A 72089-nucleotide genomic window follows, 5' to 3' on the forward strand; every position below is an offset into this window, starting at 1 on the left:
ATATCATCAGTTGGACCAGATGGTCATTGTAGGTCCCTTCCAACTGAAATATCTATTCTATTCTATTCTATTCTATTCTATTCTATTCTATTCTAATATGAGGACTTCCCAATGAAGGATGGCACCACCACAGTGCAGTGGAAACATTGCTCTGGCCCAGTGGAAGCTGGGAGGAAAGAATGCCTACAACGGTGTTTTTCTTCTTTTGGCTTTAATTTCTTTTTAGACAATAAAGTAACATAGCACCTTTCCCTGAGAAGCTTTGAAAAGTATAAATACCCCCAAGTTTCTGCCAGAAGGTAGCGTGTATTGTAAGAGCATATTCCTGTGGGGCCTCCTGCCTGGTTTGAGAAAGTACAATCGAGGGCATTCACTTTGGACCCAGGAAAGTTTGGTCCTCCCTCTGGTCTCTGCCAGAATCTTTGTTCTGCAAGTGTGCTGAATCATTTCACCCTGTCTTGTTTTTCTCTACCATTTTCTGTCCTGTCTAATTTGATTACAAACTCTGTGTTTGTCTCATATGTTTTGTAAAATGTCTGGCATAAAGGGCCACTTACTCAATTGACCCACTAAGTGCTGCCATAATGGAAATAATATTGATGCATCCTGACGTGACAGTATTTCGCCTTAATATGACACAAGAGGCTGGTACTATACGGTGCATTGTAATTTAGCACTGAGAGGAGAAACAAAACTCGGGGTACGAAAATGGGAATCTAAGGGGGACTAGGACTGAGCAGTGGATGAAAAGTACAGGAAAATAAATTAAACTTCTGTTAAAACCAACTGGAGACTCCAGATCTGGAAAGCGCTAGTTGCTTTGTTTGGCAACCATTTACATGCCCTTCTGTGGCATTTGCCCACACACACGAGAATATTATATATCTGAGGGCGAGCAAAAGAACTTTTCAGCCCAAGGGATGCATGAGCTGTAATCTCACCTTTTGTCTGCTGACAAATACGCGTGTGTTTTTCACAGCTTCCGTTAATGATCCATCTTTGCAGACTTTCTCTAGAGTGGGATTTAAGGGAGATGGTAGTTAGTTACTATATACAAAGATTCACTTGGCTCGCTGCTTTTCCTATGTTCTAAGTTACTCTGTTTAAATCGTAAGATTCCCATTACAGACTCTTCAGTTAGAACTAGGAATGCACCCGATTTCCAGTAGCAGAGACTGAATTCCGTCTTGTGAAAGAGTGGACATTTTCCACTTCCCATTTGCAACAGCGTCTCCAAGCACTGAACTATTCAGCTCACAATACCAAGAATCCCGACAGTCTGTGTTCTACTTGTGTCTCATACAACCGACAAAGGTACACTGCGTTTTCTTCTAATCGGCCATATAAAATGTAACAGCCTGGTCCTCCTCCAAGCATCCTGTTCAGCTAAATGGAGTAAGTCCTGGCTGTGGCTGCAAAGTTATTTCCTGCAAGGACTGGTATGAAAAAGACTCCAAACAAGCAAAAAACGCTGAGCCATCTGAAAATACAGTGCAATGTTGGACAGGTTCCTGAAATAGTTCTGAGTGAACTAGTAATACCAACAGCAGTATGGCCCTGCCAGCGCAGTTTTTCTCTGCAGGATGAATTATCCAGGGCACTGTGCCTCACTAATGCAGTTGTATTGATTTTGAGACCTTGCTAGCTTAGGTATCCTTACACAGCACAATGCTGTGTATATGTATTCTGAGCACTCATTCTCAAGGGAGGCAATTAAGGTGTCACTGAGTCTTAATTGTCTCCATAGATGATCTTTTCCTTAAAGCCCTGGCCCTTATAAAAAAAAACCCAAAACATATGGCTTGAATTTTATTTCCAACCCTCCACAAAGAAGTTTGCAGCACTGTATATGCATTTACAATTATAACGTCATTTATTTTTAGAAGCAATTAGGAAGATATGTCAATGATTTAGAGACATTCGTTCCACCTGGGCTAAAGAAAACACATCTGACCGACAGATCTCAAAACCGTTGGGTAGTGAACACTTGCGGGAGGGAAAAGAAGCGCCCCAGTCAGGGAGCTGTTCAGTGCAGGACTCGAAGCCCACGCCTGTGCCAGCGAGGAGCGTGGAGCAGATCTGTGCATCACGTAAGATGCCGAGAACCCAACATCAGCACTGTACGCGGGGGAGCCGTTACGGAGGGCTGGTTCTTGTCAGGTCCTAATACCTGGTAGCAGATGGAGCTCACGAGTGTCATTTTCACGTTAACTTCATCTGGAGGGGGGGGGGGGGGGGGGGGGGGGGGGGGGGAAGAGTCCTCAGGAGCCCCAAGTCCGCCCCGCAGCGTGAGCCAGTGGGTAAGCCGGGGTGATGACCGCGTATTTACTTCAGGGGAGCACTCCCGACCCCACCGAAAGCTCACACGACAAACCCCAGGACTCCCCCGCCCCGGCACCGCCTGGCCCCTTCCTCACCCGGAGCCTTCCCAGCGACGCCCCGCCACCTCCTCCCGACACCAGGCGGCTGCCCGCAGCCGCTTCCCCCCCCCCCCCGCCCCGGTCCCCAAAAAAGCGACATGGGGGGGGGGGGGGGCAGCGGGCACCCCGCCGCTCCCGCCATCGCCTCAGCCCCTCAGCCGCCCGGGCCCTCCGCCCCGCCCCGCCCAACGGCCGGCCTCGCGCCCCGCCCCGGGCGCCGCGGGGGAGGGGGCGGGGCCGCGCGCGAGGGCCCGGATGGAAGCGGCGGGGCGCGAGGCGGCGTGACCCCTCCCTGCCCGGAAGTGCGGCGGCGGCGGCGGCGGCAGGAGCGGCGGCAGCGGGGCCGTACGGGAGCCGCGAGGTGCCGAGCGCGGGGGAGGGGCGGCAGCGGGTCTCGGCGCGGGCAGCGATGCGGCTCCGCCACCGCCCGGCCTCGCCGCTTCCGCCTCCCGCCGGGCACCGGTGACCGTCGCACCTTCCCCCGCCCCGGCAGTATGAGACCCGCCGCGCCGCCCAGCCAGCGCTGCGCTCCGGTACGTACCGCCCCGGGTCGGGGGGGGCGGGCAGCGAGGGGGGCGGCGGGGGGCGCCGGCGGCAGGCGGGGTGTGTGTGTGTGGGGGGAGGCCTTTGTTGTGCTCTCCCCTGCCCGTCGCCCGTGCCGGCGGAGCGGGGCGGGCCCGGGTCCCCCCTGCCCAGGGCAGCGGCCTGCGGGGCCCTTCCCTCGGGCCGCGGGAGCGGCGGGGAGGCCGGCTGCGAGCGGCGGGCCGCGCTGCTGCCGGGAGGGCCGCTCCCGCTCCCCCTCAGCGCGTCGCCTTTGCTCTGGTGAAGCCTCCTCGCCCTCGGAGCCGGTGCTGGCCCGGCACGCACGCACCGAAGAGGCTTGTGACTGATGTTGTTTCCACGTATGTAATCCATACCTTGGGCAGGACGCGCTTCGTAATGGGCTCATGCAGGCCCTGGCATGAGTGCTTTCAGCTGCACGGCTGCGGAAGGCATTCGTACGAAACAGTCCTTAACATTTTATGTTCCTTGTGTGCTCTTCTTATCCTAAACTGCGATGTGACAGTTTGCTCTGGGAAGTTCACATCTTATAAGGAAAAAAATGGGGGTTTTGGCTCCCTTCTTTGGGCTGTGGCAAACTTTCGGGGACGCTGTAGCAGCAAGTGAATAATGTTTAAAAGCTCACGCTTGATTCATCTGTGCTGCGTGCACCATTTTATACGTGGTCAGGAAGTGGAGTTGACTAACACTGGTTTTCACCTGATGATGTCATCTACTGAAATTCACTGGGGTCCGGTGAAATTTGCATCACATTAAGGCTGTCTGAGAGCAGAAGTAGTTGAGAAAGAGCATGAAGAATGGAAAAAAGCAAAACAAAGAAAACAACATGAGTGCTACTGATGAGTTCACAGTATTTTTTTAACTGCAGCATACTAAAATCGACAGTTTATTTTAAAATGCAGCTTTGCTTTGTGAAGATATTCTTAACTTGTTTTCTAAAATGGTGTTAAGAGTTATAAAAATAGTATTTGAACAAAAAGGATTGTTTCCAACCTCCTGCCAGGAAGAACAATCTGTGAGAGTCAAGCTGGGTCATTCTTTATTCTTATCAGTTCTGCAGAATGCATTATTTTGATAGATATCCCATATGGCTGGAGGAATTTGTACCACAGTGGTGCTGAAGCTGAGCCATTTGTATGACTGCCAAGGCATTTTGTTTAACTGTTAAAAAAGGTTCTGTTCCTTCTTCTGTTTTTACTAAAAACTTTATTATTTCTGGAAATAAAAATCCCTTTTTAGAGGCACACTTAGCAGTCACTGTCACTTCTGAAAGTATTTTACCTGGCTGGTAAAATACCTCTATCTGGGCCTTCTGGGATGTGTGACTAGGACAAACGTAAATGTTTGTGAAGGATTTCCAGTGTGTGTCTACTGCGTGGTATTTTCCCCCCACTCTGTAAGTGGATATTTGCTCAGGAAAGGGAAAATAATTTTTAAACAATATGCCTTTTGTATATAAAGCTGCAAACATGGCAGGGTTTGGTACATTACCAGAAACTACTTTTAACTCTCTTCTGGAAACCTGAGATTTTAAATATCCAGAAATATCCTTGGTGTTATATTGCCTTGAAACAGCTTTCTGCCAAACTTTTAACTTCAGTACTTTGCAGTCTGCTTTTAAACTGTCAGTGAAAACAAAGAATTACATTCTGAACTTGCATAGGCGTTGTGAGCTACTTGTTGCTATTAAAAACTTATATATGCTGTAGACAAATATAAAATGAATTTGAAAAGCCACCAACTTTTTTCTGGCCTTATCACCGATTTCAATTGTCAGTGCATACTGCTTACAGTTCTTGGATGTTCAGTTGAAATCACATGTTGTAAAACTACTTTTTTCTCTCTTTTTTTCCTGTGTGTTGTGTTTATCTGTTAATTTTTGTGCCTTTGAAAGCACCTAAACATAAATATACAGGAGAGATAATGAAACCAGTTGTTGTTAACAGCATAAGTTAAAATGGAAAAGAAATAGCTGAGGGCAGTAATAGGTAGTGTAGTTAAGACTTGCATGTGGGTCTCAATGACTTCTCTTTTTATTCATTCTTCCTTGGTTTTGTGTCTGCATTTGTTGTTTTCCCGTTCTTTCATATAGAGTCTCTTCACATCTCTACCTTCTCTGTTTGTTTTTTTTCTCTCTACATCTTATGCCCCTGTAGAAATGATTGTAGTTAGAAATTTGTCCTGTTGAATTTTTTTCCAGGTTCTGGGGTACACTCAGAAGTAGGCTTATGTGTGTCTTGCGTTACAAAACTACTCCATCCCATTTTGGTTTGAGTTTGGTTCCCCCCCCCCCCCATTGATGACAAGTGGATGTTTGTGGTATTTTTTTCTGACCATTTTTTGTGACAGGCTCGTGTGCTCCGTATAGGCATTTCTGTCTCTGTAAAAAGCAGTCTACAACATGCTGCCCTTTCTGCTGCCTGTATATTTGGCAAAACGTGGTTAAGAGTAAGGAAATCTAAATGAGATTATTACACTCATTAAAAGCAGTGACCTGATACTTGTAATCATAAAATCCTCTGATCTTCAAAATACTGTGCCCTGGATCAAAACGTGAAGACTTTGAAAAGCGTCAGTGTTGTTCCTTTCCCACTTTTGTTTTAGAGCTTCCCTCACTACCTATGTTAAAGCACTTCACCTTCTTAAGAGTCACAGTTAGTGCTTCCTTAACCGTCTCCGTCAAATCAGCTAGTATGCCACACAGTCAACTAATGATAGGGCAGCAAAACGATGTACTGATGATATATTAACTTGTGTGAATTACGTAGTTTCAGAAGTCTACTAGCACAGTGATGTTGGAGGGACACGCAGCCCTGTCCTGTCTCTGCAGAGGTCAGACTGAGGAGGAAGAGCAGTTGGGTAGCCAGACAAGTTCTGTGTTCTGTCACCTATGTCCTGGGCCCTGCATTTTTAGGGTAAAATAGAAGGCCCTTGCCTCAGTCGTTGTCTAATGTGTGCTCCATCATGTCAGAGATGTGCTCTCCAAGAGGCTTTCATACCTTGGCTCTTGATTCCCTTTCCTCTCTCTGCAAAATGTGTGCATATTCACAAGAGACTTCTTCCTTGCTTTGGTTTCTTGAGAAACTTCCAGTTTATGTCCTTATGACACTTTGTTTCTGTTTGTTCTTGTCCCACCCATATCACAAGGACTCCTATTGGAACTGTCCCTTTGAAATGGAAGTAGGAAATCTCTCCTTCAGTTTGTGCTCGGTACTTAGGGGAGAATTGTCGCAACTGCGTGAGGGGTGGAGGTATTTTCATAGTGGCGATTTAGATGTTGTAGTAGTTGTTACTGAGAGAAGATGGTCACTTGCCCTAGTTCAGTGGGTTTCTTAAGTAGTGTGTATACTATGTTTTAGAGTGTGTATTGTTTTGCATAAACGTTTCTTTTTTTTGGTAATGTTTTAGCTATTCAGCTTGTGTGGTGGGGCTGAATTTTGGCAGGAGTATATGTTCAGTATTGGAGTGAGCTTAAACAGAAAAAACCCTCGACCCTCTTGATTCCATTTTATCTGAGCTTAATAGCTTACCGATGTGGTTTTTGGTAACCTGGTTAAAATTATTCTTTCTCAGCTATAAAGGTTTTTTAATATTCTTTACAAGGAATCACTTTGCAAGCATGCATGTATCTGTCAACGTTGTTGTGATCAGCGTTTGCATATAGCAGTTAGGAAATGTAGTGGAAAGTGAGATACTCTTTCAGCTGAATCAGAAACTCATTGGCATGGAGTAATCTAGGGAGCTCACATGTACGGATTCCCTGAATTAGATTACTTATCCTTGATATTGCCTTGTATCTCCCATCAGCCATTTATCATTTGATTTTTGTGAAGAATACTACACTTGCCACTTTTCATTGGTTACTTGTCTTTTTCTTTCTGTGGAAATCATAAAAAATAGGTGACATAAACCAAATGTAATATGTTATTTCCAGAATTTGACAGTTGCTTTAGTGAAAAAAGCTAGTTTCTTTTCCATACTGCTTCTTCAGAGATTAAAGATGGACTAAGCGATTTCAAAGTGGACTTCACGTGAAGTTCAATGCTAGGTGAATGGGGAGAGGAATTTCTGTGTTGAGTTCTCACCTCTATAAAAGAGGCTGCTGCATGTACTTGTAACCTTTTTTATAAGCATTAGAAATGTCTAGTGTGTTCTCCCTTGATTTCATTGCTAAATATATGGAATGAAGCTGGTGGGTTTTGTGAGCACTTCCAAGATGATAATTTACTTGTGTGTCTGAAGGCTTTTTGAGACTTTTTTTTTTAAATTAAACAAACTTCAGATCTTAGCTCACTTGGCTGATAAGCATTATTTGAAGCTCTAGTTTGATTGTACTCTTGCTGTAGGATTGCTTTAGAATAGACAGCTGCTTAGCCTTTAATTGGTACTTTATCAATTGAGTAGTGAACAATCTGTGCCTGTTCCATCCACCTTTGTTCGTGTGACATTTGCTCTTTGCGCTATATTGTGACTTGACTTCTTAAGTAGTTCAAAGGTGAATTATCATTTGATGTGTAATTTAACTGGCTAGTTTACAGAGAGAAAAAGCAATTGTGTGCCAGGGAGAATGCAACAGAGTAGCTCTTGGTGTAGGCAGTGCTGCTGCTCATGGAATAAATGTCTCCAGCAGTTGGGAAACTTCCAAAGTTCATGGGGTGGGAACTTCTTATTCTTGTACCTGCCTCTGTTGTGCACTGGCGAGGATCACTGGGTGAAACTTGGGAGCCAGGCTTTCTCTCAGCTTCCTTCCTGGTTGTTCCTTTAATGTTCATCCCCTCCCAAGAGCTCACTTACCAGTTGGTCAAGTCACTTGCAAAATCAATTCCTAAGTAGGGTTACAAATGGAGATGAAGGGAATGGGGGCAAGCAATGATTTGCACTTGGCAAAAGAAAACAAATGGCTTGTTTTCTTGTGTATTAAATATTTGGAAAATTAATTAGACTTGGGTGTCTCTAAAAGGGTTTGGGGTTAGTTGCATCAGCTGTTGCTTCCTGAACAACTGAAATTACGTGTAGGTGCAGAGCTCATTCTGGCCTGAGGAATTGCTGGTATAACTTTCTCCTCTGGTATCATACTTTCTAGTTCTCTGTTCCATGGTGACTTTTTCTTTGGAAAACTACTTTTCCCAAAAGTTTTAATTTTCCTGGATTTCTTATTCAGTTTCTAATTGATGGATCTGTTTTCTCCATCAGCATGGCCTGTAGCCTGTGAAGGACAGACGTTTTCAATATATGGACTTTAAGTAAAAAATCACTGGTTTAAGTTGAAATAAAATCTAAATACAAGTCATCTGTTGCTTCGAGTGCTTAATGTATTAATCTAATGATTCAGATTAGTTAGCTAATAATTTCTGAAAGTTGTTTAGAGGAGGCACTTGTTTACTGTCTGCAGCATTTAACACAATAGGGCTCTGAATTACTTAATCTGTAGACATTACCTCAGCAACAAAACAGCACTCTTTGGTGGCAATTTTTCTTAAATTTTAAAACAGATGGATTCCTTGTTAACTGAGTTTAATTTGAGTCACTTGTGTGTTTGTAATAGAAACTCTTGAAGATAAAATCAGAACTGTTTTGTAATGAATTTACATAAGAAGTGCTTAATATAGGTTGCTTCAGCTTCTGGGATGGAGCAGTATATAATGAAAATATTAAACTTTAACTCCTTTTTATGAGCATCACATGTACCGGTGGTCACACTGATATGTACATATCAAATTGAATAACTGCTCTTGTAACAGAGGACAAAATACAGTCATTTCAACTAATACGTTGTGTCTGCGGTGTGTGTGAAGTTAATTGTAGCAAGTATTTGCATACATCTGGATTTGTACCTGTTTTTAGGTGTTTTTTCACGCATTTGGAAAGTTCTGCTTACAGTCTGTATGAACTCATTTAAAGACTTGAGTCATACTACTTCAGTTCTGGAGATGTTATACTAGAAACCAAATTGTCGGAAATCTCTAGCTGCTTTGGGTAATTGTAGGTTAATATAATACATTGCTGTACTGACTGTCAAAGTTGGTGCGATCTTACTCTTAGGTCTGGTACTGCATTTGGCATATCGTGGTTTCAGAGGAGTAGAATGTATGAAATCTAGTTTCAGTGTTTGTTTGATCTCCCTGCAGAATATGTCAAGGTAGATTTTGCTTGTTACTTATATGCACATAACAAACAAACAAACTTTTTAAATTAAAAATGGCAGCAGAAGAGTATTTGTGCTGCAATGGCTGATATAGTTTGTAAGAAACTGAAACTTCATATACTGAAGAAGTTTGCATAAATACATTTTTGCAAGTTTTGCAAAATATGCTGGGCAGGTGGTTGATCTGCGGAAAAAAACCCAGTAAATACATCTGGAAGACTTGAATTAATACTATTACGTCCCATGAGAGGCTTCTGGTTAGGAGAGTTCCTGTCTTGCTTATGGCAAAAGAAGATGCCTTATCAATAATGTTCTCCTAAAGTGTGGTTGTTCTTTCTTTAGGAAAAAAAAAAAGGTGTGGGGGGGAAGCATAATATAAATAAAAGTAGAAGAAAAGCTTACATAGGCAGTAGCCCGCTCAAAATTTGTGTGGTAAACTTTGTATCCAGAGTTAGTTGCTATAATTAGTTATATTAATAAGATTATCAAGAAAAATCAACCTTTATTCTGTAGTTAGTAGTTTGGAATATTGTTTTACAGGCCAGGCATGATTTTTAATAATTTAAATGCCTTTTGTGTTTGGAAATGTGCCATCCCCTCCAACAATTGTGAGACTCCGCTCACTGAGTAGTGAGAGGAAAAATATATCGCAGTAGCATCATCAAATGTTAGTCTGGGTAACTAATGAAGTATAGTGTCTAAGCCTTCACACAGGTTTTCAGAGTCACTTGTAAAGACAGGCTCATCACTCGGTGTTAGCTGACTTCGTGATTTCCTGATACTAAATTGCATTTTTTCATTCTGTTTGTTTTTCTTTTTTGTGAAAGCAATTTTCTGTGGCTGCACCGCAGGCATTGCACTGCGCTATGTTTAACGAGGTGGCCTCGTCAGGATGATTCACAGCAGGGTTATGTCTCATGTGGATGGAGGCAAAAAGCAGCAGACTTGCGTCCGCTTTTGGTCTGCCTTCTTTGACAGCACCGAAGATGAAACCAAATCTATTTACTTGCCATAGCCAGTGCAGGACTTTGCAAGCCCAACTGTCCTAGGGCATCAGCAAAGCAAGGAGGGATATTTGGCTTATTCAAGCGTAGATGTCAGTGGGCGATTGCCTGGGCAGTCTGCAGCCTGTGCAGCACGCTTTCTGGAGGCATGGCTTCTGGTAATAGGACAGCTGGTTGCAGTAGTAGTTCACGGCGTGGTGATTTGGGGAGTGTGTTGCCAGCAAGAGCCTCTTGAAGGCAGCTGAAGCAGCTTATGAAAAGAGAGTTTGGTCTGATAGAACTTACTGCCTTTTATCAACCCCCTTGCATTTGTCAAACTGAAATCTACTTAACCGTGCCCAGATTAGCCGGGCCACCCCAATAGCCCTACGCCAGCCTGTTTGCGTTGTGTTTACCTTGCTGTTGTTTTTAAACTTTAGTAAAACCATCTACCTGTAGAGGAACAAACTGATAGCATAAGGAGACTGTACTGGGGGCGGGAGGGAAGTGAGCAAACATCCTGTTCAACAAGATGTGAGTAAGATTTTACACGCTCACACCTTCGTAACTAGGGCTTTTAGCAAGACAGCATTTTTCTGATAGTTTTGCATATAGTCTTAGGCCTCAATTTAACCCTCAAAGAGTTTGCACAGGTTTTGTCAAGTGAGCAGATGACATGTTAACCTTTTGGAGAAAGACCCCTAGCATGGAAGCCTAATGTGGAGTAAGCTGCACCATCCCCTGCTCCTTTTCCCTCTCACCCCAGGTAAGCAGTCTGAGGTTGCAAATCGAGCAATGAGTTCTGCAGTCTCAACTGCTGGAGAAGCAGCAGGGCTTGGTGTTGCAAAGCAAGAAGTGGTTATTGCTGAGTAGTCTTTTCTTGTGAGGCATCAAATGGTTGTGTGGAAATTGAAAGCTATAGAAATCTTTTAACGCTCAAACTCATATTAAAGAAATAACATTTGTGAGGGGAAAAATGTGATACTCCTTTTGGTCTCAGGACTTACTCTTTCTAATCCATAATTTTAAAAGCTTATGGCTGCTGAGTTTGCTCAACTTGTCTGTCTAGAGAATTAAGAGGTACTTTGAAAATTTTCTTCTGTCTTCAGCAAGTAAGACTGTGCTGTAAGTGGGAAAAGTCGTAGGAAACTGCAAAGGTTTAAATTGCTTTTGTTGTGGAAAAAGGGATCTTAAGCAGATTATTTTGGAATTGTTCTTAAATCCAAAAGTATAAGCAAAACAATATCTGGATGTTTTTGAAACAATAGGAGAAGTTGTGTGCTTGTCTTTGAACTTCAGAAACCAGTCTCTATTGGACTGAAGTTGGGAGCTGGACTCAATGATCCTTATGGGTCCCTTCCAACTCAAGATATTCTACGATTCTATGAACTTTTAGAATTTTCTTTTTTACCTCTGTGGGTGTGAACCTGTTTAGCCACAGTCCAAGACTGAGACGTCAAGTTTTGCTTGCCTTGGTCGCTTTCGTCAGGTCTTCATATAGCTATGCTTTCAAAGATTCCTACTTCATATTCACCAAAGCAAGTGAGTGTGCAGCTCTACCTCTTGACCTACCTGTCTTTCCTAGGATGCTGTCTGATCAGCTGTTGTGGATGAAATTTAATACCCAGTCCATTGAAATGAGTTCAGTTTCAAGACTATTTGGGTGAACTAACATCAAATGCAGTTTGGTCCTCTGGCAGAATTGAGTTTTGGGCTTTGGAAATCGTGTAGGTTTTTTCCTCAATTTCCTAGCTTGTAAGTATCAGTTGGTTTTTTGCACAAAGTGTAATACTCTTTGTGACTGGTTTGGTACGAGGCATAGAACAGGCCTGAGATGAGCTGTACCTCTCACAAAATTTCCGTGAAGGTGCAGCTGTGTGCACGAATGTGTCCACTGTTTGCCATGATAGGTAACAAGGCAACAAATGAATGATCAAAACCCCCTCCTGATAACATCTGTGAGTATGAGCTTTTGGCTGCTGAAAGTGGTAGTACCATTTCAGTGTGAACTTTTCAAGTGATAACGATCTGCAGAGGTTAATGAGGAGAGTGTTCTGCTGCTGTTGCTCTGTACAACTTCTCTGCAGCAAATGAAAGCAGCTGTCTCCAGAGAGTATAGTCCAGTGCTTTTCACAAATCTTATAAATTTAAAAAGAAAACCAAATCGAAACACCCCCAACTAACTGTGAATCTGCTGGAGAAAGAAATTGTTACAATTGAAGTCAACTTTCTGTTGGCTAATATGGATATTTCTGTTTCACGTGCGAAAACAAAAGTCAAGATTAGCATTTTCAATTTGGTGAATTCTTGATTGTAACTGAAGTATTTAGGGAGAAAATGTCTTCATTTAATATAGTTTCACATGCCAGTGGTTTGTTTGAGTAAGAGTAATGGAGTGAAACTAAGGAGGGGAAAAGATCACTTTGGCTGTATACCAGGAAAAAAACCCCAACCTTATTCAAATAGAATAGCTTCCTAAGAGGAATCGTGGTGGAAATACCCATCTTTTGGGTCTCATAAAACTAGACTGGGCAATGAAATTGAAATATGCTGTAAGAAATAATCTTGCATTTCTTCTCCAGGGAAATGCATAGATGACTCCTGTAGGGAATGGTCTAGGTTATCTAATAAGGAGTGCGATGGGTTTCCTATATTACAGAACAATAATGCAAGGCTAATGCTGAGGGATTTTTATTAATAAGCTTGGCTGATGTGAAGTAGGCAGTTACAGTTCAAGCTCTGCTGGGCACTAGATTTTCTCTCAGCTGAGGTAAAATTCAACTTTATTTTTCAAAGGCTTAAGATAGGAAAGAAAAAGCCTGAAAACTACATGTACTCAGCTTTACAGTTTTTACAACTAATAGATAATCTTGCTAATTTTGAGTTGCTGACTTCAATGTTATCAGTCATAGCTACACCATCCTTCTGAAAAGCTGGGCATTTTCACGTGTGCTGGGTTTTGCTTTGCTGGGGCTCTTCTGCTGGAACCACCTCGAGGATGTGCTTTTGAACTCTGGAGTCTTAGTTGTGGCTATTTTAAGATGTCTCTGACCCCAGCTGCCTGCCCTATCTCTGCTGGAATTTTACTGTCCCTGGAGCAGGGGTGACAGGGGATGTATACGTAGTTTTTCAGCTGTCACGGTCCTGTCCAGGGTAGTATTTTTTTCTCACTGGAGGACTGTGGAGAGGGTTCTGAATTGGCTTGTGGTGTGGGTGCTGAAGGGTGTGTGTTTCTCCTGGCTGGGCGGTAGCTTCCAGCAGAGCTGGTGGATGACGAGGGTGAGATCTTAAGCTTGAAGCACGTAGGAGCAGCCAGAGCTTATGATTTAAGCCCCAAAGCTGGTTTAGGTTTGTGTAAACTTGGTTGCTATTGTGTGGTTCCAGAGCAAACATATACTTAAATGAGCATTTTTTAATATTATGTTCTAAAAAAGCCAAACCTCTTCCTTTTAACTATTATAGACCTCTCACTTCTTCAGTAAGTGTCATAGGGTTTCCTGTGTGTAGACCAACTGCTATTCCCTTCCACTTGCCCTGAAAGGGAAACATTTTGTATGTTAGAAGTACTACAAATAATGTAAAATGTAGTATATCCTCAATCTATAGTTTTTCTAACTTAGTGGGGTGGATATATACGACTGCAATTGTTTAAGTATTAGTAATACTGTTCACTCAAATGTCACAGTGATAGATAGCGATTAACTTCAATAAATACTAAACACTATTTAAATTTTCTAGGTATATCTTGAGTCTGTTTTCAGAGAAGCAAATGATGATACTGAACAAATTGGAAAACTGCCTAAGCTTAATAGACCTTTCAAATGTCTGTTATTGTGTTGTGTATCATCCAGCAGAAAATTTAGTTTAATATTTAGCTATATAGGAAATACGCAGCAATTCTTTCAAAAAGATCAATTGTGAAGAGATGCAAATCCTGCTAATGAAGAAATGATCCTATCTTTTCCAAAGTTCAGTTTTTTTTCCTATTAGTAATGTCTTGCAAATTTTTGTAAGCATAATCGGCTTACAAGACAAACTCTTAAACAGAAAAAATGATAAATTTCTCTCTTCAACTGGATATTTTTTGAGTCCCTGAGATTCAGTGAGAAAGATAATGTCTCTTGTGTGGATTTGAGCGGCATTCAAGCCAGTTTAATCAGCCACAGGATTTTCATGCTACTGGATAAGCATGACCCAGGTGATGGTTGGCTGACACAAGTCGTTCTGTGACCAAGGAGAAAGGGGCATGGCTTTCTTTGCTCTTAAACAGTTTGGCCTTCATAAGTTGATGTTCCCTAGAACTGCACAAGTCAACCAGAGCATTGCTTCAGATGAGAGGGTGCAACAGTAACTTAGTCTTGGGCCTCAAAATGTCTTTCATTTCAGACTTAACCATTTTGATCTGGTTGGTTTGTTTCTTCTATTTTTAGCTTCATGTATGTATTCTCTCTCACCCAAGAACTGATAAGATAGTGAACCTTAAAGCAGTTCAATAGTTTTCCCAGGAATTTGCCTCCTCGGTAATTTAAAAAGCAAAACTGATTTCTTGAATAACAAGTACTGATAGATAGTATTATATATAATACTTATATTACTTATATAATACTGTATAATACTTTATTCACTAGTGATCATTTAGTGAGAGGAAATGAAATCAGTATCTCTGCAGCTAGAGCATGTTTATTTTGAATGGGTTTTTGGAAACTGTTTTATTGAATGGAAGGCTTAGTCACTTCAGGTTTTTTAAAAACCCAAAGTTTTGGCTGTACAATTAGACAAACTGTAGTTGGTTTCTGAATTATGTATTTACTAGGAATAAAAAAGTTGGAGGAACAGGGTGTTATTTGCCAATTAACCTTCAGAAGGTGATCTTTTGTTTCAGCCAGTGATGAAATATCAGTATTTCCAAAGGGAAAAAAAAAAAGTTAATTCATAACAGCTTTGCATTTCTTGAAATGTTCAGCCCTGTTCAGGAAAAGACTGTCACCATTCAAATGGAATATGCAATACATGCACGTGGGGTTTATTGGCATGGTCATTTATTAGGCTTTCCTTAGAGACTGCTAAATGGTATTAATATCGGTCACTCTTAGACAGTAAGTCACTGTAACTTTTATATTAGCTGTTAAATGCTTGAAGTAATTTGTTGGTTAGAGATGTTTGATGTTTCAGTCAGGACAGGCTCCATAGCCTCTTTCTGGGGCATTGTGGAGACTGTGCTGTCCTGGTTTGGAAGTGCACCATGACATCACTGTTAAATGTTGCTTGGTTACTCAGTTTCTGGACAGGACTTGAGAATAAGCCCATGTCGTGCCTGACTCGCGTTCGGTTATATCATGTGATGAGACGTTGGAAGCCCTGTGATGTGCCAAAATACGGCCAGCCTGGGAGGAAAACACTTTGATCCTGGAGGCTCAAGCCCTGGAAAGAAGGGATAGCAGAGAGAGGAGGGTCAGCAGGAACTGATCATCTGGTTCACAACCCGCTTTCCTTCTTGCTCTGGAGGGAGCAGGACTGGGTCACTGATTTACGTGGTGAACTGATCTGCGGGTTAGGTTCTGGCAGGCTGGATTTGACTTTCAGGGTGTGTTGGATACCCTGCAGAAGGCAGTTTATCTAGCCATTCCTGCCAGTAGTTTGTTGACTGTATTACCTTATTGAAATATGAAGATAAAACATTGCTGTAGTCACTGGTTAATGTGCACACCTGCTTGTATGCACCTGTTATGCTATTATTACTCTGGAAGAACTATTAGGATAAAGTTGTTACACTGAGCTTTCACTCTCAGACATGAGAGCTGGCAAAAGATCATGTTAACACTTAGGGCAATTCTTCAAATAGGTTTATGAAGTGTTTTGCGGGTTTATTATTGGGGGAGTAGAAAATTCCTCTCTGTGTGTTTATATGCATGTGTTACTTCCTTAATGAGCTAGTCATTTTTTCAGTGAAAAAGTTGTTGAGATGATTCCAACACAAGATGTAAGAGACTGGGAATGTGTTCTTGTCTAGCTCTAAGAGGTTGAAAAGTAACTTTATTTAGAATAATGTTGACAAATACTCAATTTCTGGGATGGGAAACAAGATAATATGTTTTTCTGATGAAATTCATATTATTGATGTATGAAGTAGCTTTGAATCTTAAGATCTCTTAAAAGTTAGGAAAATGGAGAGCTGATACAGCTTTTGATGAAATTTAGTGTAAATAAGTTTTATGGAGGGTAGCCCATGCTTTCTTTACACTCTATGTGCAGGTAATTAATTAGTGATAATCAAGTTCAGATGGCTTGAAGTTTAACACAAGTATTTGTTTGACTAGGAGAGTACTTCAGTTGATTCCTAAGAAAAGGTGCTTTGAGAAATCCCTTTTTTTCGTATTATCTCTGCCTACTTGCCCACTACTGCTCTGCAAGTAGTACTCAGCTCCATAAAGAGCCTGATTTAACAGAGGCTGGTCTATTTGGCAGAGTGATTAGCAGGTGAAACCAGTACCTTCCTTAAGAGATGTAGAAGAAGTGATAAGCCCATCATGTTTGGGGTCTGGGAGTACAGATTAAGTAAAATACCTTTGAGTTTTTCTTTCCTCTTTTGAAGTAAGACAATGAAAGCAGACTCTCAGAGAGTAAAATTATCACTGACTGCTGAACCACATTCAGAATGGGTATATCACTTCATTTAAAAAAAACGAACAACAAAGGTACTTGACACTTTAAAAATGCATCTCTAATTTCCCTTTTGAAAGCCAGAAACTTCTTTTGCCCTCATCCATTAAAACTTGTTTTACTGTTCCCAGTGCATATTTCTGCTGATGGTCAGAGACTTCTGCCTGGCAAAGTGGCCACACTGACTGGTTTGTTAAGCTGTGTCCAGACAGGCATGGCATTGCCTGAAAAACTCTGGGAGGTATTACCTGATAATATCCTGTTACCTCTGGTGCTTTGTTCATGATAGCCTGCAGAGGAATAAATGCAGGTTCTGGCATGAAAATGGTCCCTCTAAGTTGTTTCATCCTGCAGATAACAGGCCTGTCTTCCTGCACTTCATTGATTTAATTCCACCCAGTCATTCTCCAACTGGTTTTGTGAACTGCAACTCCATCTGTTCCCAACCATTTGATCTAATAGGCTGTGATGAGGGTTTGGTACTTGAAAAACCTTTTTGTCAGAGCTGATGACAGTGGCTAATCAATGATTCATAAACATTTTCTTCAAAGTCGTATTTAGTCCTCTCCTCAAGCAGAGTACGGTACGTAGAACAAAGGGTGAGTGTGTAGGTGCACCTTCTCACCTTCGGTCTGCCCATGCGAGGTCCGCTTTGCCCTGGTAACCATCGGTGGCCACACGAAGCGGGTACGGCATGTGGTGGCCTACTTGGTCTGGGTGTCAGCCTGGGGACTGAAAAATTCCTTCCTTCCCCAAACACCTCTACACTTCAGGATAGCATCTTTGAAACTTGTGTTCTCTTTCGCTTTGAAATTTTGGTAGATATCCCCACGTCCCCACCCACATCCTGATTAATGGATTAAGTAAAGTGAGGGACAGATCAGCAGTACTGCTAAACATTTCCCTGCTGTTCTCTGGCAGTCTTTCGGTATGTCTTAACAGAGCATCTGATGATCTGTTTATTCGTTCTCCATTGTTCAGTTTGCTGTTGGTTGGTTTCGTTTTTTTTTTTTAAATTACAGATCCAGGCATATTAAAAAATAAAAGACTGCTCCTCAGCGCAGGCTCCCAGTATGATATCCAACTGTTCAGAGTTCTTCATTTCTCCCAGTTTTCTCAATCTAAAAATTTGATGGGCTTAGTAAATCCATGCCAAAAAAAGTGAGATACAAATCTGTTCCTCAAAGATGTATCAGGAGCTCAGGAACATCGGTTGTGTGGTCCTAATGCTGTAATGAGAAACTTTACAAAAAGCTGAAGCTATTCGGAAGGATCTGAAAAGTGTACTTATGTAAAATCATGGCTTCTGTCAGAACCTGAAATAAATAATAAAAGCCACGCAGCAGGTGGAAGCAGTCTCTGAAGTACAAATGCCCTGGGTAGAACAGGTACAGAGACAAGGCAGCAGACTGACCTGAAAATCATTAAAAATAACCACCTTTGCTTAGAGTTAAATTCTCAGTGAATCAAGCTGATTTAGCTGTGAGACAAGAAGGGGCAGATGAGTACTGGTAGCTGGCATAAGGTCACTGGACACTTTTGAAAGAGGATAGTATACAGCAGTTATTTTCAGCCTTTTCCGATTCAGCGACTTTCAGAGCAAACTTGGCTCGGATCTGCTGCTCCTTCATGGTTACTAGGAGCTGACTGGTCTAATGGACTGAAAGAATTGAGGAACAGATTAGAGCTGAGACAGTCCTGTGCTTCTCGTGCAAATGACAGAATAAGGAATGGGCTGTATTTCTTCTTGTTTTTAGCTTTGGAGAATTGAAGAAGAGCAAACAGGTTCAGTAAGGCTGAGGTAAGCTGTTCTAACACTTTCAGGATATAGTTCTATATAAAATCCATCATGTATTTGGGTAACAGCTTCAGTTGCTACCATTGAATAGGATGTGCTTCCAGAAATAATGGTAATATGAGTACTAATATTTGCTTTATGAAAGAGGGATGTTCACATGTATCCTTCCCAGGAATTTTGCTCTGGGTGGTTCTGTACAGAGAATCAAAACAAATTGTAAACCTGTAAACAAAATTTATGTAAACACAGCTTCCTCAATACATGTGATTCCTGCTTAAAAAAAAAAAGGGACAAACAAGTTCCATTATCTTAAATTTAGGGTGGCTCTTTGTTACTAGTTTTCATTTATGGAAAATTATAATTAAGTCCTGAAGATTGCCATAAATAAATACAAGTTTTATTTGGAAAGAAAAGTCACTTATGAGAGGCAGCTGAATTGTATTTGTGATTACACTTGAATGTCTCAGTGGTCCATATCTTGCAGGAAAGCTATTCAATGATTTTTTTTTCCATCTTGTCATAGATCTCTTAGTAGAGATCCCTTAAGGGATCTGATTATATAGCATCTGCTTCCTCATCTGATAAAACCGAGAATTAATTTTGTTTTCAAGGTTTTATACATTCATGATTCAGAGCAATTCCCATGTCAGCAGGCTTTAATGTGGAAGGGCTAATTCATATCGCAAGTGAGTGAGAAGAGGTACCAGAAAGGCAGGAGGGAAAGCATCCACCGAGGATCATAGTAATTTGCAGAGAATTCTTGTTCCCGTAGGAATAATAAACTCGTTCACATCGTGACTGAATTGCATGTGGTCTTGCAGTGTCTTCTTACCAATATTTGCATAAAACCTTGTTTCTAAGTGCGTTGCCCATCCCTGAAGGAAGAGTTCCAACATGATTAGTGATGTGCAATCACATCTTTTCAGTAAGACAATTAATGCTTTTATATCACAAGTAAAAAGACCTTTATGGTGAAGCACTCAAATGTTGCAGGAGGTTTGTAGTCTTCTGATCTTGCTTTAGCAATAGCAGGATATGTTTAAAGAAACTTTCTGTACTAAGAGAAAATGTTTCGTGGCAGAAACAATTGTGACTTTCACCTGGTTTGATCAGGGTTCATTTTACTACTTTTTAGCAACTTAATGGAGCTGCTTAAGTGAGAAGCTGTGCTTCTGGCAGGAACCTGCCTAATAGATGACACCAAACCCTACCTAAAGGAGAGTCAGCCCAGCAGCCCAGAGCTACCCTCTGACAGGCCCGCCTTCTTTCATTAGCTATGTACAAAGGCTAGTGCAAGTAGGCTGATTAATTACGTATCTGTAGCTAGATGTGATGAATCTGGGCATGTGACTTAATTCTGATAGGCAGGAGAAATTGTAGTGCTCTGTTAGGTGATAATCCACAACAAAATTGCTTTATTTGCTATTAGAAAGTTCTTCAGAGTTGGTGAGTTGACTTAAACTGGTTTTCAGCTGTGTGCTTTGATAGGGAATGAGCACGTGGTTGTGGTGATTATAGTTCTTCAGTTGAATCTGTTGGTATTAAAGATACAAGGCAACCATGAAAGATGTGTGAAGAAAATACTCCTTTAAATGCAAGTTTAATTTCTTACCCTCCCTTGAGAAATCCCAGGACTGTTTGAACCTATTCTGCTCCCAGGTGGCTAGTTGCTCTTTCAGGGCTGAATTATGTCTGTGTGGACAATTAATGCATTGGCACTAATAACCGAGTGCTCATAAGGCCCTAGTTACTCTCCAAATCAAAGGAGAAGATCCTGAAGAAAGTTATAACATGACTGGAGTGATCAAGGTGGTAATTTGCAAAGGTGATGTTGAAATAAAAGTCGTTAGTGGTATTGTATGATGCATAGGCGCTTGCTTTTATGAAGTATTGCATGAGGATTCAGTCTGCAGATTTTGAGTACAAGTGGTCATTGATGTGTGACACCTAGCTTGTGTAAATAGCAAAGCCATTGTCCTCTTTTCAAGTTTAATTTTCAGATGTATCATTTAGTAAACACAGTAATATGGATATCAAAATATGGATTTTTTTCCACACTTAAAAAGGGTGAACAAAATATATGAATTACTTTTTTTTAGGAGAATTACTGAAGTTTGGATTGCTATCTTGATACTATAAACCTGCAATAAGTGGCAATGTCAAGGGTTCCCACCCCACCTCCTCCTGGGGAGATGTCCAGTGGACCTGTGGCTGAAAGCTGGTGTTACACACAGGTAATCTACATAAATTCCAATGGCTTCATTTTCTAGTCATAATTTAAAAAAAAAAACCAAACTAAAATTGAGTTGTGCTGACAGTCTAACTAGTTCTCATAGTTAATGCTTCATAATAAGTTAAATTTTATTGACATTTTCTACATCTTTTGTTCAGGTTAAAGTAGTAAAATTTTCCTACATGTGGACCATTAATAACTTCAGTTTTTGCCGAGAAGAAATGGGTGAAGTTTTAAAGAGTTCTACCTTTTCATCAGGGCCAAATGACAAAATGAAGTGGTAAGGTCTTTATTCTAGCAACTGCGCTTTTTTTGGTTTTTTTCCACTGGCAAAGGTTGCAAAGTTAAGTTGCAAATAAATACTAAAACTCGGACATTTCTTGAAGTTTTACTATAGATACGGATTTGTTTTAATTTCAAAGTTTCAACAGTCATAAGGGAAACATTTGTTTTGGTAGCATGTATCATTGTATCTTATAAAAATATTTCTGAATTTATTCTGGGTACGATTTAAAAATGTACAATTTCTGCATTTCTTTCAGGTGCCTGAGAGTGAATCCAAAGGGATTAGATGATGAAAGCAAAGACTACCTGTCATTATATTTGCTTTTAGTCAGTTGTCCAAAAAGTGAAGTCAGAGCAAAATTCAAATTTTCCCTGCTGAATGCTAAAAGAGAAGAAACAAAAGCAATGGGTAAGGGAATCTTAATGTATTTGCATGTGGATTTGTAAGAACACCCCAAAGAAAATCGGCGTTGTAGTTTTTTTCAGTTGAGAACAGAATTTAATTTAATGTTGAGATAAACTTTAAAATATCTTTTTCAATATCCTTTTAGAAACTTAATTAAAAGTCTTGTTCATGTTTCACACATTTCTGATCACTGAGCTGTATTAGTTCTATCCTGAGCAGTATAAATTACAGCGCATTACTAACTGCTGTCACTCCAGATTCTTGTTGCTTAGCTTTTCTAGCAGATTATTCTTGCTTCCTGTTAGTAAGGGTGTATTTGCTTGTTTCTAGCTGCAGTGGAAGTAAGTGTTTGATTTCCATAGTTAATTAGGATAAACATGCATCGTTGTTTTTTAGACACTCCTTTACAATGTTTTGGTCTATTTCGTTTGATTTACGCTGTAATCAGTTTAAAAACATGAGCCATGTGCCCAAGGAATTAGAAGACTTTGAAATAATTGGTGATTTAATTGCCTTCTTGATATGAAAAATATATGGCTCTTAGTTTCAAACTTATAAGCACAACCTTCATTGGAAACACTTATTGGGAAAGCTGGAATTCTCATGAAAATGTGTAATTTAATGCTGGTCTGTGCTGAGTTTGTGCTGTTGCTAGTCCTGTATATGAAGAATCTGTCTACTTCTCTTCCTTCGTCCTACTCCAGGACTTAAGAGATCTTGCAGAATCTGTTCTGTTGCAAGTTGTGAATTTCTTGGAAAAATCTATAGTTCTCCAGTACTCGTACCCAAAGTTCATGCTACTTTCTCCTTATGTAACTAGGCCCACTTGTAATCTTCAAAGTAAATCCACAAAACTGAGTGGATTTTAGATTTTAGATTTTCAAATCAAAAAATGAAATGGTTGGACTTTCTGGAAGGAAAGTAAATGTATATTTTTCACTCTGTCTGTCCTTTTCCACTGATGGAGTTGGTTGCTTCAATCCCTGCAAGCCTCCTGGTTCTGGAGCTTATACGAACAAAGCTACACTTCTATACATTTGGTGGATCATGGCTTTTGGCTTGAGACAGTCTTCCAGTCCAGTACTGGATTGGAGTGTGTAATTAAAAGAAACTGCAGTGTGCGCATCAAAAAATATTTTGAGATAATCATAGAATCACAGAGTTGTTGAGGTTGCAAGGGACCTCTGGAGGTTGTCTAGTCCAAAACCCCTGCTGAAGGCCGGGTCGACTAGAGCAGTTTGCTTGGGACCTGGCATGTTTTGAATATCTCCAAGTATGGAGACTCCACAACTTATCTGGGCAACCTGTTCTATTGTTTAACTAGATGCTGCTGGCCCTTTTTTGCCTTAGGAGTTCATTGCTGGCTCTTGTTCATTTGTTGTCCGCCAGGACCCCAATTGCCAGTCACTTATTTCTTCCTGATCAGTAGGTCTGTAGCAGACACTGAGCACAACATGGCTGACATTGGCCTGCCCTCTAATCCTGACCCGTAAACTCTCAGCTGGCTCATCAGCTATCGCAAGGCAGAGCTCTGCACGTTCCTGCCGTTCTCATGTAAAGGGCAGCTCCCTTGCCTCACCTTCCTGGCCTGGCCTCCCTAAAGAGCCTGTACCCCTCTGCTGCAGCACTCATCGTGGGAGCTCTCCTACCATGGCTCTGCGAGGCCAAGGAGATCGTAGCCCTGCAGCTGCACACAGAACTCTTAATTCCTCCTCTTTCTTCCCCATGCTGTGTACATGAGTTTACGGGCACTTCAGAGAGGCACTCCTGAAGATGGTTTGCCAGGTGTTACTTTAAATGCTAAAAATCACAAGGTGCTAAAAGCCAAAAATCCTATCAGTAGATGTCTTCAGTTTCTGCAATAGTAGCTGTCCTGTACATGGCACTACAGGAATTATAAGCATCTTTTCATTTTGGGAAATTACCAACAGAAATCTTATTTGTTGGACTTCCCAGCCATTTACCATCTGCTTCTGGAGATGCTGTGTTTTTATTTATACAATATAATGATGCCTGACTTCAGATGTCCTTTTGTAAATTGATAATTCATGCATAGGCTGCTGCTTCAAGTGATGAAGCTGTGCATAAAATAGGTAACAAACTAACATTTTAACTTTATTAGAAGAAAAATACATTTACACTTTTATACTGCTTTATTTTTGTGCTTTTGTATACTTAAATTACTACTGATCACTTAATTTCAGAGGGTTAACACTGGTTGCTGATAACAGTAAAATCTAAGTCTGCAGAATAAAGAATTGGGCTGAATCTAGAGAAGAAATTTTTGAACCTTGCTTAAATGTGACTTCTCTGATTTTATTTTTTCATTCAATTTCATGAGGTTTGTTGTAAGTTTTTGGCAAGTTGGTAAATGTGTGAAAACACTAATCCAGATGCCAAACAATATTTTTTAAATTGTTAGTTTTTCTTCCTTGGCTTACAGATTTAAAAATGTGAACAGTATTCTACGTTTGTTCTGTTGCCCCCGAAGCCCACACTGCACTTCAGTAAGTGCATTTCCCTCTGCTTCTGTGCTCTGCATCAGTAAGGGTTTTTTGTTTGGATATGTGAGTGTGATAAGGTGAGAGGGATAGAGACACCTCCTGCATTGTCAGTTCCTGGGTGGTTCTTAATTGTATTCAAAAAATACAATTAAAACCTGTACAACACATTTTGCTTGATCTAATTCTAGTGAAAAACTGTTAGGAATATCATTTTTCCAGCTATTGGCAGTGAGGACAATGTATTTTATATGTATATTTTCTAACGTATGCGGTGTGTTACATGGTAAACTCTGTTTCAGTGATGCTAAGTTAACTAGTGTAGAGAAGTGTGACTTTCCTGATGTCTTTATTTTGGGCGTTTTAGAAGGAATGATATTTTAATAGATTCTCTCATGAAAAATACTTTGCTTTTATAACAAACTTATGACTTAAACTTCTAAATTGCTCTCCAGAAGGCTAAGCTATCTATCCATACAGCAAACGAAATGGTGATGTTTCTTCCCCAGCTTTTTTGGAATGAAAGGAAAGTTCTACCTTAGCAAACTCTTCTTGAGATCCAACCCCCCCCTCCCCAGTCTTATTTCAGAAGTATTCTTGCTCTCTTCATTTTGAATGATCTTCCTAAATAGAATTCAAAATATGGTTTATTCTACATATATTCTCAAAGCCATTCCCAAATAACCTCTTTCCCATGTTTTAGTTCCATGTAAAAGTATATGGTGCTCTTTCCTGTGGTTCGGTTTGTGGAACAAGTGGCCACCTTATGTGAACCTGCCCAGTAAAATAGCTAATCTTACTGAATTACATGTATTTGCACTAATATGACCTCAGGAACCCTTTTGCGGGCTGTGAACATTAGAACTGGAAAAAAAGGGTTGTGTGGTCATGGCAAATCTGATGGATTAAAAAAAAGTATCTCATAACTATGGCTAAAAGGTAAATATAAATAATATCTTTTTATGACCAAAAAAGTAGTTTATTACTTGAAAGCTTTTATTTTGGTTTTGCTTTTTTAATGCTTTTACTGTATTTCAAAATAATTTCAACCTGTGAAACAAGATTTTCCATTTCAGGAAGAAGTCAAAACAGATTGTTATGACAACTGCAGAAGTGTTGTCAGAATGCATTTGTGATGACAAATTCATTTTAATGGTACTTCCCTGTGAACAATTTCCGTTTTGACACATTGGCATTCTTAAACATTAACTGAAAAACTCCTCTCTTGGTGGATGGTGCCTAAGATAACATCTAAGGAGATGATACGGTTTGAATTGCAAATTGTGCTCTACTAAGTTCTATGAAGTGTTTTATAAAATAACACTATTATAACATTAAAAAATTTTAATCACTTGTGGGTTTTCTAAAAATGTGACACATGATCCAAATGTGTTGATTCATTTTTTGATTAACACTTAGCCTTAATAAAGAACTTAGGTGTTATTTTTTGTTAATATTTTTATTTAACTTGCTTTATTTGTACATAACTGTTCTTTATCAGAAAGCCAAAGAGCGTATCGATTTGTGCAAGGCAAGGACTGGGGTTTTAAGAAATTTATCCGAAGAGATTTTTTACTAGATGAAGCTAATGGTCTTCTACCAGATGACAAGCTTACATTATTTTGTGAGGTGGGTATAGGTTTTTAAGTGGTAAACTTCTAAATAAAATGTTTTCTGCTCTAATAAATAGAGGTTTATGTTGATTTAAACAGTAATGTGCTATAAAAGTTGTCCTCTGTTAACTATAAATATGGTAAAATACGCGTTTACTTGCTTTGTCTGCATTGTATTTTGTTTTCTTTTTTGATACATGCATACTGAAGTGTAGAATAAGTCTGAATTGAGCACTTGTGAACTGTTGGGCTTCTCCGTGAGTCTGCCAGGATTACATTAGAATCGACCATAGAATTATTTATGCAAAAGGTAGCTGATACGTGCTGTCTGTAGAAGTACTATTTTACTAAGGTCACTTTTATTTAAAGAAGTTTTATTTGGAATTATAGGATTGTTTTTCACTGGGTAAGCAAAAGGAAATGTCTACATGCTGGTTCGCATTATAAAAAAAAAAAAAACCAAACAACTAATTGTCAGAATCTATATTCCTGTGATATCATAACTGATGGCTTTAACCAATGAACGGGTCTTTCCAGTAAGTGAAACACTTTATAGTAATTGTTACATTTTGTTTTCTAAACAAATGCAGGTATCCTATAGGACTGCTTAATACTGAGAATTACTATTGAGAGCTGTAGTGTAAATTTAACTAACTTTAGGGTATTACGGGTCACTTTTATAATATCAGTTAAGTTGGTAACTTAAATTGTCATATTAAAATTCAGTAAAATACTCAATGTTAAAAATGGAAACTAGGGAAAGTTGCAGTGTAAGTACAGTCTATGTTAAATATACGTTGACTGGTTATCTTTGCTGCCATAAAGTGATTAGTGACTTAGGAGGATGATAGATGCTCTAACTGCTAATAAATTTGCTTTGATCTGTGTATTTACAGGAAATGTGTAAAATTGTCTTGGCAAGATTACAGTTTAATTATATGTCATTATCCTGTGTAGGAAGAATAATTGAAATGTGGCCCCTGAGACTAGATATTGCAAATATAGTGCATCTTATTTTCACTTAGACAAGTTAAATTAGCTGCATGATAAATTTGTTATGAATACAATTATTTTGGTGATAAAAGCGGATGTAACAAGTGTTTTATGGTTCTGTAAAGATACTTTTGAGTATTTTCTCATTTTAAGTTTTCCTTGTAATGAATACTTTGATGTAAATGAACAGCTCTCAAAAATAGTGTTTGGTTTTGGAAATAGGTCACTGTCTAATTTTAGAGGTAAAGTTTGTTTAAAAAAAAAAAATAATTTAACAATACTGAATTTTCCAGGGAGGAATATTATTGTTTAAATTTTGATGCTATATTATATGCTATGTTATATTTAAATATAACTGTTTCTCCTACAAAACTTCTCGATATTTTAATGTGAGTGGCTTTTGTGAAGTTTGACCTACCCTGATTATAAATGCTGAAGGAAGCACAACATTTAGTTGTGCGCAGTGAGCATGTTAAAATAAATTCTGGCTTGTTTCAGGCTAAAGCAAAAAAATTGGAAACCTAAATAATTTTAAAATTCACTTATTCTGATGTGTTCTTCTAGCCCTTCAGCTGTCATTAGAAATAACAGGTGTTGTTTGAAGGACCTGTTTCTATAGACAAGTCTGAAGGTTTTTGTCCTTTTAAAACTTAACTGTAAGTTCTAATTTCTGTGTTTGCCTTCCTACTTGTATCCTAGTTGGAAGACTGACTTACCACTTCTTAAAACTATATTGCACTTGGCTTGATAAAACTTACCAGATACAGCAGGTATTTAGTAAAGGTCACTGAGTACCAGCTGTGCTGGTTGGCTCTTCTTTTCTCCCTGTTGGGTTGCAGAAGGATTATTTGGTCTTCCTTGGCAGCAAAGGTATTCCTTCTGTGTTGCCGGATGTTCTTAAGATCAGTTGGATATGTCCTTGGATTGGAAACTGAAGGGTCGTTAGGTTAAATACTTTGCAAAGTCTAGTGTTGCCACTGACAGGTGACCTATTGATTAAATACCACTTCATAGTTTTATTTTTTAAGCAAACTGATCTCTGTTTTGCTCAGTTCTCACTTTCCATATAATCTGAAATTACTGAAGTCTTGCAAGTATTTTCATTTGCTAATAGAATAGAAGATTCTCTGCAGGGACGTTTTTCCTAGTGAATGGTTTCACAGCTCTCTTACCTAGCTTATGTTGAGAGAGTAGTCTAGAGTATCACTTACATCCTCTTTACTATTAGACCTCCACAGATTCAAAACCAAGAAAACGATACGTATCACTCATGTTAACTGTCACCACATGCAGAACTTGAACAAGTCCTAGTTCATACATTTCTATATACCCTTACACATGGGGGTGTGCAATGCAAACAGGACCTGTGCCACTAAAGTATGTGTGCCGTGTGAAAGCTGCATGTTGGATAGCTTCCTAAGAAGTAAAGTAAATCAGACCTTGTGGAGTACCTGGAAATCCTGGCTAGATTACTGCTATTAAAGATAGGTGGTTTGCTATTAGTTCTGGCATCTTCTCATCATCCTGCAGTTTAGTGAAGAAATACCTTCACTCTTGCGAGTGATTTTATAAACACAACTATAAGGTGCCTGAAGTGAGGATTTGTATCAGGTGTTGAGACAATCATAGAACAGTCACTTTTAGCCTAAGATGAGTTTTCAATAGTTATATGGGATTAACTTGATTGGATTTCAGCTTGATTTAAATACATTAAAAAAAGAGAATGCACTTGATTTTAAGCATACCATCTGGACAAGTGAGATATGAAATATCAGACCCTAATAATTTTTAAAATTAGAATTTTTAAAAGTTGTTACTATCTCTAGACAATACATGCCAGGCCACTCAGATGTAGGAGACTTGAACTGAAATTTTGCTCGGGTATATATCTTAAAAGGATGGCTCATAGCAAATCATTGTGTTGCACGACTATCAATATATATATTGGAAACCATTCTGAAATAGAAGCTTGGAACATCAGAGATCAGTTTAAGGACACATAAAGCATGTGTAGATGACCTTCCTAGGCACTGTCTGTAGCTAACAAGAGGATGCTGTGCGGACAACTCGGATCATGAAGTTTGAGTCAAGTCTCTGGGGAAGCAGTACTCTCCTTTGGCAACAGAAGGCTAGCTTTGCTAAGCTAAAACTCCGTTTGTTTGTATGTATATCTCCTGAAATCACTCTGCGTGTATGAAAACTGTGAAATAGAGTACACAATAGCTCTACAGATTTTTTCAATGTTATAAATGCGTAGTGTTACTGTGAAAGTGAAATTTCGCAGTACTTCGGGGTATTTTTTTCCTTTAAAAAGTGGAAGAACATAAAGGAATTTCTTATAATCACAAGGGGGTATGGGATGAAACAGGGAATTAGGCAACGATTCAAATCCCCAAGCTGCTGTTTTAATTGGATCATCCTCCTCTTCTGATCTGGAGTTTGGTTTGCAGTGCTCCGACTTTCTATGAAGCTTAGCTGTGCTATTTTTGCTTTATGCCAGATTTGTTCCAGATGCTGTGCCTCTGGAAATCAAATAAAGCACTGATCTTAACAGTATCAGCATTTTCTCTTAATATATAATCCTAATATTCTGTATTTGGGAGATGCAGTGATCAAGATCTTGTAGTATGGCTCTTTACGAAGGTTTTATTCTCAGGCGTGTGCTCTCAGACAACAGAAGTAAAACCTGCTGAGCTCTTCTGTTTTCCCAACACTCTGATTAAAAGGACTTAGTATGTAAAGATATCTGAAAAAAGCAAGAATGCTACCGTCCTCTCTACTAGCATGAAAGACTTAAACATGGGGAATAATGGCAATATATTCACTTCAGATGCACCTATTTCACAGTTTTCGTCACTAGTTCTGTACAAAAATTACATCCTGTGAGCATGCATTTCATTATTGAAGTTACTTACCTACTACATCTTGTATTTCATTGACTTATATTTCTAAAATAATGGCTTTTAATCTCATTTGGAAGACAATCACTTGTGATTCTTGCCTCAGCTGGACACAGTAAAATGAAATAATGAAGGAACTATGTTACTTGCACTTAGTTTGCATTATCACATTGCAGGTTAAGTATCAACTTACTGTAATTAAAATTAGGAATATTGTCCTATTCAAAATTTCTGTGGATTGTTCTTATGAAACTTTTCTGTGACCTTGTGATCCCGATGACCTATTTAGAATTTTATATTTTTTTATATTTTACTTAACATATACTTTACATATATTTTACTTAAATGTGTGAAGAGTGTTGAACTGTTAACACTATTTCAGAGATAGATTAACTTTTATTTTTTGATCCCGCTGGTATCCCAAGAACCATATCTGTCCTTGACTTATTTACTTTGGCATTTCTGTCGGGTGCAACGTGGTATTGTGCTCGCTCTTTTTGTTTTGTTTGGATAAATGCACAATGTTATAGTCTCTAAGTAAAGCTCTATTTGTTTTATGTTGCTTAAAAGTAAACTGTAAAGCATTAGTTTATGGTTCCGGCCTAATGCCAGAAACACCACTGGTTTTGCTTTGCAATTGCTGAACTTCTAGCAATAGGTACTGTAATTTAATTATTATTGGCATTCAGTTATGAAGGAGTTGTCTTGCTGTGATTTTCTGTTAGGTAAGCGTGGTCCAAGACTCAGTAAATATATCAGGACAGTCTAATACAAACACTTTGAAGGTACCTGAATGTCGACTAGCAGAAGATTTAGGGAATCTCTGGGAAACAACAAGATTTACAGATTGCAGTTTTTATGTAGGAGGACAAGAATTCAAAGCTCATAAATCTGTCCTTGCAGGTACTTTCTACTTTTGTATTGCTATTATTTTGTAATTAAAATTGCTAAAAGTTTAAAATTTGATTATATTTAATATTTGCTTTTCTTGCTACAGCACGATCTCCAGTTTTTAATGCAATGTTTGAACATGAAATGGAGGAAAGCAAAAAGGTAAGCTTTACTGAAAACTTCACGTGTAAATATTTGTACATTGTGAAAAAGAGAAAAGTTGCAGAAAACTTGAAGTATTGCAAATTGGGGAAGATAAGTACTGCGTGATGGTGCATGAGTGGAGGAGGTGCTACTCCTGAATGCTCTCCTGGTGAGTTCTGCTGGAGTTTCTTTGTGTAGAAAGAGCAGATAGGGCTGACTGTGGAGAGGTTCTGGAAGATTTGTTCTTTCAAGTACTTGTATCTGCCCTAGATCAGGGTTTGGTTTTTTTAACATTAGCTACTGATGTAATTGACCTAGTAATCTCTGCCCCTTTTTGCTTTAGTTTATACCTTCACATAAGCTGATTGACTAGAATAAGGTTTTGCTATAGTGTATTAAAACATTTTATGTGGTAGCTAGGACACAAAAAACAAGTGAATTATGACTCAAATTAAGCCCTGAGGCAGTGAAGCACTCCTTTTCATTCACGGTTTCTGCAGGCACTTGACCTGTGTAAGTGTTTTGGATGGATAGTTACTTAATCAGCAGAGAGCTGCTTCTGCTTTTATGCACTTCATATCTCCCACAGCAAGGAGTTGTTTGTGTCTTTCATGAAGAAGAATACCTAAAATGGGTTGGTTATAGGCAAAATCCATGAAAAGGCAAGGAACTGATCAGCTCGCTAAAGGATTGTCATAGATGATCATCAGTCTTGGAGGCTGCAAGGATGCCACTTGTGTCAACAAATACATCAGATGAATATGGTGCTGTAGTACAATTGAATCTCACGAACATGGCATTTTTCTTCCTTGCACTTCTCCAATCTGGAACCTTTCACAGGCAGAATTGGAATATTGGAAGCATTTTATTGAGATTTCTGGACTGAAAGAAACCCGGACATGTCACAGCTTCAGTAATGTGCCATGCCGGGGGCCTTCGCCTTCATGTTAGCAGTAAATCTCCAGTGCAGCCCTGCTCCTAAATACTGTATGTGGTTTGGTGGATGGGAAACCAGAACATGTACATCTCATGTGCTGATAGCCTGTGACTTTTGTACTCCATTCAAAAGTCTGGTGCTTGCTTCTACATCTTTGACATAATTTCCTACTTTGTTAGTTGCTTATAGGGAATACTGTCAGAGGATGGGGTCAAGCATGCAATACCACAGTCTTATTAGGACAGTCCTCAGCTACCTGATGTCTGTTAGATGTGCTGCTTTGTTTGCTTTTTGGATTCTGAGAACAAAACATAGGCTGTGTTGACTCAATTTAAGTCGAGCCAAAAATGGCTCACTTTGTTCTGCCTGCTGCTCTGACTTCTGATATTCCAAGCGCATCATTGTCAGGTTGGAAATTCAGCAGCGCTTTTAAATATTCCTGAAACTGTGCATTGATTTTTATGTACAGCCTGTGCAATAGAGTCCAGAGTTAGACATTTCTAGAAAAAAAGTTGCAATTACTTTTTGTTGCTGAAGCTTTTCCAACTGATTTCTACCTGACTTTAAGAGCTACTGATTTTGATTACTTTCTGCTTAATATTGTTGAATGTTACCTTAAATTTGTCAGGATTTTGTGTGATGGATGGCAAATGAAAACTTGTAGCGTGCATGCAGATGATATTTGATATGTTCACTTTAAAGTTGTAGCTAAATTCCAGAGGCTTTTATTGATTCTTCTTCTTTACCAGAATCGTGTAGAAATAAACGATGTAGACCCTGAAGTTTTTAAAGAAATGATGAGATTCATTTACACAGGAAAAGCACCAAACCTTGAAAAAATGGCTGACAATTTGTTGGCAGCTGCAGACAAAGTAAGTAATTGACTCCTGAGTTCTCAAACCTGATGTTTGCTTGTGGAATGTTCTTCTAAAAAAAAAAAAAAATCTTTTTTCGGATTGGTATATATTTTGATTTTTTTTTTAAAATGAGAAACAGATCTCATCAGAAATGGAGAAAGATGGGAAAGAATAGACTATTTTTTAACAGTAGAAGGCTGATAAATCTTTCTTGACCAGAAGTGTTTCAGGTATTAATTATATTTACTATCCAAATTTTTTTAGAAATTGGAGACTAATATGATTTGGAAAATTGGTCTTGAATAAAATGACCCTAGATCTTTGTATTCTTGAAGAGGATTTATACAAGTGTTTGAATTAACTGTGCTCCCTAAAATACTGCTACTTCAGAACTTTCATCTTTTTGTCTTCCCTACGAACATAATAGTTCTAATCTTTCATCTCTTCTGTATTGGGATCTTGTCTACTCTTTAAATTGTCTCTCTGTGAAATACTTTTTCTACTATGATTTTTGAGATGAAGGGACTTATAGCAGCACAGCAATTAAGGTGAGAGTATTCCTTTTCATATCATAATTTACAGTTTTCTAACTTTAAAAACTTGACCCAATACCTTGTGTGTTTTCCCACTGCTTTACAGCTTGAGTTGAAATTTTATTTAGCTATCCTCAGAGGACACACAGTTGTCTTTCCCTGAGGAGGCATAAGTAGTTTAGAATCCAGAAAATATTCACTTCAGTGTGTGTAATCTGAAACTCTTTCACTCTCAGCTGAGAGTATGGCAATTTCTTAAATTACCTTTGCAATTTCTGAATTGGTTGTGCAATCATATCCATAAAACATTAGTGGTGAAAGCTGCCTGTTTTCATAATCAATCCTAATATAAGTCATTTAAGATAATACAAGTCATCCCAATAGTTAATTTCAAGAAACAATTATAAATTTTTTCTGGCAACTTAATGTGCTCTATTTATTAAAAAATCTCTTGACCTGGCACTGCCCTGGCTTTGGTGACTTACCACTCGTATTCTTTTCACCTCTCATTGCCAGCATCTCATCTTCCAAAACTTGATGGTGTTTTGTCAAGTTTTGGTACACCCAGGCAGGAAGGTGAAATGGTGTTATTTTATGAATGCTGGCCTTTATTTAGGGCATAATTGATAAAGGTAGAGAATATTATAAGGTACAGTTTTGTGATTGTCTGCAATACCAGGAGATACAGACGGTGAGCTAGGAGGTCCCCATAGCTTTTTGTAACAGTTAAAAACTGCTAGAAACTTACTGCTAGAAACTTTCTGCTATTCCTTCTGAATGTGAAATAATAATCTAAAAATGAGTGTTCTGCATATTACCAAAGGCATTACACTGCTGTATTACCTAGTACCTACAGATTTGTTGTAACTGATACTTATTTACTCTAAACAGAGGTATCCTGAGGAGTACTATAGTAATAAAATGGAAGTAAAAACGCATAGGTATAGAAACATAGAGGTTAGCCTAATAATTTGACTTTTCTTAAGTGGCATTTCTTCATTGCATAGAACAGTTGCTAATACAAATGTATGAATGGCACCTTGAATATATGCCACTTATATGTCTGAAATTCTTTTCAGACTTGAAAACTGTATCTAAAGGGTGCTAAACTAAATGGGCTGGGTAAGATCTCAATAGAAATGTATACAGCTGAATGAAACCTGTTCAGACTATGACATCCTTCAAAAAAGAAGCACAGTTTATGCCTGCAAAATATAATATGAGAATGCAGTCATTTTACATCAATTTTCTGGTAGGCTGTGTCAAAGGTATGGAAGAAATTAAGAAATTGAGATGAGGGCGGGGCTAAATTTGGAACAAGCTAGTTTGAAACAGGCTAATGTATTTTCCCTTGGACAGTTTCATGAAACTTCCCGTTGTATAATTTCTTGCCCCTTGCTTTGAGATGTAAACCTGTGTAATGATGACTTTGATAGGGCCTGTGTCTGTTCCTTGCTCTTCTGAGAGCAAACTGAAGGAAAACGAAAACTTCTGAATGAATTATTTTTGTCATTTTAATAAAAGTTCTTCCAGTGAAGCATTTGATCAGTTTGTGTCAAACCTAAGGCATGTCTTACCATTTGAGGACTCTTCAATGCAGCATATGGAATTTTGAATTACCTGTTTGGAAACGGTTTGATGTTAAGCTTGGGAGGCACCAAGCATTTTCATGACTGGAACTGTCTTAAAAACTGTAGCGATAACGGTAGAAAGAATGAGTTTGAAGAATGATTAGTGTAGTTTTTTCTTTTATCAGTATGCACTGGAACGGCTGAAGGTCATGTGTGAGGAAGCACTCTGTAGTAACCTCTCGGTAGAAAATGTTGCTGACATTCTTATCCTCGCAGATTTGCACAGCGCTGAACAGTTAAAAGCACAAGCAATAGACTTTATTAACAGGCAAGTAATATTTATGAGACTCTAAATATATTTGTATTTATGCTTTGTGTACCTTTTCAATATTAGCACAGTTCTCTCTTACAGGTGCAGTGTTCTTAGACAACTTGGGTGTAAAGATGGGAAAAACTGGAATAGCAAGTAAGTTTCCCTGCCTCACGATGTTCTGTACAAACACTGCTAAATAGACTGCAGATCTTAAGAACTGTTGCTTCATTTCCACACTACTGAGGCCAGTCACTGACTGTAAGTAAAGTAGGATTTAGCAGATGCTACCCCAGTTATGATTGTGACTTCCCCTTTAAATGATAGGGAGAGTTAACTGCCCTCCAGTGTGAGATCGTAACAATAGCTGGTTTTCATTCCTCTCCTAGGGACCTATCGGTGCTGTGAGATGGTGGCAGCAACCTTTGTAAAGGAAACCATTCTCTTAACTCACCAGGTTTGTGCCTGGATGAGTGACAACCCCAGTGTGGTTTCAAGACTTACTGCAGGCTCAGGCAATACTTAGGTCGATCTGAGCCTGCAGTATTTCCAAAGAAAGGAGGGCAGTTGCTCTTTTTGCCTTTGGCGACGTGTTTGTGCACCTTCCCGCATGCCAGCGCTAGTACTCTTGAGGCCACACAACTAGTCAGTCAGGTCCCTCTGAGCCGGCTGACTCTGTCAGTGCTCATGCCTGCACTGGAAGTAGGTTGAGAATATGTGGCTCAGACTGTAGGACTGATTGCAGCACATATTTAGAACAGCTCAAGTGAATCATGGAATAGAAGACAGCCAGCTTCAGAATAGCCAGTGGTAGGCTGAAACAGTAAAAGGACAGCTGAGCACTTATTTCTTAGTGTCAGAATCTCCAGAGAACTTAAAAGCTGTGTTGTACCAGTTACTTTAAAATTAGAGTGTTTCTCCTTTTAAAAAAAAAGTCTTCACAGGCCTAATGATTGAGTATGATGTGGAAAAGGAAGGGGGTAGTAGAAGGTAAATAGTAAAATACCAGTAGAAAAACTAATAAAGATAAGTCAGAATACATAACAATGTAAACTAGTTGATGTGTTCCTTCTCAAGTGATTTGGAATTTACTGAGCTGACTTCTGTCTTGGATAATTGCTAGTAAAGATGCTGGTCATCTTTGCTTCAGCTAAAGCATCTACAATAGATCAGGGAAATAATGTGGGAGGGCCTGACTTAATTTACTGACTCGGGGCACCAGGGAGTCTGAACTTTGGTGGTGTTTCTCAAGGCATTTACCTTTACTGACTTGCAGCAGGAGATTAAAAGCTTACATTAGAAATCTGAAAAAGGTTTTTTAGAGATTATGTAGCGTAGAGCTCAGCTGCTAACTTTATGCTTGACAGTGTTCCTGAAACAGTCTGAGGGTGCTCATGAGAGGCTTTTGAAAATACAGGGCAATGGAAACTTGGGATTGATGCATGAGCTGTTGGTTCCAAATTACAAATTTATCCTGTGTCAATGTGGCATGCATCCCAACTGGTGTAATATTCTTCATGTGCAGAGTGGATTTTACACTTTTGTTTTATATTATTTCACAAAAAAATTAAATATGTGCATTGAGTAGATACATTGTTTTTAATCTCCTGGATGTCAATGTGATACTTGTTGAAATCTGTTGTTGCTTCTGCATTAGTTAAAAATCAACAGTGGCCATTGAAAGCCATTCTGAATGTAGTCCATGAACTTGTACTGAAGGAGGACTGAATATTCTCAAGTATGCTCCACTGGTACTGAAACTGCGAGCTCCCAGTGAAGGGTTCTGTAGTCAGCCAGCTAATCTGTCTTCATGGCTCTTTCTAGTATATGAAATACATCACTTTTGCTGCAGTTTCAGCTGATTCATCTTGTCATCCTTCTCTCTCCTCAAATTGAGCATGCCCTTCTATGTAATGAGATTATCATGTCTTCCCTTGCTTTTCATCTCTACACTAGACCTCATTTTCTTCTAGTTTTCCTCTTATTTTTATTGTTTTTCCTGAGCAATTTCAAGGCGGTTATCTTAACACGGTGCCCAGTGTTGGATGCAGTTCTCTAGCTGAGGTGTTGCTGGTACTGAGTAGAGCAGAATAAGTACCCTGTGTCCTACATGTGATGATATTAATATGCCCAAATTGCAATTTGCTGCTGCTTTCCCATGGCATCCTTACTGGCATTCATAACGTCTGTCTTGTAATGCTCAACTGCTCTTCGGCAGTAGTTCCGCCTTGCCTGCTCTTCTCCGCTGTGCATTTGTGCATTTGGTTTGTAAAATTGTGTGACTATTCTTAATACTTCTGTTTTCAGCCAAGCAACAGACATAATGGAAACAGCAGGCTGGAAGTCCATGATCCACTCCCACCCTCACTTAGTAGCAGAGGCCTTTCGCGCACTAGCATCTGCACAGTGTCCACAGTTTGGCATTCCACGTAAACGGCTAAAACAGTCATGAAATCTTCCATGAACTTTAGAGAAATTGAATTGACTCTACTCCTCCATGTCCAGAGGTGTTTTCACAAACCATAACGAGAGTTTTTGTTATCCTTGTCCACAGAACAGAAGCTGAAAAAGCCTATTGTTTGCTTTTCAGATGGATAATTTATGGTTTAATCCTCAGCTTTAAATTAGACTGATTACTCTAATTCACTGAAAGGCCTTAAATTATCTTCAATGACTCTCTAGTCCATATAGTCTAATGTATCTTGATTTTTTTATTATTATTTTTTAATGTGCCTTGTCTTTTTGACTAGGCTCTGCAGGATTGCACTAGCTCCATAATGCAGTAAAGTTGATAACTGAAGATTAATTTTTGAAAGGGATCTTCCATTATTTTCAGAAGAAAAAAAAATGATTATAGTTTGGTCCTGTGCTAACTGGAAGGTTTTAACTAGCCTCTCATTAAAAGCGCTTGAACCAGAGGCACATAATGTGCCCTAGACAAGTGCTAAATATAGGGAGAGCCTGTTTACCTTCAGCGAATGCCTACAGGCTATTTATGGCAATATACTGCTTTGAACATAATTTATTTTTCATTGTGGGGGCAAATATGCAATGGTTTGGCCCAAAAATGTATTTTCATTACAGTTTGTAATGCTTATTGTGTGTGTGTCAAAGCTGTCCAAACGGTAAAAAGAAACACAGAATAAACCTCTTGCTTGTGTTTCTTTACGGTCCATCATTAGTTTACATTTAATGCAGAACTGAATGAGAGGTAAAGAGTTCAATGTGAAAACAGAATAGTATTGTATATGGAAAAAATATATCCCATATGTATGGTTACATAGAAAAGTAAAGGATGCATAGAATGACCAAATGTAAATTGAAGAAATGGGCCAAATGGATTCTGAATATGCACTTTTAATGTGTAACTTTTGTATGTTGTGTGGTACATATATATTTTGCTTTTGATGAATTAATGAGGTACAGGTAATTGTGGCTTAACTTTTTAGATACATTTTAAGATGCCCACAGCCACATGGGATTTAGTTTTGTTAGAAAAGAAAGGCATGTCTTTTTAAGACTCAATTGAAGGTGGCTATTGCAAGCTTTCATATTTAAGTAACAGAATATTTTCGCTTATTTGAAAGAGGCATGTGAATGGTAAAACTTTGAAGGGATTTTCCCATCTTGACTTATGTGCACAGCTTTCATTAACACCTGAGGAGGTTGTGTACACATCAAGAGGAATATTTCCCTGAAATATCAGATGGTATTTGCAAGCAGAGACTTGCTCAGTCTTGCATTTCAGTTATTGTACTAGCATTGTGGATGGTATTGAAATTCTGCATAATGTGAAAAGGATGAAACATTTGTAAACTGCTTGTCATGGGCCAGTTCTTTATTATATGAACCTTAGCTTTAATATCAACATCCTCAGTGTTTGATAGCTTTGTTTACAATTGGGAGGAAAAGTCTGCAGTAGTGCACACTCTAAATGTTTCCTGAGTTATTGCATTGAGTTTACTGTAATAGTGATAATATGCTATATTTCTTTTTTGGGAAGACTTGGGTTTAGCAGTGGGGAATGGGAGGAGATCTCACCTAATTTATAAACGTATTTGCATAAGGGTTTTAGTTCGCCTATTAAAAAAAGAGTTATACAGGGAGGAGAGAGGAAGAATTTCAGATTGTTTACTATCTTAAAATCTATCTCCATCCTAATTTCATTAAGATTCATCTGAATTGCTCTGAACGAAATTTTTAGAGGAAAGAGTATATAGTTTTATACTTTGGCATCTAGTAAACCGTTAGTGAAGGTAAATTGGAAAAAATGCCCAGTCCAATTTTGAAGAATAAAATATCCTCTAAACATACATTTTCTTCGTACCTTCTAACTAAATCTTTATGATGGATAAAGTGTAAAATCAGAAACTTTAATAGTACGTAAGGCATCAAATTATATATTTACAGAGATTTATCCTTTTATCAATTTTTAAATATTTATCTAAAGTAAGGTCTCATAAGCATTCTTCACAATCAGACGTGAAGGTAATTGTTCCCTCCAAAATAGTGATGTTTTTGCTGCACTGTGTAATGCATTAGGACTATGTATCGTCATACTCATTACTGGTAAAACTTGCAGCTCTAACATATAAAGTGACTTGAATATTTAATGCTGTAATGATTGTCCAGTTCAGCTTGTTCTAAAGTACCAACATACAATAATCAAACGGAAAGCTTAAGGACTTTTATGAAGACTTTGTTTTTTGGAAGCTTGATAGCACACCTTGTACCAAAAAAATGTCAGACACTGTGCTGTAAGATTATCTACATTGTAGAGTGTCCACTTTTCAAGTCAGGCAGTGTATACCATACATTACACTAACAGAAAAAAGAAGGAAAACCCATGATAATTGATCTGGTTAGATTTGATTTTATTTATTATGTAAGTTTTCAAGTTTTGTCAGCTCTTAAGGAAAAAGGTAAAACAGTTGCTGTATTCTTAAGTGAGTGCACTAATTATTCACCTCTTCTTCAATTAACTACATGCAGTGTTCTCACTGGAATGGGATAGCTGGTAATTACAACCTTCTCCTCTGGATTCAGTAACTTGTTTTTATTCCCCACATCTGAAGAGCTTGCGCTTCAGAACCTCAGTCGTCAGTTCTAAGTGCGGCAGATATAAAACTAGCTAATACAATGGACAGTTTTTCCAGGCTGAAATCTTAGGGATTTTTTCTTAGTTTTATACACAGATTAGGAATATAATGTATGAAGGTGCCATGTTTTGGCTTGCCAACACTACTCCCTCAGATATATGTGAACCACCGCTTCCATACTTTTCTGGGGAGAACCCTGCATGTGTCCTGTGTGTGCGTGCGCGTGTGTGTATGACTGTGCGGTGTTTTTTGTCAAGAATGACTTTCTAAAAATAAGGACTCAATTTGCTGTTAAAATGCTGTTATGTATTATATATTTTTTTCCATTTGATCCTCTCCTAAGGAGATGCTTTGGGTGGAAGACGCTTCAATAAATAATCCTTATTTCCTAGTCCATTTACTGCATGCAGAAGTGTGAACACATTGTGCCTTTTTTAGGAAACTGTTGTAATGAAGGGAAGATTTAACAGGATACAAGATCTTTTTAGAAGGTATTTTTAAAGGTGAAGGAGAATGCTCCTTTGATACATCATTGAGATGGAAAAGTTACAAATTATCCATTTGAGCTCTGTTGCATGTTGATTCTTGCTTCCTAAATTCAGTTTCACTGAGGTAGAAACAACACAAAAAAAGTGGAGTAAGTATTACAGAGACGAGTTGAGTAATGGTATATTTTTGTGAAAATGTGAAAATATTTGCTGTTACAAGATAAGTGTATATCAAAATGTGATAATCATGGACACAAAGTTAGTTTTACAAGTTACTCTAGTTCTGGTGTTTTTCTAAATGTGGAGTATTTAGTATAAAATTCACCTTTGCACAGAAGGTCAGTAGAAGACCTACATGGAGATTATGTTCCTTTTAAATCCTCATGGCAAGGTTTCTCCCTTGGGAGAATAAAACGATGTGCAGTATTTGAAACTGTGTTTCATAAAAGACAGTGAATTGCAGATGTGAGGTATTGCTACCTGAAATATCGTTGAATTTTGTTGAATTTTACGGTTGGTTAAACTTCCTAAGCTTAACTGATTTATTTTTTTGTAATTGACAAATGGAATGTTAACTGTCCTCTTTGTCTGGTGTTGATAGCATATTTAGTGCAGAGCTTAGCTCCTTAGCTAGCAAGACACTGACTTAGTCTCATAACTTGGCTTCTGCTTACAGTAAATGGACTACGTTTGTAAAGGGAATTCACTATTTCACGTGTTTTGCAAGGAACTTCACCATATTTGTAACCTGGTCTTTGAAGGCTTAAGATCGATGAGTCCTATTTTAGAAATTAAACCGGTGAAATGACTTAGACCTGTTTTGGGGTGGAAATGATTAAGAGAATTCAGATATGTAAACAGTTGTATCAAACCATCCAGCCTTTTTTTATCAGCTGATGTTAATGGTGAAATACTTTTTGTACCTTGTTGCTGAAAATATTTTTGCGTTTCAGCACATCAAGTTACAATAAAGTTGTTACTTATACAGAACATGTCTGGCTTGTATTTGTTTTTGGTTTGGGTTTTTTTCCTGTATATGTTCACAATGGCTACCTTTGCTTCTCTCCTTGGAGAAAGGTATTTTACCAGCACTGTCTATCAGTCTAGTGTAGAATATACTGCTGTCCTTTTGGAAACCTTTTTTGGGAAGGATCATATTGCAGTCTTGCTCTGATCTCCGCTAACTTAATTGTTTTTCCATTTTGACACTTTCAAATAACTTAGAGCTCTGAACAGCTTATAACTTGCCTACCTGAGAAATGACTTCCTTTACACAGACTCTGTCAGAACCGATACTCGGTGGGAAGAAGAGTTGATCCTGTGGTAATGAAGATGGGCTTCATGGTTTCTAAGAGATTTGGTGTCCTTTTCCACCTACCATCAAAAACTGTCTTTTTTTTTCCTGTCAAGGAGTATAGGCTTATAATGACCACATACAACAGGAATGTTGCTTGCATTTGTTACGGGAGAAGTGGTATGTAAGAATAATCTATATGGGTAGTTCATGGGGTTTAATATGTTTATAGATATTTTGCAAAGATATGTAGGACTGTTGATATGCTGCTCTCTGTATTTGGCTTTGGACGCACTGAACTCCAGAAAACAATGATGTCAAGGTAAGTTACTTTATAAAAAGTGATGCAGGCCATTTGAACAAACACAATTACCTCTCGTGTTATCTAGGCTACAGCGAGAATGTGGCACAGTCGACCATTGCAGTTCTTCCTAAGATGACTTGGGTAACAAAGAAGGATACAGGGCTGTCATCACAGGGCTGTCTTGGGTATCTCAGCGTAGCACATCGCTGTTTCATGCGTAGCTACATGCAGAATTCTCTGTGTTTGCTTAAAACATACATCCCTTAAGTTACTCCGCCGTGATTCAGCTTAAGGTTCCTTGTGGGGCCTATATCAACAATGGCATAACTTACAGCTCCACGGGTGGTTTCAGTAACCTCCAAGGTAAACGTGACTGGTTACTGCTTTGAATGGTAATCAAAATTATTCGTGCAAGTCCAAATTTTTGAACTGAGCTTCAACTTTTAAGAATATTAAACTTCATTATTTCTTTTTTTAGAAGGCTATATTTTTATCCTTAGTCTTTCTGAAGTAATTTTTCTTCTGAGATGTTTATCTTGTCATCACACAAAAGTTTTCTTTGTTATTCAGCAAAATGGATTCAATTAGCATTGATTTTAAAAAAGCACCTGTTTTCATTCTAAAATGAATTCTGATAGTCTTTTGTGGGGAAACTGGGCACATAAATAAGCTTTTCCTTCTTTTAGTTGAATGCTTCTGTTAAAAAAAAAAAAGTATTTTACGGTGTCAATCTATCTGAGTCTTGGTTTAACTAAAATACTACTAGTAACTTTAGCAGCTTTCTGAGAATTCTCATTTGAAGGCCAATGTATGTCCTCCTCTTCCTTTAAAACGGAAAAGCTCAAATACTGAATCTTGATTGGTAAGATATGCTATTAAGAGTAAAAAGCATCCCTCACTGTACAGAATTGCCAGCCCTGCCATATGCTGAAGGCATAGTTTGATGTCCGACTGAGTAGAGCCAGCTTAAGCAGTGCCCGTTACTGCCACTAGAAGACACGTATTTCAGAGTGCAGCCTGAGCAGTCACGGGTGAGAAATACTGATTCAAGTGTGTCTTTGTGCCACTTCTCCAAACTTCGTAGCTGTTATTGACTAATCATGGCAACTTGCATCTTTATCATGAGAAATTCTGATTTATTCTAGGATCTTACCTAACCTACTGCTTTATTTCGTAAAAAAATTCAGTAAGTTTAGCTATGTTCTATATGGAGGAATATAACCTTTTAATATTAATATTTTTCTGTGGTTTAGATGAATTCTGTTAGAATTACTATTTAAGTTAGAGTATTACCTATTCCACTACAAATTTTACTTGCCACATTTATTAAGGAAATTAATGATCAAACTACTTCCATTATACACAAATAACTTTGCACTTAACATTGTGATAGTATGGTAATAGAGGAAATGCTGTTAATTGCTGTTAAAATTAGAGTAGTTTTGAACAGTTTATCTTTCTGCAAACTTCTTGGTAATTTTCCACTAGAGGAACGTGTTTTTATTGTCATCAGTTTTGAAGATTCCTTCTTCGTTCTCTCAGAGAAAGCTGGAAGAAACACAAGCGCAGAAGTCAAATGAAGCATTTCAGATGTGTGATGCAAAGGACTTGTTTTTTCCACTACAAGCACTGCATCTAGGCAAACCCCACCCGACTCAGCTGTGACAATTCATGAGTGCTTTGGAATAGAGATGGCATTCCAGTGATTGTCAAATAAGTTACATTTTAAACAGTATGTGAAGTTGATGCTTTAAGTGTAAAATTGGGTTTCTCGTAAGTCAAGTGTGAATAACAGAAATGAGCTTGTGACTTGAGACTCGGGAGGGAAAAAATAATTTTGCAGAGTTTGCTTAGCCTTGGCTTATAGAAAAACTACCAAGAGTGTTTTGAGTTCTCAGTTAAAGTATTTTGAAGGAGACTTAGAGCTGTAGCAATATGTGGTGATCATCCTGTAAAGCACAGAGTGGATTGGACTTCCTTTGAAAACATTACCTGACGCAAACATTTTTATCTTGTATTCTTAGTAGAGTTTGGGGCATGACAATATTTTGGTGCAGCTACTGTATTTCAATCAAGGGTATGTATATAATGAGTGAAAATCTGTGCTTTGCCAAACTTATGCATGTTTCATGTGTTGGCAGTGATAGTCACGTAGAAAATAAATTGCACCATGTCAAACTTTGTGCTGCTGATCAGAATGGAAGCAATTTGTGCTGCATTTTAAGTAGTTACGGGTTTTGACTTCCCACATTTCTCACTGCATAGTTGACTGAGCCATTTCAGTTAATAAAGGTAAATTTTGAAGCATATGCAAAAAAATTCTAATAGGATGACTTCTTAAAGCATAGAAGCTTTAACTGCAGGCTGACTTCCTATTTTAACCTGAATTGCCAGGTAAACTATTTAAATTCTTCATTTTTAAGTCGGTAACTTTCTGTAAGCTTTAAAATTAATTTTATGTATTATGCACACAATTTTCTAAGCCAGCTGTGTTAAGTTTATAAAGTCTTGAAATTTTAAAACAAACCACCTACTTCAGTAGCAAGTATGCAACTAAAAACGTTTACCTACTGTGGTCAGCAAAGACTAAATCTTGCTAGGGTAGTTGCGCCTTCCCCAGATTAAGAGCTGTGGTGTTCTCCGTAAAGCCCACGCCATGTGTTTTAAAAGGGGGGGGAAAAAGAAGTCTATTAAATTTTGCATTTTGTCCCTGTCAGATCTTGCAGATGGACTGTTCCTTGCAGACACACACGTGTGGGAGTTCTTACGCTGCCAAGACTTTGTTTCTCCCTTACAGCAGGACTGAGTTTTATTACGCTGGACCAAAAGAGTCTATACCAGTACAACTTACCTGGGGAGGATTATCCCAGGGCAACAGATAGAGGGACATAAAATTTGTTTCTCTTTCTCTGCTGCTATTGTAAGGACTGGCATGGGGGGAAGCACGCGCAGGGTGTGCTCGCTGAGGTTGGCTGCCGAAAGTGCAGCTGAAGTTAACCAAAGCTGTTTGATTTAGATTGCTGGGGCGTCTGTGTCTACGTACAGACAAGCTTCTAAGCTACTTCTTTGCTGTTACTTTATAGATATTCAGATGCTCTTGGCTGTAACCATTAGGACAAATAATGCCCAGAACTTGTTGCATATTTATTGGCTTTTTTTCTGGTCAAGGTGAATTTGAGGTGTAGGTACGGAGCAGTGTGGATATGTTTTTGAATGTCACTTTTTCTTCCAATGCCTTGTTGTTTTTCTGTTGTTTTGGTTTTTAGAATGTGTGCTGGCACCCCTCAAATAATATAAATAAATACAAAATATCTAGTGAACCCGTAAATGCTTTATAATGAAATTTCAGCAAGTTCAATTTCCCAGTTGAAAAGGGGAGATACAAATTTCTTTGTAACAGTGCCTTTTTAACAAAAAATGTATCATGTCAGATGTAGTTAATCTCAGAACAAACTATAAGAGGGGTTAAATTGTATACTAGATTAGGAAAATACGAAGTGTTTTACCAGTAATGCTAGAATAGCAGGCATCTACTTTTGACAAGCTGACAGACCAGAGAATTGAAACTTAATGAATCTTAATGCTTTCTGTCATGTACTTCAATTTTCTCAAATTATTTCTCCAATTAGTTCTAGTCTTTGTGAGGGAATGATTAATGATAATTAATACATTCTTGTAATTTGCATATTCAGGCTCCAATGTTTCTAAAAAAATGTAGATTTGTGTATGTGGGCGAGCCAGGTTTGTCTGTTATTTCTTTGGGGTGTTGGAGTTTTTCAGATTTTCAGTTTTGTATTTTCAGTTGAACGGGGAGAATATCGTAGATGCATTAGATAGTTTAATATGCTTTTTCCATAAGAAATAATTTGGGCATAACCCAGGTCTTGGATCTTTTCTGTAAAGCAGTTTCTTGCCAGCTACTCTTTAGTGGATAGGTAGGGAACGTAGGGATGCAAAGCTGTCATCAAGAGCCTTAACTCATCCTTGAGGCTACATCAGCTTGGGAAGGCATTTAGATCTGCAAAATGGCAAAACCGGGTAAATCCTGTAGGGCATCTGCTCTTCAGAGTTGGGTTTTTTTGATTTTTAGAGTATATGTGCCTCCTTTACGTTGGTATTCTGGTTTGTCCTACTCCTAACATGCACACATGGAGGGATTTATCCAAATATATCATCTTACGAATTTTGTGTTTAAAATCAGTAGCATGAGGTTTTGAAAGCTATTGGGTTTTTGTCTGCATAGAAGCTCAAGCTTTCCATGCTGCTCTGCAGGTATCTAACCTTTAACTCTTAAAAAAAAAAAAAACCCCAAAAACAAAAACAAAAAAAAACCCAAACCAAACAATTTTGGTTTCTGCTTAATTAGTCTTGCCTCTTCTGATACAAATGCTCGTCCAGAGGAGAGAACTGAGATCAAACAAAGTATTTTCTCTGTGGTAGAAAAAAGGGCAGTAGGATGAAACTTCATAATAGATTGGTAGGAGATAAAGATTCAACTTGAAGAAATAGAACTTAATATTTCGCAGGATAATCAGCTGAAACAGATTTTGTGCAAAGGAGATGCTTTAAAGCTACTAATGCAGAAAAATACTTTGAGGCTATAATGAACACTGTGCAAGATGGGACCTTGCAAAAATGAACGAGTCAGCATGCCTGATTCAGACAAGTATGATGCTAAGGTCTGAGGCGAAATGTTACACGTTTGTATTCAGCTTTTGATCTTGCCCAAACTACCATTTGGTTCTAGATCATTTCAGCATTCTTCCATGTCTGGGAGAACATGGGGACAGGCAACATAGAGATTCAGGGGGTAAAAATGGCGATGTGTCTTCTGCACAGTGTCTGTCCTCTTCCACAGGGTTGAGGAAAGATGCGTGAATTCAAACAACCGCAAGCTGTAAGGTGTGCGGCACCGCAAGACGGTTAAAACAAAGGGCTCCCCTAGCCCACCTCGTTTAAGTGGCTTAGGGAGCGAGGTGCTAGACTCAGTGTTAAAGATCTCAGAATGCAGGAGCCGGTTCGTTATAAACTCAGTGTGCACCTTGGCCTGGTGCTGCCCTGTTATCGGAAGCTGAGGCTAAAGCTGCCCTGCCTCTGCATAAGAGGGCTGCCCTAACTCCGCAGCTCTCCCGTCTGGAGGACGGATATTTCAGATGCTTATTAGGATAATTCATGGTCGGTAGAACTTGTAAAGGCTTTTGGGTGTATGTACTAGGATGGGTGCTGCTCGTAACTGGTTCAGGACTCCTCAACTGGTGGTGTTTGTGGTGCTGATTAAGGTGACCACAGGAACTGGCAGGAGCATAGGAATTGGTCTGTCTGAGCTCTGGGAGCCTGCGAGAGTCGCAGGGTCTGTATGTCTGAAATTAGCATCTCTGGGTAGCTGTAAAGAGGCTGTTTGTTGAGGCATACTTTAGCAAAGAAATAGAAGTGCTTGCAGTTTCAACTACTCTTTTTAATCAACAAATATTTCATTCCGGTTGTCTTGCCACTTGTTTAGTTAAATATATGGTGTTTACTGGGGCCGTGTGCCACAGTTATATTCACCTCTGTGAATATTCTGTACAAATTTTAATTGAAGTACTTAAGCACGATATTGAAGCTGGCTCTCTGGAAGAATTATCCTGAAAAAAATGTTAGTACGGGTGTTCAGGAAGTGTTGAGATGGGGGCTGAGCAACCAAGGGACACCCTGAGCAGGTGGCTGCAGGTTTGCAGTAAGGTGATATTCTGGGCAGTTAGCAAAAGAAACAAAGAGGTAAAAAGTGCAGGTATTTTATGACTTTATGTTAAAAGGAGGAATGTTAAAGGTCAGTTTTGTTTTAAAGTATATAAAATAATCAGCTGTTGAGGATACTCCATGTGGTATAAAACCAAGAGCATTTCTAAGTTGGGCTCATTTTCTGTCATAATCATCTCTGCACTCTTGGTCATGGTCATTCTATGAGCAGTCATTGTATTTACTTTAAGTCAGTGCTATCAGCAAGTCCATAATCTTCCCTTGCTGCTTGTTTGCAGAGAGCAAACTAAACATTTGTTGCCGATTCCTCCAGATAAAAATGTGTAGAGGAAGGTGCTGTTGCACTAAGACTGTCTTTAACAATAATCCTTGTTTGTGTTTTAGCATGAATTACAAAGATGGAAAGAAGTTTTTTCCTGACATGAATGTTTTTCTTCATTCTTTAAAAACAAACACAAAACCCAGGGCTGGCTCAGCAATGTTCAGCGCCGCTGAGACCACATCAGTAATAAAAATAAGCAGCTTATTTAGCTATATGTAGAGACTCCTATCAATGAACCATCAATAGTGCTGGCATAGTTTTGTAATCTTTACTTGCTTCTTATAAGGCTAAACTTTGAGTGTCACAACTGGCTTCTATTCCTGCTGATAAACAGGGTTTAAACATCTAGAAGGGAAATGCTGGTTCCTCCAGAGGAACTGGGCTGCCTAGGAGGAAAGCAAAGGGCATGGCTGGCTGGGTAGAGCTGGGGCATCACTGCTTATCTGCTACAGTTAATATCCTTGTACGTGGTTGTCAAAGCTATTTAATCAGCAATTTTAGCTTAAATAGTGAAGCTGAGGGTGAAGTGAAGGAGGGCATTTGTGTTGTCCACACCAGTGCTTTCCAGCAGGGCAGTAGGACCTACCAGTTGGGCAGTAAAAACTGGTTTGGAGCCCTGATGACTCTAGTTATTTTCATGGTGAGTATACACCTTGTATCTAGTCTTCAGCTGCTTCAGCTGTCACATCAGTACTTTCTTCCACCAGTAGAAATGCTTGGGTTTTTTCTAACCAGTTCTCTAAATGTAATGTAAATCTATTTGAGCATGCTGCATCATTGGAATTTGCAGCTGAACGTACTATTGGCTTGGTAACAAGCTCCATGCATTTAGGATTAATTTCCCTGAAGTACACTTAACTCTTGAGTGCATGCACGTGCACACCCAGCAAAAATGTCCGCTAGGATTTGTTAAGAGGTTGTTCACACTTAATTCATGTGTATGAGCAGTCAGAGGTGGGAATGTCTTCTGCGAACCAGAAAAAGAAAGGGGCAATTGCAGCTTGCTTATGTTGTGGATTTCTTCCTTTTGTGTCTTTGTTAAATATTCAAAACAGAGGATTCATCAAATAATTGATAAGCAAGAGTGCGCATGGGTGATGAGTGCTTTTATTTCCAGTGAGTTTGAGCTGAAAGGACTTGATGCAGGCCAAGTACTCTTCTTTCCCATTTGCAAAATTTTTTTTCTCCCACTCTCCTGGGTAACAGCTGCTAAGGGAGTGGGTGAAGAGAAACGACCGTAAGAAATAGATTCTGGCTCTGTTGTGAGTGCCGTGGTCAGTAGCCTGTTTCTGTGTAGGTGTATGGCAGAGCTACTGTAACTGCGCTTGGGAAGATCTGCAGGAAGAATTCAGAGGGGATCAGGATCTTTCTTTGGTCCTTGCCCAGGAACTGTGTGCTGACGTGGTGTGCGTCCTTCTGGAGCCTGCATGTCAGAAATTATATTTGCCAAGCTGGCTGAGAAACATTTTTCAACGTTAGAGAGCAATTACTTGTTAAATATGTTGCTACATTAGCATGCTAGACATGAATATTACTGTCTTATTAGTTTTCAAAAGCAACAAAGGTATAGAATCTGTTCATTAGATTTGCCTTCACTTGAAAATCATTTAAAAAGGAACCATTTTTCCTTAAAAGTTGCAAGTAGTACATGTTTGAGAATGTAAAAGTGAGGAAAATTCCAAAACTCAATCAGCTGGAGGGGATTCTGTTTAATAAAAACAGTGAGTATGTGCAAAATGAAGGAAAGCAGTTCTTAAAGCAGATCTTAAAACTTCCCACTTACAGCTGTTAGTACCGGTTCATAATTTGTAACACTCATTAAAGCTTTGTTAAACATTTCATTCAAATGTCTGAAGTGTAAGAAAATAATGATTTGAGCAATCTCAAATTTTGGGGGTGTGACCAACTTTTAAGATGCTTAAAACTGGTCAAACTTCCAGTAAATGACAGTTCTGAACGTGTTGCAACAGTTTTGAAAGACCTAGCGTATGTTTTAACAACTGTAGTCCCTTGTCTTTGGAAAACGCTGGATTAGGTGTTAACTGAGCGTGCATACGGCTGCTTTCCGTTTCTGGAAACGGGCTCCGTGTTGACTCAAGGTAGTTCAGAAAATCCCTGCATGCAGCACGCTCAGGATCTATTCAAGCACTTCATTTAACGTCTAGGAATATAAGCAGTGCATTTTCAACTTCCAGTCGAGACTGTTAGCCTACTTTCTTCCTTGCATCTCTTCCTTCGTGGCGGCAATACCCCACTTACCAACTGTGTAAATTTATCCTCTGGGTGGGGAGCACTGCTGTAAGGATGCAGGAAGAAAACTGTGCGCTTTGCGTTATGTCTGCTACTAAGATCTCTCTAAATTCATTTTCTAAGTTGGACTGACTGACAAAATGGCTGTGAAGCATCTTTTGTCCTTTGTCTACCTGCTCTTGTAAGGATCTGAGTGAGGGTCTTGACTGATCCCAGTCAGCAGGAGTCACCCCGTATTCTGTGATCATCTGAAGATCCCCTTTTATAGAGGCTTCTACGCATTTATGGAGAATAATCTTAAAACTCTTAGTTACAGAGGGTTCAAATTGCTAACATAAGGCACTGCTGGTTTGGTTTACTGAATTATCACTGGGGACCTAAGCCAGGGGATTCAGGGAGGAAAAGGCAGGCGTGATGACGGTGCAACTTGTTTTCTGAAAATGTTAGTTTAGTAGAGTATTTCCCTTATTGCAAAAATGCATTAGCCAAATACATGTGCATATTTTGAGCTTCAATATTATGTTTTTGTGTCCTGCAGTAGATTAAAATGTCAGTCATATTCTCCATATTTCATAGTCCTCGGGAAGCCTCAGGGAAGGTGCACGTCTGGTGTTACTTATGTCCCACCAATAAAACGACCCTCTAGAAGGAAATCTGTGCAGGCCATACAGCAAGATGTCAAATTAATTGTACCGAAATAATGAGTTAGCACCAAATGCTAATTAAATATTGATGAAAGTCATACTTTCAATTATCTTCATTATGGTGCAATGTTTTATGTAGACATGAAATGCTGGGAATGTGGGCATATATTATCATTAGTCTTGTCATATAAAAATATTAGTTATTTCTCTTCTCTAAAATCCATTTCAAATGTACTGGAGGTCCATGTATAGTATCTTTTTTGACACGGTGGATTTTTTACTAAATTTTTCTGTGTTCACCCTTTTTCCTTCCCCTTCCATTAAAAACCCTGCGAAGCAATCATCTTTAACGGTGAGGCTTTGTAAGTACAGGTTCTGCTGCTGCTAGCCCATAGCTAGCTGTGGCCTTCCCCCACAGCTTTTCTCCAGTCGGCACGCTAAAACGTGGTGACTCTGAGATGAGTCTCGCTATGATTTTTAATGAGGTTTTGAACTTACTGGCTGAAGTCCTTTTCAGTCTTTTTGATTCCCAAGGAAGTAAGGGATTGATTTCATCTCACTGACAGAACGTTTCTGAGCGTTTATTCTAATTTATACCCTCCCTCCCTGTCTTCTCCTTCTTCACAAGGCTTTCTTTGCTCGGCTGAAGTGAGGTGGAGACTGCGAGCGCTCGTGACAGGTATCTCACTGCAGTTAGGCTACAGGAGCAGAGCTGGAAGGGCCAACCTCGAGCTCAAAGAGGACAGCGGCTGTAGGGCAGCAGAGTGGAGAGAGGAATTCAAAAGTGTGAGCCTTAGAGCAGGAAACTGAGCTGAAGCAGAGAGGGACCGGTAGGTAAGATGGAATCCTGGATGCTGTGCTTTCAGGAGAATGGGATGGGCAAGAGGCACTCCTCTCCTCATGCCCGTTAGCACTGGGGTGAAGGCTTTTAAGCCTAAGAAATTAGAGGACAGGTTTTTTGGGAAGGACTTCGCTACTCAAAAACAAAGGTCCAGGACTACGTGTTGCTAGGATGTAATTGCCTGGAGACTAGAGACTAATTAGATGACAAGAGTCCCAGGAACAGTCCTACTGGAATACTGTTTTATATGCAGTTGCCTTTGGGAAGACAGACAAACTTACCACAAAATTCACAGGTCAAACATGTACGGTAGTGTGCAGTCTTGTTACTCTCAAGTTCCTTTGGGCTCTTCTAGAAAGACAGAAAAATTACTTCTAAGATGTCCAAAGTCTTCCTGGAAAATACTGTCCTAGAACTTTTTTTTTAAAAAGCAGGGACTTCTTTTTCATCAATAAATAGAAAGCATAAACTGAGGTGAAAATGAATCCTTTCTGGAGACTCTGTGGAAGGGAAAAGCTTGTATGGGACTGCTTGGGTGGGCCGCCTTTCCCAAGCTGGGCTGGAGAAGAGGTCTACTTCCCTTGGCTAATGCAATGGTAAATTTGTGCTAGTATGGAAAAAAAAAAAGATGTTTTAATGCTGTTCTCTTGTCTGTTGGCCATAACTGGCAATCTTTGCAGCAGGTGAACGTTAAGGGTGCTTACAGCAGTGCCTGATTGATGTACTAGTCTGTGTCTGTGCCTCCATTTGGTGGATGGGCAAAAATCCCCAATCCCCAAGAGCGTGAATGCTCTTTGTCACTTCAAAGAGCACTGAAAGTTTAAGAGTGGAGGCAGGTGGGTGACATATAATTAGAAAGGAGGGTGCAGAGCTTTTTCTTGTAGAGGGTGCAGCCTTAGTGCCGTTGTCTAAGTATAAATTGTTCCTAAAAGATAACTCTGATATTATTCAGTGTGGAATATATGTGAATCCAGCGAGAGGCGTTCTAAAATTACCCGTGGTGAAGCATGGCAGAGCAAAAGGAGCACTTGAGCTGAAGAATAGATAATACCCAGTAGAGCAGAACTGCGGTACCAGCTGCTGAGAGGGTAATTCAGTGCTCAAATGATTTTCAACTTCACTCTCAAACTGTCACTTTGGAAGTATCCCTCATCTAAAGTACAAAGTTTCCCCAGACCATCAGAATAGAATCTCTCCACATCCTGAGCATGTGAAATTAATGACTGAATATTATGCTGAGAGCCATTTAATTAAAAACACTTTCATTAATAATGCAGTTGGAGAGTGTATGTGTGTTATGTAATTAAAGATAGTACATCAGTAAATGATACTATGCAAAACCAATTCAAAAAATTCAAATGAGTCGGTGTAACATAAGGAACTTAATTCAAGTGGGAATAAAAGTCAATGTGAAATAAGCTCAGGGTTTTTCCTGGAAGCTGCAATTAATCTGCTTCTGGCAACACAATTCAATACTCGTATTTTAAATAAGGGGCTGTACTTGTTTTAAAAATAACTGGTGTGGTGAATCAAAATATATTTCTCTCCCCACTCCTTTTGCCAAATAAAATAAGTATCCCTTAATGTCGTGACACACCGATGAGCTTGGCTGACCTAATGGGTCTGGACTGCCTTGCACGCTGTTCGTCTGTGGTGCCATTTTTGCTTTGAGCAGTCAGGTTGTGCTTGGCTGTGGCAAAACGCAGTGGGTCTAGTATTCATGGGATATTTACTTTAAAACCAGGAGAAGGAAGCGGAAGAGAGAGGGTATTCCCTCAGGACAGAGCAATCGCCCTGTATGGCATCGCCTCCAGGAATCTCGGGTGAGCAGGCATCTTGTTTTCCCAGAGTACTTTGGCTAATCCAAATCTTCCATGACTGAAGTCAGAAACGCTACAGTTAAATATATCTGACATGAGAAGTGGATTGGAATTAAGTAGTCTTAAGTACTATATAATAAATAGGCTTGCTTATCATCTTCAATATGGCAACTTGAAATATTTTTAATCCTTTGGTTTACCTGCTCAGAAATCTGTGTTAAATATTCTGTACTGGGATCCCAGGTTAGCAGCGCGAGTCTGCTCAGCATCGCCTGCCATTGCGGCATATGCTTCAGATACTCCTTAAAAGAAAAGGTGGTGGAAGAGCGTAAGTACTATGGGCTTAGAATAGACTGAAGGCTCCTCACTGATCAGTTCTCGTACTAAGCCGAAACACACGTGCTCGTGTTAAAGTTAAATCAGCTTGATGCATTTTGAAAACCTGAACTGATTTTTTTAATTTTTTTTTTTTTTAGAACAGGCTACAAGGAAATAATGTGAATTGTTAGGCAAGTAACTGTAGTAGGCAACGCTGCTGTTGCCACGTCCCTGGGGGAACGCCCGGAGCTTCACCCTCTAGAGCTGGCACTGGCGCAGGGCGCTGGTACCCAGCGGTGGGAGCTGTGCTGGCTCCGGCAGTGGGGTCTCCTGCTCTGCACCACCACCCGCTCCCCGCACCCCTGGGAGTCAGCAGCCGTGTATCCGCCCCATGTGTGAGCAGGGGCGTTTTGTCTGGGGTGGAGAGCCCTAAATCCTTTCCTGCGAGGACATACCTTTGTCATTCTCTAGAAGAGCTCAGGGTGAGTTGCGTTTCATCAGGGGCTTTTGAAATGTGGACGGAAGGGGGTGTAATCACTGCCCACCCGTCTGAAAACCTCATCGTGGGGACGTTTATCCAGACTTGGCTCTCACGGCCGCTTAGGTGGTTATCGCTTCAATGACAGGGGTGAAAGCGAGGATCACAGCAATGCAAGAAACCTGCTGTGATGTTCCCGAGTCCCAGGTGGAAGGGAGCGAGAGTTGTTTGCTTTGAGCTTGCCTGGGACTGTCTCAGCTGTAGACTCTGAAAAATTGTTGATGTATACCAGGGACACCTATAGAGTCTGGGCACCTGAAGTGTGCCCTGTGCTAGGCTTCGGCACCCGTTACCCTCTCCCCCGATGTGGCTCGGTGCTAGTGAGCACAGTGGATCTATTTCATCGCCTGCGTTGGGGAGCTGGCAGCATCGCTGCTATCTGTAGGATCTCTAGAACAAAAGATCCCAAGTCTTGCTTCCTGGGAAGTAACACTGGCTGTAACAGATGATATAAACCTGACCAATACTAGAAGATCTAAACAAACACCCTGATACCTTTAGATCGGGTTTTTTTGGCCGTTTTTAACTTCAGGGCTAATTCAAATAACCTCCAAGTCTCATATTTCACTATTCTCTTTCTTGCTAATTTGGAACCAATTATAATGTATCACCTTTCAGGAAGATCACCAGCTTATTTGGGGCTGTTAAGATAAGGTAGCCAAAGCTTAATTGACTGCATAATGATGAAAGAGGCACGTACTGTCTGGGAATGAGGCAAGAGAATAGAGAAACGGGATTTGCATCCGAGGGGGCTAAAATGTAGAGCTGCCAAGGGCAGATGTGCAGGATGATGATTGAAACATGAGATGGTAGTCTGGGATCAGGCTGGTAATAAAACTGTCTTGTTTCCCAACGACAGCTAAAGCGAGAGGGGCAGGGTGAATGGGGGGATGTCTGAGAAGATGTTTCGGAGGCAGCTTTTGCACGGTTGCTCCTCCATTGTGGCCGTGCTCGACTGCTGCAGTCGGGCTGCGTCCCGCGGTGTCCTGTGCCCTGCTCCGCTGGCCCGGCTCTGGGCGAGAGCCCCGAGTCCTGCCTGCTGCCTACGGACAAGCCAAAAGAGGCCACGGTCTCCCCCGTGTGCCAGCTCTGTGCTTCCCACATCGCTCCTTTCCTTGTAGTTAGGAAAGGTAGTTGAGCCTTTTGACTTAAGCAGAGAAATGCTCAGCACCTCTGAACCCTCAGTATAATTCAGCTCCCCGTGTCTGGGTGAGGAATCACGGATGTATGTTTTTCATAAGATGAAGAAAATACATTAAGTCCCTGAACTAATGGGGTTTTTTTTCTCTCTCTTCTGACTTTAGGACAAAACCAGAGAGCAGTGCAAGATATACGGGCTGTTTGACCCGGGTGGCTGTTTCATTACTGTTGAATAGGAAGGTGCTGATATTTCTTTTGGAGTCTTGTTTGAGAGCCCTACCACTGTTTACGTAGGTAGAATTTTTTTCTTCCCTGAGTAAACTGTTTTCCCATGAATGTAATTGCTTTTTAATTGGGCTGCAGCTGGTGCTGGATTTGTGCCGAGTTGGAGACTGAATTACATCTTTGGAAAAGCATCTTTTTGTGATTCTTTAAATTTTTTTCCTTCAAGATTTAGTCTAGATGACTGGGGGTCTTGCTTGAGAGTACCGACAACTGGAGACTTGCTTCTGACTGAAAACCCACAGGTATTTTGGGTTGGAGAGCTGTGTGACGTGGTCGGTCGCAGCAGTCTCGGCAGGAAGGTGCTGCTGTGCCGTGCTGCCGGCAGTGTCCAGCGGACTGCGTTCAGTGTCCATCACTTCTGATTGCAGATCTGAACAGGTTTTGCAGACCCGTGCTCAACGACCCTCCGAGTGAGGTGTGGTTTGACTGAAGCGGGATGTTTCATGACAATTCAACTCTTCTTCTGTAAAACCAAGTCCCTTGGATCCCTCTTTTGTGGAGCCGGTGTGTTCCTTGCATGTGCAGCAAGCTGGTCTTATGTAGGCGACAGGGAGCTGTCTAGTGGGATGTGGTTTAACTTCTGTTCGCTACCTCCAGAGACTTGAATCCACCAGGGACGTGATCTAAATTTATGATTTTGGTGTTGTAAACCTGTGAGTGAGTTACGTTAATTCCTAGGTTTTTGTCAGAGATGAATACAGGACAGGCAATATCCTCTAAGTACAGTTTGGTGCTAGTTGCCAATACGTGAGAAATGTCACTATACTTGATAGTTTTAAAACAGAGAAGGAAGCTGCTCCTGGCAGATGCGTGTAAGAGGTGTTCACAAGAGACAAAGATGGGAATGGCAAAGTCTAGTTTTTCAAATGAGACACCCTATGGCTAAGAATCTGCTTGATTGATGTGTATTTCATTGAGCTACTTAGTATATGCGACTTGTTATTGTCTTTTCAGCTGTGCATATTTGAGTAGGGACAGTGGTAATGACGAATCATTATTATACTATAAATAAAATGTTATCCAGATTATGCTGGTCAACAGAGCATAAAACAAATAGCAAATTCTAACATCCTTGAATTACAATTAAAAAAAAAAAGGCGACACAGCATACTGATTTGCACTGAACACCTTTGCCTAGTTGCTATCAGAGTTTTTCCAGTTGCATCAGGATTATTCAGGGGTTTGCTCTTTCAGCCTAGTAAATTCTCCCTAAAAAGAAAATGTGGCAACCCCAGGGAGCTCACAGCAAACAACGCTCGGCTTTTTGCTTTTTTCCGTCTTGCTCACTGCTGTAGTACGGCATGGCTGCTCGATGTAAGAGCTTGGGAATTGGCACGCAGGCAGCGAGGCGGGCAGAGAGCCCCGGGTCCCAGCGCAATATCGCCAGCGCTGCGATGATTGAGAGGCCGAGGAGCTCGCGGCAGGATCTGACCACCGGCTGGGGTTACAAGGAGATGAAAAGGCTGAGGATCCAAAGGATGAAAGTCTTGAGGGGAAAAGAAAAAGAAAAACCAAACGAAGTTACTTCCCTGTTCAAGTTGAAGTGATTAAAAAAAGAAAATACGGAGTGTGCATGGTTCCCGCAGCACTGTACAGCGTGCTGTCTAAGGCAGAGAAAGCTGCTGCTTATGTGTGTATCATGAATTAGCTTTTCATTGAGGTTTTTTTTATATGTATATCCGCAGGATGGGGAGAAAAATACACTTCCTATTGAGTTAAGGAGTTTAAATACGTATTTGCATTAATACAAATGCATGCAAAACTATACTGGTGAGATTTGGATTAAAGTATTTATATTAAAAACTTTTGGATTAAGTTGCTGCGGTCATACGTCATTATTGCCCGGTTGGGACACATTCAAAAAATGGTATTTAATCTTCCAAATTTTTGTTTTAAAATCTCTTGAATAGGAGTCATGAGAGGAGCAATCACTGAAACTTGAAATTTGCCTAAAATAGTCACCTGTTATACAGGAAAATGTTTTTTAAAATATGGCCTGTTCTGTGTGAAATTAAATCAAATTTAGTTCTGTTTTCATGGGCAGCGTGAAATTTGACCTAATGAAGTCTGTCACTTCAGTTTGTTGGATTGTATTTTGCTTACCTTGCTAGGTGTAAATAATTTCTTCCTAATCTGATTTTGACTGCAATAAGATTGTAAGTGCTTTTTTGCAGTGACTTTCTCAAAATTGATCTGAAAAAAAAAACCAACCAACCAACCCATAATGCTTTTAAGCTGATTTTTAAAGTATTGTGGTTGGAAAAAGTGTGGTGGTGAGTTCTCTGGCATGATGGGTTTCGGTACCGAGGCTCCCTCCCTCTCCTCCTGCTCCAGCTGCCGGGCTGCCGCCTTGTGCCGGGGCTTGCCGGGAGGAGAGCGGTGCTTCTCCCATCGCCCTGGCATCAAAGCCTCGGACAACCGGTCCGATGCTGCTGCTGAGGGCTCGCTTCTCCCTGGGAGAACACTCGGGCTATGTTAAAGCAACCGCTAAGTCTCCAGAGGCAGCCTGTCCCGGGTGCGCGGGCCCTCTGTGCCCTTGCCTTTGTCTTTCGGCAAACTTTGGCTTTTGCTGAACTCTTTCGCGTTCGCTAGGTGCGGGGGGAGCCGAGCGGGTGTGCTGATGGCCGCTGCTCTATCATTAGGAGGTTTGGGGGCAGGAAAGCTCCTTGGTGGGACTTACAGGCGAGAGACAACAGCTCTTCCCAGTGCTCTGCTGGAGGAGAGGCCTGGCTTGCAGCTGGGTGCCGGGGTGGCAGGACTGACACGGTCTGGGTTAGCCCGCTCCTCCCGCTGTCATCGGCCCCGTGTCTCTGCCGCTCCCTGTGCCCAGTGCTGCTCCCACGGCGTGGCACCGGCCTAGGCCTTGCTTGAAGAGCCTGAGAGTTGTTGTAAGTCACAAGCGGCCGGTTGGTTGCATGTCTTCTCAGTGTTCAAGAAGCTTCGGGTGTTAAACCTATTAAAATACTTCTCTCTTGATTCATCGTAGCCTTTGTGTGTGAATCCCCAGGTGACCCAGGCGCTCCGGGTGTTTCCAGAGCGATGTTTGTTTGCTCAAGGCCCTGGTTTGTCTTCCTGAGGTCTGGAAACCTCAACCCGGGACGTGGCTGTGTCGCAGAGAGAGGATGTCTGCGCGGGGGGAGAACCCAGCTCCTGTTTCGACGAGAAACTCTGAGCAAGGGCTGGATCGGCAGCAGGCTGCCGCCTCTCCCGGCGCGTTCCTGCTTGGCAGGAGCTGACGTACGTTTTCTAGTTTAGACTGACCCCTTTACTTTTAAGGCACCTTGCACAATTATGAAACAGTTGGTGATTGTCTTCGTCAAAACGTGCACTTCAGTTCTCAAATATCGTGAAATACTGTTGAACCTCTTCTGCCTGGGCTTGTAGCACAGTTCACTTCAGTATCTCCTAGAAAAACAAATTCCAGCTGGGGAAAAACGTTCAGTGATGTGTTGCAGTGCCTCAGTCTTTTTGTGTCTATAAAGACACAAAGTAATATTTTTAAATAAAATCAGATATGCCACAAGCAAGTGCCAGATTTAGCAAACTCTCTTTATTTACATACAAATACATGTACACGTATATTCTGTATATGTACACATATTTAAGTGTATATACATACATGATTTCCACTTACTCTACAATAAATAGCATGTAGGATTTTCTTTTAATTGCCTACAGTGCTGAGTAAAAATACATGGCAATAAAATCATGGCTTACAGCTAAGTTACAAAAGCACCAACCACTGAACTCATAGCAATAAATCCAAGCTTATATACAGCCAGAACGAGGACACGCTATACAGAACACAAAGTAGACCATCTTGTAGGAATCAACAGTAACAGACAAACTAAAAAACATCGTTTCAGACTCTGTATGAAATAAGATGAAGGAAAACATTTAGATTATTGATCAAACTAAACACATTTAAATTTGTCACCTAAAGAGAAAAAACAAATTAGCCAGTTACTTGTAGTATATTTTTAACAGGATAATTTTTTTTGTATGAGACTTTACCAAGGAAATCAGAATTAATCTCATGAGTGAGTCTTTCTGAGCTGTCATAGTCATTTGTCTGGGTGCACACTGCTTGAACAGAGTATTTTAATAGTGCTTTATTTAAGCTGTATGTAACTTCTTGGACCCCGCATGTAAGCGTGACTGGAGGCAGTAAAAAGCACTTCCTCAGCCAGCTTCTTCCACGGGACCTGTGACATCGAACTGTCACAAAGAACTACGATAGCAAATTGGCGGCGGCAGCAGCAGCAAAATCAATACCCAACGAAAGCGCAGGGGATCGACGCTTGAAGCTGCGTCGCTGGAGCTAACCGCTGCCGACTGCGGTGGGAGCAACCTCTGTCCTGTTGAAGCAAAACCGCAGCCGGACCCTCCGTTCTTACAACTAACTGCGGTGGAGTGATGCTATTCTGTACTGGGGGAAAGTCTGGCTGAATGTTTTTATATTGATAGCAATTGTTTGAAATCCGCTTTGTGAGGTGAAGATGCATAGATTTTTGTTGTCCTCTTGATTTGTCACTGCTTATGTTTTGACTTGAAGTATGCAATGCAATACTAAGGAAGACAACCGGGTGGCATTAAGCAGAAAGCTTGTGTTATTTGTGTATCATCCTTATGCTGTGCTCTATTTTCCTTGCTGCAATACAGTGCTAAGAGGGCTAGATAGCAAGAGAATTGCTTCCTTTACGTGGAAGCCAGCCCCTGTTACCATTTTCAGACTTAAACAGAGATTATCTTTTTCCGAGGTATGTATATTCTCTATCGCTGTAAAACTAGTACTGGTGTATATGTAAACATTTGAGAAGAATCAAACCCAATGGTGACCACGGAAGGAAGAAATGTACACCAAACCTGCACACCTGGTTTATTAGACCTGGTGGGTCTAATAAACTAAAGCTCATCAATGTCTAATTACATCATTGTGTATCCATGGGTAAGAAGTCTGAAGGAAGAACTACTCACTCTTCACTTCAATGAACACGTACAACTACTACAACTCATAGAAATGCAGATTCCTTTCCTTTTTTTTTTTTTCCCTTGTCCTAGAAATAGCACTCTCTCTTAGTATTTGAACTTGATTCCTTGAGCCCTGTGTGTGTAACATTCTTTAGGAAATTAGTGGGAGAGCTGTTTATTTGGATTTTGTATATAAGCAGCTGGGAGTCTGCTTCATCATTTCTTCTTTATATTGTCATCTAAAGATCCCAATGAGAAACAGGATCCTGGTAAGCGCTGTCCAGTTCAAGTAAAAGCCAACCTCTCTGCCATCGAGTCTTGTTCAAAAAACTGATTTTCAGGACCGATGTTCATTACAGACAAAATTTTGTTTGATTTTTGTCATGTGTCTGCCTGGTAGTTCCCGTATTAATGATGAGAGCGGTAAAATGCGATGGTCTCAAATGAAAATGATTGTTACATAAATAGTTTGATTATTTACGATACAGCACGAACACAGCTACAGTTTTTAAAGACTTGTTAACCTGATAGGAAAACATATTCTTCTCCAAAAGGTTAATGGAAATGCTTATTTTTATGACTGATGCTGTATCTCTACAGTTACCCACGATTGTATCAGCCAGAGGACAAGTACGGAGTCTCGCTATGGTAATTATAATCAGGACAGACCTTTTGCACCAGTTTGTAATCTACGCTGTAAAAAGCAATGTAAATGCAGATAACTTTAAATGGTTTGGAACACAACCAGGAGACATGGCTTTGAGTCTGCTCTTGATAGCAGATCTTTGAAGGGTCGAAATTGCACAAGGCAGTTTTTTTAGCGCGGTCTGTTTTTTCGTACTCAATTCGGCAATTGAAGGACTTGGATTCCTTGGTCTCCAGTGTTGACTGTGGAGATGGTTCAAACTCAACCACCTTGGAAGGTGGCACCAGGCTTACAGAAACATTTCCCAGACCTGTGGAGTTATGTCGGAAATAAACACTGAAGGTCCCATTGCCGTGATCGACGATTTTCCCTGTGATCAGGAGGTTCAGCTTAACAGTTTTGATGTTAGAGTGGAAGTCGCCCCATCCAAACATTTTCTTGAATTTCCCAGTTTTTACTATAGGTCTGCGTTTAGTTCGTGCGAGAGATTCCTGAACCTCCGTGATGTTGGACAACCAATCCCAAAAGTTTTCTATGCTGTCTGAGTAGGACACCTGGCCGTGTTTCAGTACTGGAGATGGCTTAACAAACAGGCGTAAAGGATTGATGATCCTGGAGTGGGCCACGTTGTCAACCAATGTCTCTGCAGCATCCTTGTCTTCCCAGTCCAGCAAGTCTGTGGCTTGTACGACTTGATTAGTGTCACAAAATACCTGTTGCAAAACAGAAAGAAAGAATTGTAAATATAAAGCGTGAAAAGAAAAATGTCAAGATACAAAAGGAGCCATTAATATTCATTTTTACACCAATAGGTGTACTGCTGTAATGAGTTATGTCTGCTACCCTATGAAAGTTCAAGGATTTTACTCAAAATAGCTTACAGAAGATGCAAAAAGCTCAACGGGAGCCATCCGCTGGGGCAAATGGATAAATCTCTGGACAGGTTGAGGGCTGTGATGTGCGAGAGCAGGCAGACACCCTTTGCTCGTAGATTTGTTAGATGAAAATACGCCTAAGGATGCTGGAAAACCTGAACAGCAAAGGGGCACCTCTGCTAAAAGACGGAGTGAAATAGAAACACAGAATTTTCCATTCCCCTTTGTTTTTCTCCCCACTTAACCTCCCAACTAGTTTAGGCTTAAAATCCTGTCTTATTCAGTTGTTTCTGGTGTTGTAATTGTGTACTAAAATGTTTATTATACATTTGTCTTTTCTGGTCTTGCCTTTTCCATTTTTTCCAGACTTAGCATGCCCATTTGTGCTCTTAGTTGGAGACATGGCGAAAATAACGGTATTTTGGGGTGTGTTGGTTGCAGGTGCTAAGCGGCCTGTGTTTAGCAAGGCCTAACCTTCAGGAAGTGCTGAGCAATCCCAGCCATAGAGCACAGCTCATCATTTTTCAGAAACGTGACTAGGCCAAGCTAAGTCTAATGCCAAATTGTCTGCAATCGGAAAGCAAATAACTACTTCAGGTAGCGACAGAACGGTGTTAGATTTCAGTCAAACACGCAGGTCTCAGTAAATAGCAGATTTCCAATTTAATGTAGAGACACATTGCCCATGTACGTTCTTCCTGTATGCTCTGAGAGAGAAGTCCGGTTGCAAATGCAGAGGTCAGAAGCAGGACCTGTGTTTCAACAAGCTAGAAATGATCATCCAGCTTTCTCTTTTTAGGTCCTTTAAAGCTTGAACGTAAGTTTTGGAGAATGTGTTTTCAGGGTTTGTCCTCTTCAGGACTGTCTCATACCATCATCCTAATATACAAAGAAAAGCTTTTTCAGCTGCAATTATTCGTACAAAATGTGTGAACAGAAAGAAAAGGCGCTTAAAACGGAAAGAAGAAAGAACAGTGTTGTACTGTCCTCATCCCCCAAATGCTGCCGCCGCCTCCTCCTGGCAAAATGCCGCTCTCGCTTCAGCGCCGATCTTGCACGGCCAGGATGGGGATGGTGGGCTCCCAGCGTTACTGCCGCACAGGATGGGGTTTTTGCTATCCAGTAGGCAACCACAGTGAGGTTACAGGGTGGAAGTTTGCCTAAAGCAGTCAAAACACCGAGCGCTGATGCTGAATTCATGGGGTGGGATTTTGTGTTGCCTGTCTCACTAGGGAAACTGCCATGCTGGGCTTGCTTTTCCCTCTGCTACTGATCCCAGAGGGGTCTTCTACGCCTTTAGTTCCTAGCAGTATTCAGTTTCTATAATATTCAATTGTTATTTCTATAATCTTCAATTTTTCATTTCATCATCTGGCAAAGATCAGAAACTCCAAAGCCCTTAATCTTCACTGGGGCCTGTTCTCTAGCAATAGGCTCTAAACCAGAGCCCAAACCCACTTATCACATGTTCTTCCTGATCATCCCTAATGCAGCAATTAAGATTGAACGTTGAAAGGCAGCCATCGCTATTGCTAAATAAATCTATGGCTGGATCCAAATGCAGTGGTCAGGTGTGTCTCTGCAGAAATACATAATTTTCTTCTTTAGATTAGAAAGGGGGGAGGAAAAGACAATGATCACTCTCAGCCTGAGACCTTGTATGTCAACTTTCTGCCTCTACGCTACGTTTTTTATGGCTGAGCTATGAACCCAGGAAAATAGGAGATTCTAATGGAAACAGTGACAGATGCTTATCTGTACCAGCACAAATAGCGCTGTCATAACGATGCTGGGGGAAGCATCGTTTCCACTGTGATGGAAAGCTCCTGGTGAAGCAATGTCATGTTTATGCATGGTTCTTCAGCCACTTTTAAGCCTGCTCGCAAGCTCAAAATCAGCCGGGTGATGCTGAGAACAGCTGGCCATCACCACTGCCAGGGAAATAACTCCCCTGCTGCGGAGAAGTGACTCTGTTCAGATGAAACAAGAACTGATGCACACGTTCACCCATCCTTCACCCCAAAACTGACCTGAGGCCTCTAGAAGCACAAAAAAAGAGGCTTTTCTGCTGCATTTCCAGATTCCAGCTGGGACCAGGGGCCTGGCAGTGCTGAAATACCAGAAACTTTTCTCTGTGTTTGCATGGCTAAATGATCTGCTCCTTAAAATGCTAACGACCACTCAAAACCGTGGGCACCTATAGTTGGTATTGCTGTTAGCAACTGAGCCGGAGGGAACTGCGGTTGGAAGTTTTAAGGAGAAATACATAGAAATGAAGCCGCTTGGTTCACAGGAGGTTCTAACTTTGCTTGCGTCCGCACCCAGCTCTGCCTGTCCTCTGGCAAGGGCACAGGAACACACACAATTGTCCTTCTGGGCTACTTTTCTTTTGCAATGTTTATAGAAATCCGTGCAATGGCTCTTTGGCTTTTCTCCTCTCTCCTTTTATGAAGAGATCTAGAGGGCATTGAGTCATGTGTTACTGGTAATACTCAATGTATGTCTCTTCAGGGGGCTCTCACTCCAAATGAGATAGCAGAGCATTGCTTTCTGAACTGCTTTTTTTCAGAAGGCTCTGATATAAAAAGAAGAAATATGTAGGTGTAACGTTTGGGATGGCTGAAGGGTGGGAAACGTTAATGCATGCTAAAACCAGGTGGGTTTGTCACATCGGTAAGGTATTAGGGCACAATTATTTCGAAACCATGATGGTGGAATTGCGGAGTTGCATCGTGCTAAACTACTACTACTTTTAATTATCTATGTGTTACACCGAATGAGGTGTACTCATAAGATAATGAAATATGTCCCCAGAGCTACAGTGACGTGGACTATTTCATGCGGCAACGAAACAGCTTTCGTAATATGGGAACACGAAATCATTAATATGTTGAATTATAAGGATGTAATGTTCCTGTTTAAGGCCTAGATAGCAATCACTAGCCACTGTTGAAAGTTGTACCTTACACTTAACCTGAGTAATTTTTTCCTCCTCCTCTTTGAAATAGTTTGCAGACTGTAGGATTCTGCAGTCTCGCACAGCCTTAATTCTTGACTCTGCTTCATCCTCCTGCTGTCTTGTTTCACTGATTTCATTACAGGAACGAGACGCAGAGGCTGACAGAGTTGTCAGCTCAGTCGGTTGCAGGGAAGGGGACTTTGCAGGCTCTGGGTAGTACATTTGTTGTGTTTTGCAAATGTTCAGTAAAAAGGTGTCTAACAAAGAACCGCCTGGTTGTGCTCAGTGCCCAGCGCAGGAGCAGGAATGAGGGTGCATTGTTCAGAAATGTGAATAATATTTGTGCTTTTTAAATGGAAAACCTTTTCTCTGTGTGTGCAGATTTTTTTTCTATTTTGAATAAAGCTTTCTGCAATGTAAGAGAACCGAACTCTAACGCTTCATTTTCCTCTATACATCGCAAAGGCCCTTCGCTTGATGACAGCTTTTTGCTGTTAGCAAGGATGGGCCGATGCTCTTTGTTCAGCTGTTTATTCACGTTGGTTAGCAATTTCCGGGAAATAAAAAAAATCTCTATTAAAAGAATGCAGCACATGCTGGAAAAAATGGCTTCCTCAGCATCTTCCCATTTCACTATAATGCTTCTCTATAGTGGAAAATATTGCTAGTAGGGTAGGTATTTGAAAAATACTAGCTTAGGGAAGTTAATGTATACATTTAAATAGATGGCTGTTGCTGTAGTTCTCCTCTGCTGCACCTGCATTTTCCCATTCCCTTCAAACCATCAATTTCCAAACAGAAGAAATCACCTAATCTTTTCCCATATTACAGAGGCTGTAAAATGTCACCCAGTTACCCTAAAATTTCCATTAGGCTGTAGATATTTTCCAGTAAGAAACATCATCTGGGACCCATCGAGATGTACAGAATCCACAACGTGCCTTGCTGTTTTCTTTTGCTACGTTAACCACAAGAACAGCTCAAACCAAAGTATGATGTGGTTTATATTTATGGAGTTTTAAACTTCAAACCATTCGTTCTTCCTGTGTGCTTCTCTGAAAGATGGTGATTGCTCTTCAAAACCTTTCTCTTCCATGAATGATCCTGACCATGGTAGAGCAGCACAGGGTTAAATAACATTCCCTGTGAACTGTTTTTGAGAAATGAGCCTGCGCTGATGAGACACTGGTGTCAGTAAATGCTGTATTTTCTCTATTTGCCCAAATAAATTTGGGTTCATCTGGAACTTGCTCCCACACCTTTCTCTGTGGGCAAGGCACTAAATAAAAGCAAGTGTACCCGTGCAAGAGTTAATCGTTTTGATGCTTTGGGAATTTTATCCAGGTTATTCATCAATCACCAGCAATCATTTCTATAGCTTCACCCCTGCCAGGAATCATTTAAAAACTCTCGGCAATTAGCTGAAATAAATGGGTCTGTTGGGATAAACAGTTCTGAAGCACCGTTCGGCCGCTCACTGGTGCGGCTGTGAGCTTTTTATCCCACCGATGGAGAGGAAGGGGTGGTAGGAGGGAGGTGGTACTTGGTAACCTCCTCCCGCCCCCAGTTTCACCAGTGAAAAGCTCCTGGAGAGCCTTCCAGTGGTCTCCTCGCTCTCTGCTACTTCCATCCCTGAGGCTGTATCTCATGGGTTTATGTTCGTGCCACCGCTGCAGCAGCACAGGGTGCTTCTCTGGCTTCCTCGTACTAATTTCAGTCTTTTACAAGCCGTGTGCTGCAAGGATAATGCAGCATCATTGAGCGGCTGCACAAAAACCTCAGTTTGAAGGGGGTGGGGGGCAGGAAGAGAAATAGCTCTGCTTTGTCTGTTTGAAAATTCAATGATTTCAACACATTTATCAAATTTTAAATAATTTATGTCTTGACAGGCCTTATCAATTTTGCAAAGCACACACATTAACCAGATACAATGATCTCATATTAGCTTTTTCAGCATCTTAGACTGGAGCCCAGAAAGATTAATAAAAACTCAGCCCGTCATCAATTAAATGGAAAAACATAAAATTGTGTTCCATTATAGCCCCCCTTTTTTTTTTTTCTGCAAGAAAATGATGACGGGTTCTAATAATTCATCACAACAAGCTGAGCTTGAACTTTACTGATTATTAAATACGTTTTTCCCAAAGGCAGAGGCTGTGATGGGTTTTATGGCAGCAGATGTGATTGCTGTCAGGAATGCTTCAAGGAATTCAGGAATTAAGCAACATCTTCTTTCAGCAGGACTGTATAAAAGAGCCATGTTTGTTCCATCTAGTCACAGCCTTATTTTTCAGGATGTTATAAGCCCGTGTGCTTTCGTAATTGTAAGGTGGATTAACTTTCATTTACCACTGCAGCTTTTGCTAGGAATGAAAGCTGTGAATTAACGACTTAGGCTACCATGTAGGAAAATCCTTAAGGATGCCTCGATCTTCAGCTGCCCAAACGCATGGCAGGTTTTTGCCTGGAAATTTTTGATTTTTGATCCCTTCTCCCAAAAATTCTGCTGGGAAGCTTTTGGATTTCCCTTGAGAAAACAAAATTGTGCAGGTCAGCCTGCCCCAGGAAACAAGGAGTTGCTTTGCACTGAATCAAAAATCTTTCATTTCCAGACAGGTCCTGAAATTTCCACTGATTCCTCCTCCTCCTGACTTTGCAATCAGCTGCAGCTCTCAGCCAACTAGCCCCGGGGCCAACGTGCATTAGACAACAATAGCTGCAGCAAGTGAAAATTGAGTGTGTACTCTGCTTTGTAGGCAGCATGTAACATCCTGCCGCGGTTCGGAGTTTGTGTTTTTTCTCAGAAGGTGTATTTTAAATTACATAAGTATAGAGGAGTTGATATAAGCTACTTATTAGAAATTGGTTTTGTAAGTTAAAAAGCGTATGTGAATACTTGAGGGCCTGACAGCAGGGTATGTGGCTCTCACACTGGGAAAATAACAAGAGCGCTCCAAAGAAATACAACTAACTTCACTATTTAATTTCGGTTGTGAAGAAAGTACAAAAATGACTTGAAATATTTGAGATGAAGGGCCTGCTAAAACATGGCCACATATGGCTGCTTGCTTTACTTCCTGAGCCGAATTCTTCTGCCGTGGTTATGGTGCAGTTGATGAGGGACCCCCAGGTGCTCAGGGTGACCGTCCCCTTCCCGGCGGGGTGGCCGACGGGCAGCCAGCCCAGCGGGCTGCAGGCTGCCGATGGTGCTCCCCAGGTCCTGGTGATGCTAACTACCTGCGTGGCAGCCCGGTTTGACCCACGAGGGGCCCGTGAGCCATCCGTGTGGCATATAATTCTCCGAGCACTGAGCTGGTGGGAAGGAACAGAGTGAGCAGGGGTTTACTTTTGTCAAACTTCAAAAGACAAAAGAAATGACAAAAGGCATTTCAACTGGAGGTTGAGAGCGGGGTCTTTGTGTCCTATGTGGCTCTGGAAGCAGTGCTTGCAGTTTGCAGCCTGGAAGAAAGGAGAGGTGCGAGCAGCACACCGGCAAAAGAGGGACCTGAATATTACTGAAGGTCCTGCCCGTTAGCTGGATCAGTTGAGCAACCCTAGTTTTGTTATGCATTTGTCAAAAGCTGGGAATTAATTATTTCTCCATGTAAATGAAGAGACTGCACAGAAATTGCCGTCACCATTTACCCATGCTAACGGGGGTGGTGGGATGTGAATATTCAGAAGAGAGGCTGAACCTTGTAACTGAGAATGCCCTTGCTCGCCAGGCACCCAAAACGCTTTCCTACGCTTGTACGACCTCTCCCTTGCTAAACTGTAAATAAATAAATACCAGCTAGTTGTTGTGACTGGCTTTCTCTCTCCTGTGGGCGATGACAGACTCTTTGAAATACTCTGGTGCAAAGATAAAATTAAGTAAGTCGGAAATTCAGCGTTCACCTGCTTGATTTCTGTCTCATTTTAAAATGGATCGTAAAGAGGGACTATGGGGTTCAGCATGCTGATTTCGGCAAAGATATCCTTTATGGGGGTGAAACTGCAGAGCAGAGAGTGGATTGTCAGAAGCGCTGATCTCTAGCTGGACGGTGGCAGAGTACCCAGGGACTCTGTTAGGAGTTAGGGACGTTGCAATTTGGAAAGTTTTAAAGGCTCATACAGCTATTGTTACTTTCTTTCACTCGGGAAAGGTGGACAGAAATCCCCTGTTCAATAGCTAATATAATTGGATTGCTTTAACAATTTTGTCCTGTCTCCTGTAGTTAAAACTAAAATGACAAGCTGCTTCAGCAGAAAAAAAAGCCTTCATGATTGAACCTCGCAGCCCATTAAATTTTCTGCTTGTAAATGAATGCTACAAAGAAATTCCCCACCTGCAGACGGATGCTGTACGAGCATCCCTGCTGACAGAAGGGAAGCGATTGTTGCTGTACCGCATCCTGCTATCAGTGACTGGTGATGGGGCTTCCTCCAAAGCCATCGCTCTTCAGCATTGCTGGGAAAGCGTCCGAGCGGTGCAATAGGAAAGTGACAGAAAGAGAATGATGAATGGCAGACTAAAGCTATATATCAATATATTAATTGTGAATATTAATACTTTCTGACATATTGTTGTCTGAAAGTCAACTAATACCGCTAAACACAAGTGCACACTTAAATACCTGAAAGAGACACGACAATAAGGGTAAGCCTGAAGCTTTCTCTCACTTTTTAGTCTTTTACCTTTCAGGAGTTTCAGACTGTCACAGAAGGTAAGTCAGTCAGAGAACATAAATTGGAAACATGAAAGCCAACGTGCGACTCAGCACTATTTTTCCATCCTGTAATACGGATGGTTCCTCTTCTGCTCTCACGGCAGGCGTGCGGGAGGCTAATGAAGCGTGGTTCACGGCGCACCGCTGAAAGGCGCTTTGCCATTTTTCCTCAAAAGATCTGAGAGAGAAAGATCTCTATCTACATCTGTATACACCTAAAGGCTAGGGAAGGTAACAGGTAGAAATCTTTACTTTAATGAGAATATGAGATGATAACATCCAAATAACCCACAGACAAAAATATGAATCTAAAATGAAGGGGTATGTTGGGAGAAGTTCCAATTCAGGATACGATTTCATTGCATATTTTTAAACAAAACAGATGATACTTCAAACTCAGTATCATATTTTACAGAAAAAAAAATGACTTTAAAATTCTCCAATTTGTGTAAGAAAGCAAAATAGTATTTTACTGAAACAGCACTTCAGTAAAGAAACAAAATTGGGAGGAAAAAGCAGCAGAAGAAAAAAGAGTGAAAATTAAAAATAAAGCCTGCAAAGATTTCCTTTTTCGAAAATGTATTTGTGGAAAGCATGTGCCGTCTTTCCCACAACCCTAACGAGTAGTTTTAGGTTATCTGAAGTGTTCTCTCCAGCCTCAATTGGATAAATTGCTTAGAGCATAGATAGCTTTTAAATTATATCCATGCATTGAATTGATCTACCTTTTTGCTGAGAGAACAGAAAATTTGTTCTAAGAAATGCTTCTTGCCAAAGATGTGCACCAATTCTACCCTTGAAGACTTCACCTCTTTCTACTCGTTTAGTTTTTTCCCCCTAAATCTAAAATAGAGATCTTTGAGATAAAAAATAGGTGTCTTACTTGTATGTTTGTAAAGAAACGACTCTTATAATTTTGTCTGATATTACTAAGTAGTTTTTCTCTTTACTATATATGAGGCATCCAGCTCTTCTTGAAGGGTGGAGAAGTAACATAGATGTAAACCATTCTGTGAATGATCTGAAAAAAAAGTCTTGTACAAAAATATCTAATTCAGTTACGATAGGTATAGAAAGCTCAGATAATATATATATATAAAAATATATTAAACGTTCAAGAAGAATTTTTGGTTCATAACAGGACAGACAAGGAAATGCTGTCGTGGAGTGGGTCAGTGATCCACCTGACTGGCTACACAGTGTCTTGACCTGTGTTAGAGATTGACTGTCCTTCAGCAAATAAAATAAAAAGGTCACTGAGTCTATGACATACTAATGGAATAATCTAGCTAGGTGGGACTTCTGAAGGACTTCTGAAGATAGACGGCTAAAAGCTGAAACTCTGACTTCAAAACTCAATGCGCATTTATTTCAAGAATAGTTTCTAACCCTGATAACTGGAAGGGAGAAGATGAAGCCTGAGCTGAGCGTGTGGGTTCCTGTTTGGCGATGGCCTGTGTCTTCTGGCCGTCCGAGTGCATGTCAAGGCTGTGGTGTGGGGGACATTTCTTTTGGCAGGGGTCTTCAAGCGGGTACCTCTAGCTGTTTGTTTCCGCTCTCTACACAAGCCTCTCCCTAGCCTGGCATGACCATGGTGCCTGATGCAAAGCAGATCAAGGTATTTGTCCATCTTTAAGAAGAAAACACAATTCATGCTCTGACAACATATAAAAAGGAACTGATTTTCAGGTGCTTTCTGAGTCACTGTGTACATTTCCTTGAAATTCAGGCTGCACTCTTGCAATCTGTTTTGCACTGAGCTTCACTGATGCTATGGACACATAAATTGTCTTATGGGACTGAGACTTGTGCTTTTAGGATGAAGATCTGGCATTTAGTTATTTTTAGAAGACATTCCTATTCACCTGGAAAGCTTATGAGATGTCCCAGATGTTTTCAATCTCCACTGAAGTCACCGTGCCACTTGCAGATGCTGCTCATAGAATCATAGAATCATTTATGTTGGAAAAGACCTTTAAGATCATCGAGTCCAACCGTAAACCTAACACTGCCAAGTCCCACTGAACCATGTCCCTAAGAACAGCAGCATCTTCCAGGACCAAAACCCGAACAAGCCTCCTCTTACCGCAAATTGAAACGGGAACA

General features: G+C 40.3%; 2 protein-coding genes across 2 annotated transcripts; one reads left to right on the forward strand and one right to left on the reverse strand.

Annotated features, from left to right (window-relative positions):
• Positions 1-2869: 2869 nt before the first annotated feature.
• On the forward strand, positions 2870-41318 carry SPOPL (speckle type BTB/POZ protein like). Its single transcript, XM_050900199.1, has 11 exons — positions 2870-2953; positions 20667-20801; positions 20959-21080; positions 21343-21494; positions 25494-25621; positions 30224-30401; positions 30496-30551; positions 32220-32342; positions 34617-34759; positions 34844-34897; positions 37049-41318. Exons 2-11 carry the CDS (start codon positions 20724-20726, stop codon positions 37191-37193), a joined length of 1179 nt encoding a protein of 392 aa, XP_050756156.1. The 5' UTR covers positions 2870-2953; positions 20667-20723; the 3' UTR covers positions 37194-41318.
• Positions 41319-61366: 20048 nt separating this feature from the next.
• On the reverse strand, positions 61367-62159 carry NXPH2 (neurexophilin 2; the record flags this gene model as incomplete). The annotated part of the gene is made up of 1 exon (XM_050900339.1): positions 61367-62159. A coding segment is annotated over one exon (750 nt), but the record flags the coding sequence as incomplete, so codon positions are not given.
• Positions 62160-72089: the final 9930 nt, after the last annotated feature.

This window comes from Gymnogyps californianus, chromosome 7, assembly GCF_018139145.2.
Source record: "Gymnogyps californianus isolate 813 chromosome 7, ASM1813914v2, whole genome shotgun sequence".
Taxonomy (NCBI): domain Eukaryota; kingdom Metazoa; phylum Chordata; class Aves; order Accipitriformes; family Cathartidae; genus Gymnogyps; species Gymnogyps californianus.

What these genes read in the sequence shown, in the direction of transcription:
- SPOPL (XM_050900199.1), top strand. Translation starts at nt 20,724, where the DNA reads ATGTCAAGGGTTCCCACCCCACCTCCTCCTGGGGAGATGTCCAGTGGA. An exon ending in GCAATAGACTTTATTAACAG is followed by an intron (nt 34,760 to 34,843) that starts GCAAGTAATATT and finishes TCTCTCTTACAG; the next exon opens with GTGCAGTGTTCTTAGACAAC. An exon ending in GGGAAAAACTGGAATAGCAA is followed by an intron (nt 34,898 to 37,048) that starts GTAAGTTTCCCT and finishes TTCTGTTTTCAG; the next exon opens with CCAAGCAACAGACATAATGG.